This window comes from Nicotiana tabacum, chromosome 9, assembly GCF_000715075.1.
Source record: "Nicotiana tabacum cultivar K326 chromosome 9, ASM71507v2, whole genome shotgun sequence".
Classification (NCBI taxonomy): Eukaryota; Viridiplantae; Streptophyta; class Magnoliopsida; order Solanales; family Solanaceae; genus Nicotiana; species Nicotiana tabacum.
In genome coordinates, this window is record NC_134088.1 from 107,599,292 (window position 1) to 107,671,380 (window position 72,089).

At 37.8% G+C, this 72,089-nt stretch overlaps 4 protein-coding genes and 1 non-coding gene across 9 annotated transcripts; 2 read left to right on the plus strand and 3 right to left on the minus strand.

Moving 5' to 3' along the window:
- Positions 1-1,738: 1,738 nt before the first annotated feature.
- Positions 1,739-25,120, minus strand: LOC107775599 (DNA ligase 1). Its single transcript, XM_016595351.2, has 17 exons — positions 24,318-25,120; positions 22,786-22,902; positions 22,370-22,471; positions 22,149-22,265; positions 21,316-21,546; positions 19,074-19,168; positions 18,211-18,298; positions 15,337-15,468; positions 14,226-14,338; positions 4,497-4,598; positions 4,353-4,414; positions 4,203-4,274; positions 4,027-4,100; positions 3,894-3,950; positions 2,649-2,726; positions 2,295-2,372; positions 1,739-2,193 (listed from the first exon to the last, which is right to left on the minus strand). The coding sequence occupies exons 1-17, from the start codon at positions 25,056-25,058 to the stop codon at positions 2,125-2,127; spliced, it is 2,328 nt and encodes a 775-aa protein (XP_016450837.1). The 5' UTR covers positions 25,059-25,120; the 3' UTR covers positions 1,739-2,124.
- Positions 20,469-20,571, minus strand: LOC142164551 (U6 spliceosomal RNA). Its single transcript, XR_012695308.1, has one exon. It is a non-coding gene; the product is annotated as a U6 spliceosomal RNA (small nuclear RNA).
- Positions 25,121-25,191: 71 nt separating the features above from the next.
- LOC107775600 (heavy metal-associated isoprenylated plant protein 1-like) lies at positions 25,192-33,286 on the plus strand. 5 transcript variants are annotated; one of them, XM_075222002.1, is made up of 5 exons: positions 25,345-25,661; positions 25,784-30,711; positions 31,283-31,437; positions 32,240-32,312; positions 32,804-33,286. In XM_075222002.1, exons 3-5 carry the CDS (start codon positions 31,351-31,353, stop codon positions 33,061-33,063), a joined length of 420 nt encoding a protein of 139 aa, XP_075078103.1. In that variant the 5' UTR covers positions 25,345-25,661; positions 25,784-30,711; positions 31,283-31,350; the 3' UTR covers positions 33,064-33,286. The 5 variants fall into 5 exon arrangements, with proteins under 5 accessions (XP_016450838.1, XP_075078103.1, XP_075078104.1 ...); XM_075222003.1 differs by having other exon boundaries at positions 25,347-25,661; positions 25,784-30,499; XM_075222004.1 differs by having other exon boundaries at positions 25,368-25,661; positions 25,784-31,419.
- A 14,608-nt stretch (positions 33,287-47,894) lies between these two features.
- Positions 47,895-62,444, minus strand: LOC107775603 (protein RETICULATA-RELATED 6, chloroplastic). The gene is made up of 6 exons (XM_016595353.2): positions 61,934-62,444; positions 60,949-61,136; positions 60,295-60,393; positions 59,895-60,200; positions 58,708-58,866; positions 47,895-48,464 (listed from the first exon to the last, which is right to left on the minus strand). Exons 1-6 carry the CDS (start codon positions 62,282-62,284, stop codon positions 48,314-48,316), a joined length of 1,254 nt encoding a protein of 417 aa, XP_016450839.1. The 5' UTR covers positions 62,285-62,444; the 3' UTR covers positions 47,895-48,313.
- Positions 62,445-66,906: 4,462 nt separating this feature from the next.
- On the plus strand, positions 66,907-67,314 carry LOC107775607 (uncharacterized). The gene has a single exon (XM_016595358.1). The coding sequence runs from the start codon at positions 66,907-66,909 to the stop codon at positions 67,312-67,314; it is 408 nt and encodes a 135-aa protein (XP_016450844.1).
- Positions 67,315-72,089: the final 4,775 nt, after the last annotated feature.

Consider the following 72,089-nt stretch of genomic DNA (forward strand, 5'->3'; position numbering starts at 1 on the left):
GACAAGATAAGTAATGGCTAATATTTAAATAGAATCCACGACAATGGTTGCCCTCTTCTTCTTTTTTTGTTGCCTTATCGATTATTTTATTTTTGGGTATCTTTTGATTTTTATTGGGGTATTTTTTTTTTTTTTAGGGGGGGGGGGGGGATTTGGATTTTTGGGATTGTGGAGTATGGAGTTGTTAGAAGTGGAAGGTGGAAGAGAGCAACAACCAGAAGGTTTAAGAGCTCAGCCTTTGTCGGGTGAGTAAAGGAGTGGGAACCCACAAATCAGAATCAGGATCTACTCCTAATGTAATGTTAAAATTATTTAAATCTTGATTTGATGTATCTCTTAATCATTCTCTCTCTCTCTCTCTATACCTTTCTCTCAATTAATCTCTCCTTTTGCTATCAAACCCAACACTCAGTTTCTTTATTTACAATTATTACTGTGGCTAATACTACTACTTTCTTGAGGCACTCCATATGTATCATAGCTTTTGCCTTTCTTCCCTGCTTAAAACAACATTAATTGGATCATTATAATCATGAGTTCTTATTTCTTCTTTTACCTTTGTCTAATGTTGAAAAATAAAAAGTTTGTTTTTGAAAAAGTACAAAATTGTGGACAAAATGGGAAAGGAGAGTCCGAACCTGCTAAATGAGAAACGGATAACACTTGCAAGTTGAAGAACCTTTGACATTCTAATGACCAATGCGTAGAGGAGATTTCCAGCAACCCCCTTGGCTCTTACCTTGTTTCTTTTCTTTGTTAGGTAGAGTCCCCAAATCAAATTAAAAGTTGTGTTAAGTACAAAAGAGGAAGTGTTTTTAAAATTTGAAGACGAATTGCAATGTTTTCTGAGAATGTACATGGTACACTTTCTCTAGTAAAAATAGCCAAGTCAGCCAATTTTCGGACTGATAACTAAAAAATAATCCGTATTTGCAAAATCCTTGAAAAATAGCCACTATTCTATGCAGAAATAAAATTTGGACAAAAACACCCAAGCTGAAACACGAAAAATTCTAGCATAATATGCTGGATTATAGAATTCCTACATATAAATTTCCAGTTTGTTAGAACTCATTCGAACTCCAACATACTATGCTAGAATTTTGAAAAATTTTAAATTCAAATTTTATTTTTACATGAAAAAATAACTAAATTTCAATTACTTTAAAACTGTGGCTAATTTCTCAATTATCAGTTGTCAATCAAGTTATTTCTAGTTTGTTTTCCCCTTTCTTTACAACTGTGAAGTCCGATAAGTTTGTGCACACCTAAACTATATCACTAATTACCTTCTACCTTCCACTAACAAGGGGCATTTGCAAAAAATGGCCTTTTCGGAGACCACTATTTAAATGATGTCTCATGTTAACCAACTTGAGCTAAATTTGTCTGCAAAAGAAATTATTCAACTACTTTAAGGACGAAATCTAAACCAGTAGAGTTAACGGGGAAAGATAATTTGAAGAGTGGTCTCAAAAAGGCTATACGGAGCAAATAATACTAATAACTCAACTCACCAAAGTTTAGGCTGAAGAACTTAGAGCAAAAGAAAAACATGGACTTTTTTTATGCTATTGGACCACAGCCAACTGCGAAGCAAAACATGTCAACAACGTGGTACATGCAGCTGACTAACGAGGAAACATTGAGTTCACATTAACAGGTTCTCTTAATTCAACATGTTACTGCTCATCACATATTCTTTCTGGTAAAGACACCCCACAGTTGGGAACAATACCATAATAAGGGTCATTTTTTATTTTGAAAAGATTATTCAGATCTATGATTCCAGTACTTCACAATTTCTCGCTGGTGACGCTTGAAAATTCACTTTTAAACTGATCAAATTATACATACAGAATGTTCAAATTCACTTTTGGAAAATTGGTAGAGGCAACTAACAAATGGTAAGAAGCACCATTGCACCTCCAACAGATGAATTCTCATTAACTCTAGGGTCAGCAAATCAATTGAGGGAATGAAAATATAAGACCCAACTTACGCCAAGGACATCTATCTGTACAACGGACATGATCGTTCATTCAGATAAAAGACGTGAAGCGATATTTGATTAATCTTCTTCATTGTCATCCTGATCAATCTTAGACGTGAAGTGAACTTTGATTATTCTTCTTCATTATCATCCTTATCATTTTTATGATTATGCTTCTGAGCATTGAACATATCCGCAACCTGAGAAGCAAAGCATGAGGAGATAAAAGGGTTGAAGCCAACAAGGTCAAGAATAAATACAATACCAGCAAAGGATAAGATGACGATCAAAAGAATTTCACCATGTCTGCTGATGAGGCCTGCTCAGGATTCTTGTCTTCTCGTACACGAATCAAACGTGGAAATCTTAAAGAAATTCCCTGTGATAAGAAATAGTAAATGATATACATATACTTCAGAATTATTATTATATGTGTATGCAGTATTGAAGATAGAGCCTTAATTTGCCACTAATAAACACTATATTGGCATGTATTCTACACATTTGAATAGGAACTGTCTGGGGTCCAATAACTAAAAGCACTAGTAACTTTTGCATATGCTTTGGTAAGCCAAGTAACGCAGAGCGGCTTAGGTAGGCATAAAACTGCAAAATTCAGTTTTCTCACTGCATGTTCAATTCAAAAGATACATACCTTATCGCGATCCACGATACCTTGCGCAGCACGGTGGACAGGGCTGATGGTAAGATCAGCTGCTTTCACTTCCCATACCTGATATTAACAAAGTGTTCTGGAAATATTAACCTTTGCATCATGAAGTAAAAACACAGATGATAAAATCAGTGTTATCAAAGGGGAAAAGTGCAAAAAATTTCTCAAAATGCAATTAAATTGCAGGCTTTAGAAAGGTATAAGTGAAGAATAAAATAGAATAGTATACATGTAATTCAAGAATAACAATTATAAGCACAAGTAACAATTATTTGGATAAAATAATTTAAAATTTTGCAATTAAGTGAATATTTATTGTTTATCGTAGTATCTTCAAGACAAAGCCCATTGGTGTTAAAGTGTATGCCTTAGCACCTTGGTGATTGCACTGAAGTGGCAGCTAAGCAAGGAGAAGTGCTCAGCTCGCTTCAGGGCTTAAGCGAGGCTTGACAACATGGGATAAAATCCACAATCTATATTTACATGAAAAAGCTATCGATTCATTTTTAGACATTTAAAAGTTCGGAAAAGCAGAAAAAATGCCAGCTCAATAGTTGATCAAATTAGAGGGCTTCATAAGATCTCCAATCTTAGGAACAATGACATTCAAGGGGCAGCTTATAAAAGCGAAAAGTGCAAATAGCAACAAGGTACGTGGGGCTTGAAGCGAAAAGAGAAACTGAAGCACGCAATTAACAGAAAAATAAAAATTCCATACACATGAATTTAGTACTATAATAATCAAAATCATATTAAAATAAGTAATTTCAACATCCAATTACTATAATGCAGACTTTAATCCAACTCCTCAAAGTAGAGCTTTAAGGAAATGACAGTTTCTTGTTACGATCACCTCGATTATCATTGATTAAAGCGCATTCTTATCTGAAGCGGATGGCTTCGCCCATGAAGCGATGCCCCTCTCTTCGCGTCCCTTTAAGCGACGAAGCGATGGGTTTTAATACACTATCAAGGGGTCAGTTAATGTTCACCATGTCTTTCAAAAGCTAACATGAAACAGCTTTTTGACAAATGTCAATATCAAAAGATGCAGATGAAATGGATGTCTCACACTATGCACCAAAGAAGAGTAGAAGCGGAACGACTTACCTAGCTAATTTTTAAGAAATAAAAATGAGAGAGAGAGAGACCCTAACAAGAAAAACTAAGAAAATGGGTTACAAAGTTTTGAAGTATGGCAAATAAATGGAATGTAAAAACTATTACCTCGGTAGGTTCAAACCATACATCTGGACTGATGGTTTCCGCATACCTGTAATATGACTGAATATCACGCATACGTTAGAGGGGCACAAGAATCCCACTAATTGAGTAATTCGGGAAAGATGAAAAAAGCAACCTTTGGTTTCGGAATAACTTTGGAACGAAGGCTGGAAGAGCGTTCTTCAAGCATTGCTTCAGAAAATCCAGTTCCTAACCAGCAAATCATTAAAAAGAAAACATGGCATATAAAAACCAAGTACATAAGTGGGCTAAATTGTTGCCACTTAACGGTTACAGGAGTAAACAGCTTACCAATTTTACAGATGCTCTGGAACTCCTCGTTGTTGCTATCATAACAAGCTAGGAGAAAGGCTCCGTAAACACCTGTCAGAAAATGAATGCATTAGCCAATTAAACCAAACTCAGGTCCCAGTTTATCCCCATAAAGTAGACAAAGTTTACCAGTACGTTTCCCCCGACCATGAAAAGCAGCAATTGGTACCAAATCCAGTGAGTCACCAATACTGAAACTCAAATTGGTAAAAGTTGAAGTTTCTCCTCTAGTATGAGCAGCAATTTATCTAAAGCAGTACTCCTGACACATACCTTTCCATGTAGTCCTTCTTCAGTTTTAGCCAATTATTTGACCGTTTTGAAGGCTCATATGTAGCATCTCTACTTAGTGTCTTGATAATCAATCCCTCATTACTGCAGAAATGGACAAAATTTTAAGTGATAAAAATTAATTTTCCAATTTCCTTCTACTACAACTGAAGACATTACAACAGGAAGGCCCTTTATTTCTTCTTTTTGGATCAAGTAAAGTGTAATTGTATTGATAAAGAGGAAACTCTCGCACCCAAGGGTGTGGCCTAGTGGTCAATGAAGTGGGTGAGAACCATGAGGTCTCAGGTTCAAATCCCAGTGGAGGCAAATACTAGGTGTTTTCTTCCCATCTATCCAAGCCTTGGTGGATAGAGTTACCTGGTACATGTTGCTGGTGGGAGGTGACAGGTATCCCGTGGAATTAGTCGAGGTGCGCGCAAGCTGGCCCGGACACCACGGTTATCAAAAAAATAAAAGAGGAAACTCTCGTATATAAGAGACAGGAAGTCCGATTTTCCTGATGGTATTACTAGGTTACAGGATCTCAGTTAACTAGCTAGGGTTCATTAAAAAATGTATGTCTTGTCGCTGCTGCAAAAATACACATAAAGAAGGTCGCCCCTTGAGAGGTATTTGGTATAAAGCTATCAATTAGTTGACCAGTAAGGTAGATAAAAACAACAATGAAGAGTCACACATGCTCTGAGTATTGCAAGTTTTGTTTCCTAACCTATTACCTCTTTACCCAGAAGGATTGGAACACACCAAAGAAGCTACAAAATGGACAGCGTAGGAAATGACATTTGATTTATGAACTCGAAGAAATATTTGTCTCTTGCAAGAATTTTGATAAGTGATAAACAAATTAAGCAATTAAATCATGCACATGATTTTTTTTTTGGGTTTCCCACCCGGTGTCCACTACCCGCTTTGGGACGTGACCATGGTTGTAAATAGCGCTCGCCTCAGCGCTAATAGCATGAGGCGTAGCGATGCGAGCTGCAGTCGCTTTTCTTCTCTGTTGTGTTGCGTTGCGTTGCGATTTACAGATAGCGCTCGTCTCTGCCTGTGTAGCGAGATGCGACTGTAGCGTCGTTTTTTCTTTTTTTTAAAAAGGGCAGAGACTAAAGAAAAAGGTCGTGATTAGGGCTTTGATCTCTCAGACGTTTCTTTCTTCAGCCTTCAAACAACAGAGCAGCCAAGTCGACCCAAGGCGATTTCGACCCAGCCCAGCCATCTTCTTCATCTGAAAGCTTCAAGTTTCTGCCATCTTCTCCTTCATCCAAGTCGACCCAGCCCAGGTATGCTTCTCTTCTTCTTCTTCTTCTTTCTTCTTTCTTCCTCACTTCTTCTTTCTATTTTTTTTGCCCTGTTATTTGTCGAGCAACAGTGCAGCAAAAAACAGAACAGAGAGTCTGTTTTTGCTCTGTTTTGTTTTTCGTTTTTCTTCTTCTTTCTCTTCTTTTTTTTTTGTTGCTCTGTTTTTGATTGAGCAGCAGTGCAGCACCCTGTTTTTGCTTTGTTTTTTCAATTCTTTCACTGTTGGGCAGAGGCAGAGAACTCTTCAAAGTTTCAAACCTGAAATTTCCTCCTTTTTCAATTATAGAGTAGAATTAATTGCATATTGACTTGATAATTTTTTTTCTGAAGTATTGAAATGGCGTCATCCGATAGTAATAAAAGAAATGATATAGCTTGGAATTATGCTATACAAGGCTCATCAAGATCCGCAATTAAATGTGTGTTTTGTGAAAAAATATATCATGGTGGAACAACTCGTCACAAGCAACATTTGATAGTGGATTAAAAAATGTAGTACAATGTCCTCTTTGTCCGCCTGAGGTTAGGAGGAAATAAAAGCATTTGTTGAGAAGAAAAATGTGACAAGAACTCAAATGAGTTATGAAGCATCGGTGAATCTAATTGATGAAGATGATGAAATGGGACCTCCCCTCCCCCCCCAAAAAAAAAAAAAACTCAAAAGATATCTTCAAATAGTTCTAGTGGGTCATCCACGGTGCGTACGGTGACAAAAGGTCCTCTCAATCTTTATTTCTCGGCAAAACAACAAGAAAAGGGAAAAGCTGATTCTGGTTCAGGTTTAGAAGCCAAGAAGATTTTGAGGGATCGCGCCGTAAGTGCCTTTGCAACATGAATGTACGATGCAGGGCTTCCTTTCAATTGTGTTCACTACAAAATTTTTGATAAATTCATTGAGTCCATAGAACAATATGGCCCAGGAATGAAGCCTCCTAGCTATCATGAAGTTAGAGTAACTATCTTTAAAAAGAGGTGAAGAAGATAGACAAAATTGTTGAGGAGCATATAGTGGAATGGAACAAGTTTGGAGGTTCTATTATGATGGATAAATGGACAGCACGGAATGAAAAAATGGCCATAAATGTGTTAGTGAATTCTCCAAGAGGGAGTGTTTTTCTTGAATCTTACGATGCTAGCAACTCTTCTACGGATGGAAGCAAAATGTACAGCTTGTTTAGAAAGACTATTGATAAAATTGGAAAGGAAAATGTTGTACAAGTTGTTACCGATAATGCTAGTGAGAATGTTAGTGCGGGTAAGATGATGGAAGCTATGTATCCACACATTTATTGGACTCCATGTGCTACACATTGTATCAATTTGATGTTTGGTGACATATTCAAGGAAAACTCATATACTTCAGGTAACTTTAATATAGATATCTTTAAAGCTTTAACTTTATTTATACTTATGTCCTATTAAGTATTAACTATAAAATTGTTATTGTTACTTTTAAAGTTTTCACTAAAGCCGTCAAGATATATTCTTACATCAGTCAGAAGCCATTGTTGTTGACTTTGATGAGGAAATTCACAAATGAAAGAAATTTGGTGAGACCGGCCAAGACTAGATTTGCAACGGCTTTCTTGACTTTGAATAGTTTTTACTTGCAAAAGAAAAATTTGAGAAAGCTAGTTCTTTCAAATGAATGAAAAGATAATAGATATGCAAAGGAAGCTGCGGGGAAAAAAACTACCAAAATTCCTATTTCTCCATCATTCTGGAATGACGTCGTTCCGGCTCTTAAAGTTGGTGGTCCTTTGATTAGGATACTTCGTATGGTGGATGGGGAGAGAAAACCACCGATGGGCTATCTTTTTGAAGTTACGGATAGAGCCAAAGAAACTATTGAAGCATCATTTCAGGGAGATGCGAGGAAATATGAGAAAGTTTTTGAGATTATTGATAGCATGTGGTCGAATCAACTCCATCGACCTTTGCATGCAGCAGACCATATTCTGAAACCGAGATTATTTTACAAGAATAGTAAAGATGGCACTTTAGATTCAGAGGTGTGGGTTGGATACCATAAATGTCTTGATAAGTTGGTACTCGATGCAGCGATGGTAGATCAAATAGGGGAGGAGTTTGGTAGGTACTCACAAGCAGATGGCCCATTTGGTTTACAGGCGACCATTAGAGCCAGAGACATAAGGTCACCAGGTAACTAACTTTAATATAGATATCCTTATAGCTTTAATTTAATTTATTTGATTTATTTATACTTATTGACTTTTAAAATATTTTTCTATAGTTGAATGGTGGATGCAATTTGATCATCAAACTCCAAACTTGAGAAAAGTTTGCCGTCAAAGTACTAAGCCTAACTTGTAGTGCATCTGGATACGAGAGAAATTGGAGCGTATTTGAGCATGTAAGAAGTAGATTAAGTATATTAATATATTTTATATTGTATTATTATTAGTATCTATTAATTAATCTAAACAACTTATGCGTAGATTCACTCCAAGAAAAGGAATAGGCTTGAGCTATCGCGTCTCAATGATCTAGTGTATATTAAATACAGTAGAACATTGAGGCGTCGTTATGAAGCTCGCGATACCATTGATCCAATTTTGTTGGATAACATTGACGAGGCAAATGAATGGTTAACTGGAGCCCCCCAATATCATGAAGATGAACAAGTGTATGTAGGAGATGATCTCGATCGGGGTATTGTTTCTATGGCGGCTGGAGTTGAAGAGAATATCTATGATCTTAGAGGGAGTTCTTCAAGTTCAAATTACAAGGGAAAGGGAGTAGCTACAAGTTCAAGTCGGTCCCTAATTGATGAAGACTCCGAGGATGAAGAAGATGATAGCCAATATAATGCTAACATTCTTTAAGTTCAAGAATTTGAAAATCTTGAAGAACAGATGTTGCTTGTTTTAGACTTTTAGTTTATGAATCTACTATGACTATCTATTGAGTTTTTAATTTTTGAATTGATATATTTATTAATACATTATTGCTATTGAGTTTTTAGTTATATATATAATATTTTATTTTTTTGTATAAATTGTCGCTTCACATCAAAAAGGCGAGCGCTTCGTCTCTCGTCTCTCGCCTCAGTGAATCAGGCCCTCGTCGCTATTTGTCGCCGCACGCTATCCAAAACACTGAGCGCGACTAATCCGTATTCACACCGGGAATGCACATGATTTGTACTTACTAATTGTCCATGTCCATGTTTCAGGTGCTAGTAACCGTAAAAGTTGGCAACAATCATAATTTAACTTTGTAACATTATTTTAAAACAACAGTGTGAAATGAATCTTGGGTAGAAAACACAAGAAGCATTAGAAATTATGTAACCACTTGATAGAAAAAGTAATGTGAGGCTTTTTACATGAACAAGTGACTTCATGGGTCTCATTCTCTTACTCAAGGCGCCCAAATACACTTCCTGTGTCTCTCTCTCTCTCCCCCCACTCCTCAAGACTCCTTTCTTCAACTAATTCCTCTGGGTTCCTGCTTACCCCGGACCTCCATGCCAGTTCTCACCTTAACTCCTCTCTTCAACTGTTTCCTAATAAGTTCACGTCAACTGAGCTGGTTTTCTCTCTGTAGAGACAGATTCAATAATGGAGAACTTACCAAAATGTGTCTCATGGAAGAAACATATCTTTGAATTCTAAAATACCAGACATTTGAAAAGACGCATTCACTTTGCATAATAAATTTCACAACGAAAGCATCAAAGCGAAGGCAAAGCAAAAGGCTCTCTTTATATACAATTTCAAATATTTTTAGCTTCATTTACTAAGTATCAGTTGCTATTAACTCCTAAAATAATCGAGATGCAATTCACTTAGCATTTCTCCTTAATCCACCATCATCTTAGTACTTGTAATAGTTATAACCAGATCCGAAAGCAACCTCGTACACAACTACCATACACTACACAGATGCCTTCTCCTTCAACACAAGTAGCTCAAATGTTAAGCTTCAAACAAATAGCTCAAATGGAATTGAACATAGAAAACATTTCTATCTAGGTCTTTTAAGAGAAAAAACAGAGAAAGTATTGTAGACAATAATTGCATCGAGAAAATAAAATCAAGACCAAATATATTGCAACAATCGTAGTATTTTATTTCAAACAATATGAGTGTACAATCTCTATGAATCCTCTGATTTAACTTTTCAACAGTAAATAAAAAAGCCTTCGCCTTAATCTTGAATTTTATTTTATTTTAATCCAAGTGCTTGAGGCCTGATCTTGATCTTGACGTATTTTTAATCCAAGGGCTTGCAGCTTGTTCTTGAATCTTCGTCTTAATCTTTTAATCCTTAGAACACTTGAATGCTTGTAGCTTTTAGAGAAATCTGCAGCATTTAATCCACGAGCTCTCTCTTGCTTCTTGTTAGAACTTCTGGTCCTTTTTCTGGGCTATGAAGACCCCTATTTATAATTGTGGGAGGAACGAGTTATGATAAGAACAAACTCTTTCCGACCAATCAAATTGAAGTGTGACATGGTCGCATTTGATTGGCCAGAACATGTTACTTGCACACGTGGAGCGAATTCATTGGCCTTTTGATTTGGCTTAGCATGCCCTGTCATTTTGACACGTGGCATGATCCTATTGGCTCTTCCGTTTGACTTGGCGTGCCAAGTCATTTGACACGTGGCACCAAACTGGGTCTCTAGGAAGAAGACATTTTGGGCTTAATGAAGTGGGCCATGATTTGTAACTAAATAGGCTAGCCCAATGGATTAAGGCTTATTTATTTAATCCATATATATGAGACTTATATAATTAATCCAAGTATATTAACCCATAATATTTATTTGGACTAGTATATTTAAAATATAATCCAAATTATTTATTGAATTTAAATCCAATAAATTTTACATGCCTACAAATGCCCCTACTTCAAATCTTATCGGGGTATGGAATCACCTAACCTCCGTGACAAGTTTTGAAGTATAATGTACATAATACACATATATCCTTTATATGCGTATATAATACACTGGGAATATACATTTGTCCATGCATCTCCGAAAAGTAATCATTTCTAATCAGCTAACGTGGTACATTTTGGCCAAGTGCACTTTCAAATACATATACCAATCTCAAGATATCTTTGCTTATACTTGTGGCATATTCAGCTATAGAACTTCAGCAGGATATTTAAAAAGAAAGATACATCCTGGGCCCACATAGAAGTATTCCTTTTATCAATTATGTCTATCCATGTGATAATCAATACCTTATTTCCATGGGATTAGAATTATACACGGACAAGGCATGCAATAGCAACTCCACCGATACGGGACGCTGCAAGTTGTACGGAAGTCAACATTTCTTCCACTTGAAGAATCATAATTAGAAAAGGATTTTAATCCAACTAGGAAAAAGACAGCAACGCCGCCTCTTAACATTTTATCCCACATCGAAAACCATTCCACTAATAGACGTATTTGGAGATCTATATAAACCCCATACCGATATGTTTGTTGAGCATTGAATTAAAGCATTTGAAGGCTACCTTGTCTCCATATTTTCACGGCTAGGAAGCAAGCTCAAGGTAATTTTCTTCTTCTGTGTGTTTTATTTGTCGTCGTCTTTTCCTTGCTTGTTCTTTTTTTTTTTTGTAGGTCAAACAGGTTTGTTTAACGAGATGATCCATAAAGGTCATCTTAGGGTGCGAAGAGATGGACACTCATCCCCACCCGAATATCGAAGAGATTACTCTCAGGGTGTGAATGTTCATACGGCATATAAAAGGATAAATCAACGACAACATATAGAAGAAAAAATTCTCAACGCCATATAGAGGATCAACTTGCAATAAGATTGGCTTAAGGTGTAAAGGGACTTAAATGTTCACCTTAAGATTGAAAAATTACAGATCATTTTACGGGCAAAGCCACGAAGAGGTCAACTTAAGGTGCAGAGGGACTTAAACGTCCACCTTAAGATTGAAAAATTCTTGTTCCTTTTAAGGACAAACCCAATTAAGGTGCAAAGTTAAACGTCCACCTTAAGATTGAAAAATTAAAGTCCATTTTAAGGACAAACCCGCGAAGGGGCCAACTTAAGGTGCAAAGGGACTTAAACGTCCACCTTAAGATTGGAAAATTAAAGTCCCTTTTAAGGACAAACCCGCGAAGAGGCCAACTTAAGGTGCAAAGGGACTTAAACGTCCACCTTAAGATTGGAAAATTATAGTTCCTTTTAAGGACAAACCCACGAAGTGGCCAACTTAAGGTGCAAAGGGACTTAAACGTCCACCTTAAGATTGGAAAATTATAATTTCTTTTTAAGGACAAACCCGTGAAGAGGCCAACTTAAGGTGCAAAGGAACTTAAACGTCTACCTTAAGATTGGAAATTATAAAACTTCAATCCGAAGGCTTGGTGGACTTGACAGCTTCGACTTGAACATTTGGAAAACTTTGAAGACTTGGCGGACTTTGCAGACTTCAACTTGAAGACCGACAAACTTGAAGATTTGACGGACTTGAAAACTTGGCAGAATTTGATGCTTTATCTTAAAGAGTGGTGGACTTTTAAACTTCAACTTGAAAAATTAGCAGACCTGAACACTTCAACTTGAAGATTTGGAGGGCTTGAATACCTCAACTTGAAGACTTGGAAGGCTTGAATACTTCAACTTGAAGACCGGTGAATATGAAGACCGACGGAGTTGAAGACTTCAACTTGAAGACTTATAGGGCATAAATACTTCAACTTGAAGAGCGGTGAATGCTTGAATACTTCAACTTGAAGATTGGAGGACTTGAAAACTAAGACTTCAACTTGAAGACTTAGAGGGCTTAAACATTTCAACTTGAAGACTAAAAACTTGAAGGTTTGGCGAACCCGAAGGCATAGCGAATCTCCGGGCTTCATTGCAAATACTTGGTAGCCTCCTAAAAGACTATAAGCATTCCATTGAAGACGCCAATTTACCATAGAGGCTTGCCCCTTTTAAATCAAATGTGATCCAAAGTTCAATAGAAGAATGGTATTTCAGCTTGATTTTCAAGTGCTGATTGAATGGATTACATTAAATCATACTTCATTCGAACAACGATTGGGGCACTATGTATCTTTTGAACTCATACGACTGAACTTAGAATGAAACTCTAAGCTGCCTACGTACCTCGGTGAAGAGGATCAAGTCATACTGTAGTTCAGAATGTGATTTTTTTTAACGTCCTAACTTTTGCCTAGGCCCCCTCTTTCGAGGTTTTCAACCGAACAGACTTTTTTTTATGTCCTAACTTTTGCCTATACTACCTCTTTCGAAGTTTTCAACCTAACGGACCTTTTCTTTTTGGTGGGTTGTACACAGTTTAGACTCATGCGAGACAGGAGTGTAGGAACATGCAGTTTAGGCTCGTGCGTTAAGGAGCATAGTGACTTGTAATTTAAGCTCGTGTTTTGAGGAGCTTTGCAACTTGAAGATTTTGTTCGAATTTGAAGAGCTTTAAGACTTGTAGTTTAGGCTCGTGCGTCCAGGATCGTTGTAATTTGAAGATTTAGCTTACAATTCGAAATGCTTCGCAACTATTAAGACTTGCTCAATTTTGAAAAGCTTTGCAACTTGAAGTTCCACTCGAATTTGAAGAGCTTTGTGACTTGAAGATTTAGCTCAAAGTTGAAGAGCTTTGCAACTTGAACACTTTTCTCGAATTTGAAGAGTTTTACATCTTGAACACTTTGCTGAATTTCAAGAGCTTTACGTCTTGAAGTTTGGCTTGAATTTGAAGAACTTTGCGATTTGAAGTCCTTGCTCGACTTTGAAGAGCTTTCGACTTGAGTCTTTACTCGTATTTGAAGAGCTTTGCGACTTGAACACTTTGCCCAAATTTGAAGAGCTTTACTCGCCGTTGAGGATGAAGAATAATATAGATCATCATTGGGATAGAACTTAGAGGTCACACTAATGGAGGCTAGTGTAGATCCAGCACTCAAGTCATCATCAGCAGCTTGGATGAAAGGTTTCTTGGACTAAGATAAACTAAGTTGGGCAAGAATTATTTATTGAATCTAAATCCAATAAATTTTACATGCCTACAGGTACAAACCAAGAAAAGAACATTTTAGAACTCTCCACTTCCTGGACTTTACTTTTAACAAACTAAGGAGCAATATAGGGTACGAAAGTTCAAACTGGCCGGAGGTGCAACTTTTTTTATCATAATAACAGATATTTAATCAAAGTGACAGCAGCAAAGACCAACAAACAAGGAACCAGCCCTTACAAGAATTGGCTGTTCAAATGCTTGATATAGAGCAGCCTGTGAGAGACTTTATAAAATTCAAGTCATGATCATTACGAATACATTTGAACTTAGCCAAAAAAATGTTAAAAATACGTAATAAAATAACAGAATAGAATTACCAGAAAAACAGAAATAGATTTGTTAGATATCAGTGTCTGACACTACCTGTCATTCACCGCAGCTTCAAGAAATTTTGTTATTTCTTCAAGATAGTTTGAGGTTACAGCTGTAGCAAATTGGAAATATCCGGGTTCTTCTTCAAATGACGTGTAAAGATGCTGCTTGAAGCCAGAAGCCACAGTATTAACGATCAACTTTGTGAAGTGGTGTCTTCGAGCGATAATTAATTGTTCACACAATGTTAATCTTGGAGAAAACTATAGGGTCCATTAAGCAAATGCCAATTTATGTACTAAAGGTAAACATGACAAGACATCAATATGGAAGAACAGTTTAAAATATTAAGAATGAGAATGAGATCTTAGGATGTCATCAGCCCACCTCCCGCCAAAGAAATTAAAACCTTAAGCTCCACTTAAGAGTAAATGTAGACTAATAATCAAAGCCATAGATAGCCAAGAATCTTCTTTATGTCAATACATGCCAAAACAACTTCACTATTTTCGCTAACTAAGCCAGACATGACTCTTAATCATGCAGTCTTCTCATGTAAATGATTGCTAACTTGATGAGATTCAGGTCCACGGAAGAAAGAGAAAAGTCATTCCAAAGGATATGAAAGACAAACTACTGCCAAATCACTGGATTTTAAGAGAGGTCAACAGCCATTGCCTAGTCAACTGAGATTTGGGGAAATTAAACAAATCAAGCAGAAAGTGCTGAAGATCCACCTGTCCCTTTCCTGTTGTGCAACCTATGACAAGAAAGGAAGACTCCAAAAGGGCTTACTCATGAGAGAGTCAACCTACTTTTATAATTTTACAAGGGTCCATCGGTGAAGTGGAAAAGAAGTAAATGCATCGCTTTCACTGAAGAGAAATCCAGAAGCAGCAGTCGGAGCTTCTGAATAGAGTTTTTTCTTGAAGAAATGACATCTCCTCCTATCTCACAGCAGCATAAGACGTCAGTAAGATGCTCGAAATATGGCGTCTAAGGATAAGACATTTCAGCCAGAAGCCCATCAAGAAAAATGCTACTTGGTTTTCCGCAGAACCACAAAAGGTTATAAATATGCATAAGAATTCACTGAAGTAAAAGAAGAACGATATAATCATGAGAATAATAGACAAATATTCAACCGCAAAAATGAAATTACCTCTCTGCGCACATTAAGTTGCTCTTGAAGAAGTGGTTGTCCATTAAGATACAAGATATCAAAAGCATATATGCAAACGTTGACCTTGATATCATTCATGACAACATTCTTACGAGCACGCGTACTGAGGATCTGTCATGAACATATATCCATAAGTATCACCTCATTTTACACCATAATTACACATAAATATAGCATGGCAATTTCTCCAAGCAAATAATGGGCATTTATAGGAGAAGAAATATTAGCAGTTGAAGCTTGCTTGGGAAAATGAACATCAAGAGAGACAAAAAGATTAAAACAATATAAACTTGAAGGAGTTCAGACACAACTTGCTTGTTCAAACCTTATATGACCTGGACAGAATAAGGGTTCTTAGTTGATAAGAAGCCTAACTAGGTTAGCTACTGATCGAAACATAGAATTTCTTAACTTTTTTCTGAAGTTATGTTTCTCCTCCATCTTCTAGCTTCATTCCTGGTTCTTTGACCTCACATTTCTTCATCTTCTATCTTTTCTCGTTTATTCTTATTCACCCTCTAGTATTGTTTATCTCAAAATAATCGCACTTTTTGGGGGGCCTTAGAATAGGTGGAGAAAATAGAATGCAAAAGAAAACAAAAATAAATCTAAGAAACATGGACGCCATCATCCAGTTTAGTTACACAAGGTCAACTTTCTTGTTTGGATTTAGATTCCGGGAGAGAATCTGAAGAGAAAATTACTCAGTATACCTTACAGTTCCTATTCTTTTCTTTAATAAGTATACCTCATAGTTTCTTTCTTGTTTCTTCCTTTCACGGATACTCAATCCTTCACATGTAAGAGTCATCTACACTTAATAAACAGATGGGAAATGGTCACTAGCACTACCACTTTCCAGCAAACTTTTGAGCCTCAAGTCACACAGATTAATATTCAACCCAGAGTGGCCATCATATCACATAGGCAGATCAGAGTTACAAACAACAACTATGCTTCAGTCCCAAACAAGTTGGGGTAGGCTATATGAATCTTCACTTCTTTATTTAAGTTCAAGTCATATAATTGTCATACAAAAATAAGATAAAACTGAAACTGAAAAGAGGGCAGACCCCTAACCTAAGAGTTCTGGTTATGACCTGCCGAAAACAGGCCCGAAGCTATATATATATATATAGCTCAAGTCATCTCATTGTCATACCAAAATAAAATAAAAGTGAAGCTAAAAAGGAGATATATACATACATACATATATATATATATAAAGAGGGCAGACCCCTAACCTAAGAGTTCTGGTTATGACCAGCCGAAAACAGGCCCGAAGATAGATACACACATCTTTAGCTAGCAGATCAGAGTTACCAATAATTGAAAATAGCCCATCGATATTTACCAAAGCACCCCCTAGAGCTTTGGTTCATTGGTAAAGGTACTACAGCACGGGATCTGTGGTAGGCGCACATCACGAGTTTGAGTCATATTGTGAACCAAGTCATTTTCTATTCAGTGGAGGAGGGTAGAGGGGCCGGCACATTACCCACCGAGTTTCAAAGCTATAACCAGTGGATTTCTCGGTTATTATTTACTGAAGATACTAGAAGTGTTTTTGCAACACATGAAAAGAAAATCAGAAGCCACAATCGGTATCAGAACTGGGAGGTGCTGGAAACTGAGAATCAAATGTGGCGATAAGAGTAAGGGGACTGGTATCTGTTGGCATCAACTTTCACTTGACCAAAAGTCGAACTAGTTTGGAATTGGAAATTGGAGCCTGATTACTTCTATCTAGTACCCACTTTGAGACTATAGGAATTAGGATTTATTGGGTTAGAGTGAAAGCAATAGACAACTTGAGTGAGCAAGAAGGGATCAACATAATCAGTGCTAAAGAGGATAGAATTTTGGCAAAGGTGAGAAACAAGAATACGAAATGGAGACTGATTTATTCAGCAAGTACAGTGAGGAGTCACTGACTGGGTGTAGCAGATTGTGCCCTGCGTTCTTCTCGCTTTTTAACCAGCTTCCCTTTCCTTTTAGAGTGGATTCCGATTTCCTCTTAAACAGCTTGTATTTTCCTTAACAAGTTAACATCGCTCACAACTTCTGCACCTCACTATTTTTCCAAGCATCAAACAGAAAGCCGTTTTCCTATTAATCCATGTCCATTTCCTCACCAACTTCCATGTTCCAAACTAATAACAAGTCACTACTCTAGAGTCCAAAGTTTAAGCATTTTTTCTCCCTCCTCTCTTTTGCACCGCTTTAGATTTATGCTAATCATTAGGGCTAGCAGTTTGAGCCAACCCACAGCAAAGAAGCATTATTTGAGAGTTGATTCAAGTGGTGAGTTTTTGAGCACTAAGAATTTCTCTTCTACTTGTATTTCAATTGCAAAAGTTCTTCATACCCCTTCATGAAGACTCTATGAAAACAACCGCAGTTGATATAAACATATATCCCTTTTTAGCCATGCAACAGCTGCTAGAAGGTGATAGATCGTGTAAATTAATAAATAAGCCAGCATCTTTAACGCATGGGCTTAAATGAGTAAGGGAAGAGAATATTTGAGTTTTTTCTCCACCATACCTATTTTTTTATGATTATAATTATCTTAGTGCTGCATGGTTTTGACAAGAGAACATGTTCCCTACTAAGACGACAGTCAAACAAGAAAGAGCAAAGCGAAAAAGAGAAAGCTCAGGAGCTAACATATTGAGCTATAGCAGCATGTCCGAATGCAATTTATATATCTACTTTGCTATGGAAAAGAGTTGTTTCTGTCAAGGTTAATTGTTGTTGGATTGCCTCTATAATCAAATTTTACCACCTTTGAAGCCCCAAGGATAGATCTAGAACTGCAAAATATATATAGATTAGGTGCAGATGATTCACCTGAAAGGGCAGGATCTTCTGTTTCTCACGGTCATATGCGACCAGTTCACAATCAAGAACAAATGATGTTGCAGAAGATTTTTTCAATCTGCAACAAGCTACAAGAATTAGCTAACAAATTTGCAACAGATTTCAGGTTATCTACGACTCTGGCATACAAGGTACACATAATTGCCGAGAACACGGATCTTGTAACAATAGTTTACATACCATATAATACATTAAAAGTTAAATTCTTTATCTGCCTGAGACCAGTTTTCACAATGTATAAAGAATAAATTGCATGCAGAACTCATAATCTGATTTTTTACGAAGAAATTAAGTCAAGCGTCACATAGTTACAATTGGGAGAATGAAATAGTGGTTTAATCTTCACAATTATGGGTGTGCAAGAGAGCTGAGACAAACTTTTCTGACGTCCACTTTAGTTGGTTCAATGAGGTGCGCAGTCATCAGGTTTGATGTCTTGCTTTCACATATTACTTACTAGTTCTAGTTGCCCAAATATTCATTATCATGCAAGTCCTTGATAAATTTCATATATCAAGATTCAATTTAACTATTTGTGCACAACAACAGTCAGCTGACAAATATTTGATCCTGGATTTGCAAACTATAAGAAGATTCAATTTTAGAGTCAAAGTTCCGAGTTAACAGATGCCCAGGACACATCAACTTTATCAATCAAACTTTCCTTTTTTTAAGCAGCATATGTAAAATTAGAGCCAAGGTTTTAAGGTTTCCACTATAATGTTGCAAATAAATGGGAAGCTTTTAACATCTGTAAAGAACATTGAGCTAAGAGGAAGTACTCACAGATTACAACTGCAGAAACAGAAAATCTAAACAAATGGAAATGCTACCTTGAGATAGCAGCAACAACGTCAGGAAACTTTCCAGTATTTCTTTCTGCATTTCGGCTGTATATCTCAACAGAACCATCTTCCAAGTAATGTATCTGAATTAAAAAAAAATAACTATATTTCAACACAAAAATTGAAGTGCAAATAATAAGTTTAGTTTACAAAGATTAAGAGGTCCTAGAAAATGTTCAGAGAACAATATTTTAGACTGATGTCAGTTGAATTTCAACATTTGCAGCTACGACCCCATTTATCAGAAGGGTCGAGTCGAGGAGGAACCAAATTTTTTACATAATGAACACTGTAATGAATATCAAGCAGAGAACTCAAGGGAAGTTATCAATAGCAAGAAAGAGCACGCAATGCCTTAAATGAAGGATATCAATAATGTTGCAAAATCTATATCAGCGGTCTAGCCATCTGTCAATGAAAAAGAGGCTCATTAGTTGCTAGATTGCTTCTAAAACCAATTCTCCACCCAGTTCTACAACATCCAAAGACTCTGGATGCTAGAAAAGAGTATACATCCAGGAGGTGCTAAGTTTGAAAATGTAAGAGAAATAAGTTTTAGGAGAATAATTGTAGCTGAGAATTAACAAAAGAAGGCACAAAAGATGTTAGGAATATTTTTGGGGGAAAATAGAAAGAATCTATCATAACTAGGATCTGGTGAACCAGGTTTGAAACTGAAAGTTCTGTTTCTATGATATAGCAAGAAAGAGAAAAGAAAGCGATATTATGGACCACAAAAAACTTAAACCTGTAAATCAAAGAGGAAAAGGGTAACCAAGTACATTTGTCCTGCAGAACCTCAAAAGCAGGTCCCAGTGAATATGAAATTACAGCCTTAATCAAGTCACAAGCTGAGGAGAAATTTCCCCTCTTAAAGAAGGGGAAGACAGCAATGCTGAAGACAAACCTACAAGCTGGCACACCTGACTTTTCACGCAAACAAGCATCAAGTCCGGAACAGAACGGGAAGCAACAAGTTTCAAGAGCTATTTAGCGAAGCTGTACAGGAAAAGGGCCATGTTGGAATGGGGAACATGGTATCTTTAGGATCAGTCCCACTAGGTGCAGCTTCTGCAAATAAGTGAAAGCTCTTCAAACACTTCTGGCTTTTACCACCAGCCATCCGTCTCCTGCTCTAAATGGATTCATTAGTTCCAATCCAATTTCTATGATGCAGATGAACCTTGAATAAGATCTGAGTACATTCAAAGGAATACTACCTCTTTTTCAAGAAAATAATACTATAATAACCCAAATCTCTCACTAAATTGCAGCAAAGAATTTAATTGTAAGGAAGAATCAATTTCACATGTTCTAATAGGCAATTCCATACGCATAACTCAGAAACCTAGTTGAATAAGGCGTATTTCTTTTTTGAGACGGAAAATTTTGGACCATTTCTCGATGTGTGTGTGTCATCCTTGCATAGGGGCCATGCTAATCTTGATGTGTATTTCAAAGGCATAGTACCTCTTCTTCAAGAAGATACTCCCTCCGTTTCTTCAAATTAGATGAGGTACTTTCCTTTTAAGTCTGTTCCAAAATAAATGACACATTTCTAAATTTGGAAATAATTCAACTTTAAACTCTTCATTTTACCCATTTTACCCTTAATGAAAAGCTTTTATAACCACACAAATGGCATGGCCCCACAAAACTTTTACCCCTTAAACTTTTAAGACCACAAGTTTTAAAAGTCTTCTTCTTTTTCTTAAACTCCGCGCCGAGTCAAACTACCTCATCTAAATTGAAACGGAGGGAGTAATAACCTAAATCTCTCATTGAATTGTGGCAAATATAACTTAGTTTTGTTAGGACGAACCAACTTCACATGTTTCAATAGGAAATCCCACACAAACAACTTGGAAACCTAGTTAACTTCCACTTACCATGATAAAATCTGTCTTCTTTGTGTTCTACTGCATTAATAAAAGTTCCTTCCTCTAATAGATATTAAACAAGATTAACCAAGAAACGGACAGCTCCATCAGCTATGAAGGAAAAACAGGAAATCAGCTGCATGGAGGCAGCGTGAATACTTTTTTTTTAAAGAAAAGAATCATGCGACCAACATGTCATTCTATTGGGTAAATGGTTGTAATTAGGGTGTATTCTTTCAGCAAGTTTCTAATTTGCATATAATTTTAGTCCCCATTCATTTAGTGTTTTATGAATCAGTAGTAATTTACTGAATAAAATTATTAATAAGAATAAGATTATACTTGTATACCTGAGCACGTTCACCGTCATACTTGTATTCACATGTGAACTCCATATCTTGAAACTTATCAAGAATTTCAGATACTCCTTTGGTTGGCTTAGCTAGCATAGGTCCAACCGGAACACCAGGTGAGAAGCTGCATGTTTCTGAAAGCTTCCAAACACCATCAGCTAGTATAGCAGGAACAACTTTTTCATAAACCGGAATTACAGAGTACACTTGCTTTACAATCTTGGCTGCCTGCCGAACACAAAAGTCAAATGAAAATAAGTAACTAATGAGATATGCATTGAATAGCACTGCAAATGTAACAGGCGGCTTGTCCAGCAGACATACATCATATACAAAATGCAAAGGGATCAGAATTTGATGAATCAATTAATCATGAACTTAAATAATCAATTAATCTTCATGGTGTAGATTGGAATGGGCAGAAGATAGTGAAACCCTGTTGCAATTCCTAAAATCTTTTGTATTGACAGTCGGGGTTTTCTTTTGCTTCTTCTTACCATCTTTTACTTGTAACTGTAGCACTTTCTTAGTGCTGGCTTCTGACAGTGATAATACTTACCATTTCAAAAAATTAATTTCGCAGACCATTCTCTATCCATAAAGTACGGCTTTCAAGTTTTGGTGATGATTAAAGAGTTAAACACAAAGCACAATACTTCTATCCAACAATTAATAGTACTATAAAGGTGTATTTCTTTCAAACGTGGTGGGGCCCATGGCCCCTCAAGCAAAGGGATGGATCTGCCACTGCTTGTACTTCATCACAGGTCATGAAAGTTTTCAGGAAGGAAAATATATAGAAAACTTCTCCCAAATGGGCAACAACAAACCTCTTCCAAAGGAGAATCTACACCTGCAGGAGGTGATGAATGCGCATCCGAGTACACAGAAGCATGAGCAAGTGCGACTAACAGTGTTTGTTCAGCCAAACCAATGCGTAGCTTTGTCTGCAAGAAAGAGAAATCAACTGAACAAAGGTTCAATGTGCAATGCAACAGCTAACTAGCTCTATGAAGAAAAGAAAAGAAAAGAAGAAAAGGCAAACTCTAACCTGGAGGAGGCGAATCAAATATTGGGGTTCACAATCAGTAGCTGCAACAAGTAGTGATTTAATGTAATTCTTTTTCTTTTCCTGACTATCCTTCCCAGATTCCTGAAAGAATTCCCACATAAGAAAAGACAACTTAATCATAGTACAAATACTGCATATAATAACTGCAAGATCCAAAACAATATCAGATAAAACAGGAATAAATATTTAAATAGAGGAACATCTGCACCACATAAAGGAGAAACTTATTTTGTAGCTTCTCTGACAAACCCAATTAGCACAATACATAGAACTGACTTTGATTGGAGGCTCTTCTATAGGAACTTCAAATATGTGTTTTGAGAGCTATGTCACTTAACATCTTAATCCCACTTCAAGAAGTATTTAAAAAAAAGTGAACGATGAAACTGGAATACCTTGGCAATAATTCGAAACGTGTCAAAAACTTTGGCAACAGTCAATGCTTCTGGTTTACGCATCAGAGGCTGTGATGAACGGCTTGCTTTTGCAACAAGGCCCAAGTCTCCAAGCTCCTGTATTTAACAATGAAAACAGATGTTTGGACTAGTCAAAACCTATTTGGAGTAAAGGTTGAATCTCCTAGATTGCATGATCTAATTTAAATAGAACAGGTAGAATTTAGACATTACAGAATACAGATGTATGACATAACCGTACAAGTTTTCTATTAGTCCCTCATAATAATCATGTAACTGTAGCTACCACGTATATGTGATCAAGTCATCAAACACATGATTTTTGAGATGCTGCTCTAAATGTGATAGTCAGAAATGACGATTCTGTCAGGCTTGCAGCTAGGATTTGGTCGATGACTAGGTGAGAAAAGTGTTCATTGATAGAAAAACTATGCAAACTGAACATGAAATATGGAATAAGCAAATCTCTGTTTAGACAAGAGTGGGTTGCTCTAGTGGTAAGCACCCTCCACTTCCAACCAAGAGGTTGTGAGTTCGAGTCACCCCAAGAGCAACGTGGGGAGTTCTTGGAGGGAGGGGAGCCGAGGGTCTATCGGAAACAGCCTCTCTACCCCAAGGTAGGGGTAAGGTCTGCGTACACACTACCCTACCCCAGACCCCACTAGTGGGATTATACTGGGTTGTTGTTGTTGCAAATCTCTGTTTAATGTACTGACAACTTGACCAAACTATTAAGAAGAAGTTGCACTAATAGCAAGGTACTATACACAGCAAAAATAGAGGCTTGTTCCATTTTAGGCTTCTAAATTCAAGTACGTGCCAAGGCAATGCAGCATTTGATACCCCACTAACACCGCCACCACCCCCCACCACCCCAAAAAAAAAACAAGTCTCTGCATTTCCTTCAATCTCCAAACAACACTAAAGCTAAATTACGCTTTTGTCCAGTAGATACTCCAAACACTAGTTTTCTACAAATTCGAAGAAACCGAAAAAGAGGAAAAGTAAAAACAGAAACAGTGACACGAAGTAGCATATAATTACTAACAAAATCTCATATAGTACTATGAATTGCACCAATGTGGTGCACAAATTTCAGAACGAATTTACCTAATAAGTCGCATAGTTCAAGTTCCACATATATACTTTTATTTCCACTGGAAGAGCCCCGAATATCTTCATTTGACAAACCATGGCGTATAGCTAGGCATATATGGGCTGTCAATGACTAAATAAACTAACAATATCACTTCATCAACCCCAGCAGACTAACCATCAAGTAAGGACAAACTAGATATTTCCAAAAGACAAGGCTAAGGCAATTACACTCAATAAATTCACTTCTAACATTCTCTCGAGACCCTTTTTCACACGCTGCACTGTTTTTAAGTCAAATAAAATATTCAAGTCAAGCTAAAACAACTTGTGTTAAAGGGCATTAATGCTTCAGCTGCAACCTTACACATTTTGAAATTTTCAACCTAGTTCTTCCAAATTAACAAACTTAATACCTTATATTGCTTCTTAATATGTGCTTCTTTAGTGCCACAAGCTTCAGCAAGTGCCTTGATAATAGAAGCATCTCCAATACCAAGCTCCAAACCATCATGTGCAGCTGCAATCTTGTTAGCCGAAAGGTACACAACAGGCAACAAATCCTCGGGTGTCGTCTCAATCACAGTCCTCAACATATTTGTCACAATTTCAGTAATTACAATTCTTCCTGACTCCTTCGAAATTGCGTCGAACGCCTTAACTACAAACATGAATGGCACTCTCTCACCATTCCCCCAATATGCAGCCTTTCTTGGATCAAAGTTGGCAGCTCTTTTCTTCAGCTCAGTCACACTCTCATCTGGACTTATCATCTTCTGTTTCTTCACCAAAACCTCTTCACTTTTCGACTCATTAACCAAATGGGTGTCCTCATTTGGCTTCAAAATTGAATCTTGATTATGATTTTCAAGAATAGCAGTTTTATTGGAAGTTTCAGCTTCTGGGGTTTTGCGTTTCTTGGGTGAGGAATCTTGTGTTGGGGTTTTCTTCTTGGAATTTGCCATAAGAACATCGAAGGCAGAGCGACGAGTGGACATGGTTCTTGAATTAGGGTTTAAGAAAAGGGGTCTAAGGGTTTTAAGGGGATTAAAGGGGGGTATAAGGAGAAAGAGGGAAGAGAGTTTAAGGGAGAAATGGAGACGGTTGTAAAGAGAAGGTTGAGTGAAATGGTGACAGCATGAGCGCAACGGCAACATTCAAACCAAACACACGCAATGCCCGTAAATGGAAGTTGAGACCGGGTTCCTTTTTCTTTGGTAACTATTTATATGTCTATGTTTAGTTTGTTTTATAATGTTTCATTTTGCTGTGATATGTGAAAAAAAAAAAGAGTTCCAAACAGCAGGGAAAGAAGAAAGAAGAAGAAAACGTTAAAGTTGTTCTTCAAATAGACATGCATTGTGACTGCAAGAATTGTTTCAAAAGAATTTCCAAGTGTACACAAGATTTGCATGGTATGAACATTAACCGATATACGATCTTTATATGTCTTGATTTAGGTTTTTATTCTTTTCATTTCTACTAATCGATTGTTCTTTAAAATTGCCTATAATTATGATAAGGTATAAAGTCAATGAATATAGAGGAAACTGAAATGAAATTCAAAGTCACAGTGACTGGCAAAGTGGAACCATTAAAACTTCAACAGAAATTTCAGAAGAAATTGAAGAAATCGGTGGAGCTAATTTCTCCAAAGCCAAATGAAGAGAAAGAGATTTCCAAGAAAACCATGCTGGAAATATCTCTTGGATGTGACAAATGCATTAAGAAAATGCAAAAAATTGTCACCAAAACCGAAGGTAAAGATTTCGTTTTTACAATTTTCATGGTCCCTTTCTACCTCTTATATTTAAATTTCCTTTTCAATTATTCGATGGACTTTTTCTAATTGACTGAATTATTTTTATATGATATTAAAAAGGGTTTCAAGGAATATTTATAGATAGGTCAAAGAACTTGGTGACAGTGGATGGGGCAATGGACATTGAGTGTCTAGTGACAGAACTGAAAGAGAAGCTGAAAAAATCAGTCAAGATTGTTCAAAAGGAGAAAAAGGAAGAAAATGTGGAGCCAATTTGTTGGTGTCCAAATTTTCATGGTTATTACGGGCCACAATATTGTGATTGCTTTGTCCTGGAATGTGATTTGAAACCAATTTGCTGTCCAAAAGTTCATGGTTATGGGCCAGAATATTGTGATCGATTTGTCTATAGAGAAGCTGAATACTGCAGAATTATGTGAGCTAATTGCTGAGTTTAAGAAGGAGAAAAGGAGGAATTAAAGAACTCTGATTAGGAATTTAATTAAATTTTAATCTGCCTAATCTGCCTTTGTTTATAGAATACTAAAAGTTTCATATTCCCTTACTGTGTAGATATTATATATTGGAGTAATCTAATAGAAGAATTTTATTATATAACAAGAAAGAATATTTGGATTTGATCTCTTCTTCAGATCAATGTCTTAGGAGCTGTAATTAACGCTTTCTAAATCACTTTGATTTCTGCATTTATTTTGTATCTATTGTTTCTTTTCTTCTTTTGTCCTTTTTAGTTTATGTTTCCTTTAAGGAGATATATGTGTTTAATTTCTTTTGTCGACATATATTGAACCATTCATTTGAGACACATTATTAGTATCATATAATGCGTGGCTTTATTACTCAATGTTAAATTGATACGCCGTCCCAATTTAGATTTTTCATTCGTTTTCATTTTTGTGGAACGAAGCTTAAGGGTTAAGTCTTGTATCATTATTGGAGTCCAAGTGAATTAATTCGCGTTGAGTAAGGTTTCTAATGTTTACCACACTTTTATTTGTAAAATTCTCAAGCCCTTATATGAATACAGTTCCATCGGATCCGCCCGCGTCTATTATTATGTATCTGAAAACCAGAAGAAACTTTACCTTTCTTAATTCCACGAATTGCCGTTTCATATAACCAAATTTTGTAAGTGGAAAATGAACAAATGAAAAAATATTAATCCTTTGATATTTTATCCGCTTGATCATTATGTGAAATAGTATATTTAGAGAGCTACAACAAATTCGATCACCTATGTAAATGGTATATACCGATACGAATTTTTTTAAAGGTTTTCATCTGGTGTTCGGTACCTACGTTGGGCCCGACTAAATCCGGATTCCGAAAAATCCCACATGGGGTGGGTGGGATAAAACGATCCTAACATAGGTGACTTCATACAAACACTCTTTGAAGTTTGACTTTTTATACAGGGCGGCCCAAGAAGATTGGTGGTCTAAAGCCAATTTTTAATTTGGGGCCTTTCAGAAGGAAAAAAAAATTATCATAACATCGATGATTCATTCCGATGTTCCTACATAGAACTTAACTTCAAGTCTCTATGGCACATTCTTATCACATAAAATCTCGGATGCGAACCACCATTTCATCCATCCCGCTCCAATACGATGTTCGACATTCTCGTCAATATCCCCGTTATCTGGATTATTGATTCGAGGTACTTGACTCTTGGGAATGACTTGTGTATCGAGCCTCACCTCCACGTTCGCTTCATGAGTCATGTTGTTAAACTTGCACTCCAAGTGTTCTGTCTTAGTCATGCTCAACTTGAAACCCTTCGACTCTAGCGTTGACCCCCCTCGTGTCTCATCAATTAGAATTATATTACCCTCAAATAACATGCATCATGGCACCTCCCCTGAATGGGACACGTCAGCACATCCATCACCAAGACAAATAAAAACGGGCTAAGAACTGATCTTTGCTGCAACCCCATCATGACTCGAAAATGTTCCGGTCTCATCCCACTATCCTAACTTGAGTCTTAGCGCCATCATACATATCATGAATCACCCTAGTGTATGCTACAGGCACACCTCTAGCCTCCAAACATCTCCAAATAACCTCAAAATAACCTCTATAGGGACTTTGTCGTAAGCTTTTTAGGTCAATGAATACCATATGCAAGTCTCTCTTCCTCTCTCGATATTGCTCCACCAACCTCCTCACAAGGTGAATGGCTTCCATAGTCGATCACCCCGGCATAAATTCTTGCACCCGTACTTCCACCATCTGCTCCCAAGCTTTCATAGTGTGGTTTAGCAACTTGATACCCATATAGTTGATACAATTTTGGATATCATCTTTGTTTTTGTACAACGGAATCATCATACTCCACCTCTGTTCTTCGGGCATCTTTGTCAACTTACACATAACCCCCTCCACCTATTTAACCTTTATATGGCTACAAAACCCAAAATCATGACGACTCTCGAAGTGCTCTAAATCACCCAACACAATTTTCCTTTCCACCTCATCGTTCAAGAGACCATGGAAGTAAGTCTGCGATCTTTGTTGAGAATATGTGCTTCTTTCGCCAATTTTTTGCCCTCCTCATCTTTGATGCACTTCATTTGGTCCAGGTCACGGTCCTTCCTCTCTCTCACCTTGCTTAGCTTGTACAATTTCTTGTCCTCGCCTTTGGCCCAAAGTTCTTCATACAAACGGCCAAACGCTGCAGTTTTAGCTATTGTTACCTCTAACTTTGCCTCTTTCTCAACCTTATACCATACATGACCCTTTGTTTCCTCTTCCTCCTAATCTCTAAGTCCATTACCAAGAGCCTATGTTGAGTCGAGAGATTCTCGCTCGGAATAACCTTGCAATCCGTGCATAAACCTCTATTGCACTTCCTGAGGAGTAGTAATCAATTTGGGTCTTGGTTGACGAGCTCTGGAAGGTGACTAGGTGCTCATCCCTCTTCTGAAAATCCTATCACTAAATCAAATGCTTTAGCGAAATCCAACAGCGAAGTACCTCCGTCGTTTCTATCTCCAAAATCGAAGCTCCCATCCGCAACGTCATATCCCCTCGAGGACGTCCTGATGTGGCTATTGAAATTCCCCCGAGGAATAACTTCTCGGTGTGCGGGATACCGTGCAACACCTCATCCAAATCCTCCCAAAATTGCGTCTTGACCTAAGTTGCGCGGACTCTCATTTTTGGTGCCGCACCCGTCTCGACACGGGACGAGAGCGGGAGCGGGCTACGTCTCAGATTCGGTCAATTAACTTCGGATACTTTGACCTGAGTTCATCGACAAATTTGGGGGGAAATTGAGATTTTGATTTCTCAAAATTAAAAATAAACATATTTAAGACATGCGAAATGGCATACCTTCAATATTGTAGTACTTTTGTCTCATATTTGCTGCTTTGTTTTCTAGAAAAAACAAGAATTCAAGGGGTCATGTTCTGAGTTCGGACTTATAGCTCTATTCTTATAATTTTGTATTTTTTTAGCCGAATCCCCGCACCCGTATCCATACTTGGATTCGCACCCCCGAATCTTAAAATTTAGATTTTGCCGAATCCGTGCTTATATCGGATGGCCGCACCCGAGTCCGTGCAACTTAGGTCTTGACCTCCACGTACAAGCCCGCTTGAGGAGCGTATGCACTAATGACATTTAAAGTAAGCCCACCGACAACTAGCTTAATAACCATCAGCATGTCGACCTCCACCACTAGCTCGCTGAGTTCCTTATACACCAAACTACCTACTCCATTCTTGTCCCTCACGCCTCCTGAGTATCGCAGTTTAAACCCGTCAACATCCCGTGCCTTGGTTCTCACCCGCCTAGTTTCCTGGACGCAGGTTATATTGGTCTTCCGCTTTCGGAGAATCTTTACCAACTCTATAGACTTATCCGTTAAAGTCCCTATATTCCAGGACCCATCTCTCAGGTTAGAGGCTACCTTGCCTCCCTTACCCCCTACCACTCGCCCCCTTGCCTGACCCGAGGACATGACCTTACTCTACCATCATGCACTACAGTCGCTATAATCTAGGATATACTAAGCTAACACTATCACTATGGCAGGCAAAGAGTCAAAAAAGAATAAAGACTAAAGTTAAGTGGCACTAGTAGTAGTCGGTAATACAGATAAGTACGCAGACACTGCACTTTAAGTAGCGCAATTTTAATTGGCTACAAGGAAAGAGACAAGATCGACAAGTGAATAGGAGGTACTCAGGTACCAACTCCCGAAAGGTAGAACCTGGAATGTAATCGGAGGTGACAAGGCGATGTTGTAGCTCCAGCCTTGAAAGATTCCCAGCTACCCACGCTCCGCCACGCGGCATCACTGACGCAACCAGAGCTCCCCTCTAGCGCAACTTCGTAGACCCCTGTAAATGTGTACCTAAAACACATACACCACACAAAAGAACAAAACAGAAGAACAGGCGGACGGGAATTGCTGCCGGCGCCTGTCGTTGGACAGAAAGGAAAAGGGGGAAGCGAGGAAGAGGGAGAGAGAAGAAAAAGAGAAATTAGGAGAAAGAAAGAGGGGACAGCAGCGGCGACGCGGTACTACACTGGGGCCGGACGCTGACCAGAGAAGGTGGAGAAGAAAGAAGAGAGAGAAGAAGAAGAAGAGAAGGAAGGAGAAGTCAGACGCCAGCGACGGGGATTGTCGCTGGCACCGAGTCTCTGACCAGAAAAGGGGTAGAGAGAGAAGAAGAAGAAGAAGGGGAGAGAGAGAGAGAGAGAGAGAAGGAAAGTCAGAAGGAAGGGAAAGGGGGACCTCACCTGGCTGGAGAGTCGTCGCCGGCGGTCTGTCTTGTGACCATTAGAAGTAGAAAGAAGAAGGTACAGAAGGGGGAAGAGAGAGAGAGAGAGAGAGAGAGTACTATTAAATTGAAGAATTGGTTAAAAGTACCTCCGCGTGTATTTTAAAGGAATGTATTTTCCATGTAATTAGGAGCACACGGTGAAAACTTTCATATCTTTTGATCATGTCAAACACTATATATCAGCTTCTCTTGTTGTTATCTCGCTGAGAAGCCTTTGCCGCATTAGATGTAAGAGTATCTGAATAGCCATTGCTACGTATGTGCTGTAGGAATTACGTCAGTCAGAACGTAACATGAAGCAATGATCCTTTAGTAATATTGGAGTTGCTGTTCTGCATATAATTTTTGACTGTTTTAGCACTCTCTTTCTCTCTCCACGGAAACATAAATTTGCAGTCACCAACATGATGAAATACTTTCTTACTGCAAATCAGCAAAAGTGGAAATTTTGGCTTATGATTTATCATCTAGATTTCTTGTATTTGGTGTTGTTCAACTCCTTGGAAGTCTAAGATGCATCCTTTGCCTATAAGTCAAAAGCTTTTGTCTTTGAGTTTACTTGTTAAAAGAAACACTTAAAATTTTAAAAAACTCATGTTTGATTTTCTGGTTGACTTGATGTGATGGTGTTAGGTTTTGAAGTAACTGAATCGGACATTTATGCTTAAGGTTTGACAACAATGTCGTCAAAAGATTTGATACTTTAAAATCCATTGTTGGCAAAACCATTTGAAGAATTGCTGCTCATCCTGCAGCTTGTGCTGTCTATGTTGTTAATCGTTGAATGTCGTTTTCACAGTGAGAGCAGAGGCTGAATACCTGAAGCAATTCAAGCCAATAGTATCTGTTGGCCTCCAGCCGCTTGGCATGCAGTCTCAATTTATTAACAATGGAAGACACTTGATATGTCCTGTTCAAGAAAAGCGTGCTTTAATAGTATGTGCTGCTGCTCTGGTAACATTTCTTTGGGTACTACTGTTTGTGTAACTGCTAGCATTGCCCGGTTTAGATAATTTAATGCCCCTAATGATTTTAGTGGGTCAGTCTTGTTATGTCATATATATTTATTTTGTGCGATTTTTTCTGTGAGAAGCTTCAGAATGCTAGCAAGTCGCTGCTCATGGCATAAGTTATCACATTGGACTATGTCTCCTTCAGCATGCCAAGCAGGATTCTGCAGTCAGTATATTGGAAACAACTGCACTCATTAAAACAAGGATCCTAAACTCAAGTTGATTAGCCTCTCTACTTGCCACTCGTTTATAGATATGGATTGGTAAAATGCGGAAATATATCCTTGTTTGTTACTTGAAAGTGGTAGTTTAATGCATTTCTTGTTACAGACAATTGGAAATAGGATCTACCAAACATTTAATCTAAGCACCCAAGGGTGTGGCCTAGTGGTCAATGAAGTGGGTGAGAACCATGAGGTCTCAGGTTCAAATCCCAGCGGATGCAAATACTAGGTGATTTCTTCCCATCTATCCAAGCCTTGGTGGATAGAGTTACCTGGTACCTGTTGCGGGTGGGAGGTGGCAGGTATCCCGTGGAGTTAGTCGAGGTGCGCGCAAGCTGGCCCGGACACCACGATTATCAAAAAAAAAATTTAATCTAAAAATAACAATGGGAATTAGGACCTCATCACTTATCTATACTGATGTTCTTGATGCTGCTGCTGCTGCGATTACTACTGCTTGCATTCAGTTTTTGGTTTTCCATTTACCTGTTCAACCTTTCAATTTTGCATTTAATGCAGAATGCCAGATGTGCAACTGAAGGCCAGACGCAGACTCTTACAAGGGAAAATTCAACCATTACAGTTGCACCAGGTAATTTTTTCAAGTTCTTTACATAAACTGGTGGAACAAAATGAACGGAAATAAAACAATCTATATATTACCTTTTAGCTGTCTTCACTGTTACCTTTTTTAAATTTTCATTGTGCACTTTATTTCAAAGAAGCATGGGCTTCATCTCGCTTCTCGTTCTTATCAGAAAGGAACTTCTCGCTTTGTGCTGCTGGCCCGTTGGACCTTATCACTTTTTTGAGCTTTTCGCTTTTTGAAAAACTGGTAGAAAGATCATAACATCAGTTTATCCCTTAACCAATCTTTTTCAGCAATTTTCAGTTTCAAATTTTTTTTTCTAGATAGACCCTTGTGGTCCGTCCCTTCCCCGGACCCCACGCATAGCGGGAGCTTAGTGTACCGGGCTGCCCTTTAATTTTATCCCCCAAAAATGAGCAGCCATGCTTTTATATTCTGTATAACGATCCTGTGCAAAGTATCATTTGAAGTTGATATGTCTGGGTTGAATGCAGGGAAGGTAAAATCTCCTGATCTAGACGATGGTGGGGCTGGATTTATCCCTCGTGATGATGGCGGCGGCATGGGTGGGTGTGGAGGTGGGGGTTGGGGTGGGGGTGGGGGTGGCGGAGGCCATTGGGCAGGTGGGGGTGGCGGAGTCCATTGGGCAGGTGGGTTCTTCCTTTTCGTCTTTCTTGTCATCCTAGGCTTCTTGAAGGATAAGGAGGAGGAAGGACCCTACGGGGACCAAAGAAGAAGAAGACCAGCGTATTGATAATCGGGGATTTGCAACTTGTCCGCCCTCACTATTCTCCAGCCATGGCTTCAAGCAATCTGTAATGGGATGATAATATCCCTTAGCTTATGTATATTTTGAGTATAACATTACTTGTAGTTCCGCAGAAAATACTATGCACTTAGAAGTGAAGGTTTCTTCTCAACTCTTCTTATATCATGGATGGTTGGATAAGTTGCTATGATAGCCTTAATTTGTTTTAGTGGTAGAATGTCATACTTTTCATTCTTTGTTGTTTCTTTTTCTTTGGAGTGGGGACAGGATTAGAATGTTGTGGAATGCGATCTAATCACATAGTTATTTTCCCAAATGAAAGAGATTAAAGTTGTAACAAGTTCTCCGCGGGTTTCGTGGTTATATAGCTCGTTACAAATGTTCTTTTAGTTATAAGGCTTATTTCACCTAAAGATACTTAGGCATATGAGATTAGTAATATGAGGGGGAAATCATGCGATCTACCTATACAAAGCAAAATAATTATCCGGTTTCTACCCACTTTTCATTTATACCTATGCGGCCCAAAATATTTATATCGCTATAATATATGTGATACTATTAAAAGTATATAATTATACTTTACCTATACTGTAATAGTATACAAATATACCGAAATGGGTATATTGTAATATGGGTAGGTCTACAGTATATAATATATTGTAAGGGCTCATTTGGTACGAGGGATATGGAATAACTAATTTCGAATTAAATTTGAGATGAAGTTATCCTGCGTGTGGTTGAGATAAAATTATAGTATAACTAATTTCGGAATTAGTTATTCCGGGTTGTAGTATTATTTTTATCCCTATGGGAGGGTAAATACCGGGATAACTAATCATGTGATAACTGTTTCCCAACCAAACGACCCTCTAAAAGTATATATTATACTGCAACAGTGTATATACTAGAATTAATTAACCTAATTCTACCCATACAAAATAATTTCCCTGACCCTACCCATCTACCGTTTTGATATATATGTATACTATTATATTATACTGTTGCAATACGCTCTTGCAGTGTATGGTGATACTGTTTCGGCATATGTATATTATTATAATATAGTGTTGCAGTATAGTTGTATATGTTAGTCCCGCCAATATTGCTGTATTTGTAAATAATAATTTTGCAAAATATAAGTTATCGTAATAAAACAGTAATTAATTCGAGCCCACTGAATTCACAGTGTTTCCTTAAGAAATTTAATCCCCTCCTAGTACCCAAGGTAATGGATTATTTCCTCCCAGGATAGAACGAATCACACACTGGTGTAGCGGTACTTCAAACCTCAGTGTTTCAGCGAACACAAAGTTCGGTAGCAAATCACACTTACAGTTACTTTGTTTGAAGTTAAAACAATGCAGAACGAAGGAGTAGAAACTCAAAAAATCGTATGGAAATGCTGAGAGGAAGGAGTGCAATGTATAGCCAAATCTGTTGAGCGTTTTCAGTTTTGTGTCTTGTGTATTGTGTGTGTCTTTCTTCAACAGCTGTTGCACATATATATAGTAGTCAGTGTTAAAGAAGAACAATCGTCCACCCTCCATGGTGGAGCATGCATTAGCTTGTTTGTGGAGCAAGCACTTGTTTGTGGAGCAAGCACATTCATGGTGGGAAGAGCATTAGGCGGCTGCTATTGCAGCTGGTGGTCAATACACGGATTGAAAAATATCTGTTACAAATGCGGATAATCTTACGTTAATATTTACTATTAACAAATAAATTTGGTCCAAAAAATTAATCAATCAATCGATCATTTGACCAAATCCAAATCCAAATCCGAATCCGAATCCGTAGCCGAAGCGAGCGACGACGACGACGGCGCGAGGCTTGCTTTCTTCTTAACTCTTTAAGAGCTAAAAGAAGAGCAATTATATATATACCCACCAAAAATCTTTTCCTCTTCCAATATGGGACAATGTCTCATTGTCAAGAGGGGAAAACTTAAAATTTTACTCAAAAATTTTATTTTCCCTTCTATTTCCCATTCACCCTCATTTTAAGACTATTTCATCTTAAAAACAAAAACCTCAACAATCCCCCACATGAATGGGGAATGGCTATATCACGGAAGTATGCATGGAAAAACTGTGTGATTTACAAGCAAGGATTAATCGCATCTGGATAAGTAGGTTTCCCTTTGAACTTTCCGTAGTAAACTTATGTCGGATATACTCGGTCAATCGGTAGATTTGATATCTTTGAACCGTCGATCTTTGGTGTATACCTAGACAACCATAAGTCACACAATCAACCCTTAACCGTCTTTGGTTCTCATTGTTGTGTTCGTTTCAGCCATGAACACCGCCTGGTTTCATAAGTGCGTAGAGAACTGACCTTACAAAGTTCTCCTTGAAGCGGCTAACACTTCACACTTACATAGGTGATTCCTAAACGTGTCATCCTGTAGATACACTATTTGATATACCCCGTATCAAATTTAGAAATCATTAAAAAGCCTTAATGCTTTATCCTTGGTACTGAACATTGTCTCATCACGAGAACGGACTAAAATTTTATTTGACAATGTTGAACCATCATTAATGACTTTGTTTGATCTCCTTGAACCTAGATCTTGGGATCTCCAGTCTTCTAGGTAGAGTTACCGTCACAATGACTTGTTCTCGGCCATAGCCCCATTCCCCTTGAAGATTTCTCAACTACCTCTCTAGTTAGGCCTTTTGTAAGTGGATCCGACACATTATCACTTGACTTTACATAGTCAATCGTGATAATTCCTCTAGAGAGTAATTGCCTAACGGTTTTATGTCTTCGTCGTATATGACGAGATTTACCGTTATACATAATGCTCCCAGCCCTTCCAATTGCCGCTTGACTATCACAATGTATGCATATTGGTGCCAACGGTTTGAGCCAAAATGGAATGTCTTCCAAGAAATTCCGGAGCTATTCAGCTTCTTCACCGGCTTTATCTAAGGCTATGAATTCAGCCTCCATTGTAGAGCGGGCAATACATGTTTGTTTGGACGACTTTCAAGATACCGCTCCTCCACCAATAATGAATACATATCCACTCGTGAACTTAGAATCAGTTGAACCGGTGATCCAATTTGCATCACAGTATCCCTCAATCACCGCAGAAAATTTACTGTAGTGCAAGTCAAAGTTCAGGGTATGTTCTAAATATCCCAAAACTCGTTTCATTGCCATCCAATGAGATTGGCCTGGATTGCTCGTATATCGACTTAGTTTACTTATAGCACAAGCTATATCTGGTCGTGTACAATTCATGATATACATTAAGCATCCCAACACACGAGCATAATCCAGTTGTGATATGCTTTGGCCTTTATTCTTTGCTAATGCAAGATTCACGTCAATTGGAGTCTTTGCAACTTTAAAGCCCAAGTGCTTGAATTTTTCAAGTACTCTCTTAATATAATGAGATTGTGACAATGCCAGACCTTGAGGAGTCTTATGGATCTTAATTTCCAGAATTAAATCAGCAACTCCCAAGTCTTTCATATCAAATTTGCTATTGAGCATACGCTTAGTAGCATTTATGTTGGCAATGTCATTACTCATTATCAACATATCATCCACATATAGGCAAACAATGACTATGTGATTTGGAACAATTTTAATGTACACACATTTATCACATTCATTTATCTTAAAACTATTTGACAACATTGTTTGGTCAAATTTCGCATGCCATTGTTTGGGTGCTTGTTTTAGTCCGTAAAGAGACTTAACAAGTCTACATACCTTCTTTTCTTTACCTGGAACCACAAACCCTTCAGGTTGTTCCATGTAAATTTTTTCCTCCAACTCTCCATTTAAGAAGGCCTTCTTAACATCCATTTGATGAATTTCAAGACCATACACTGCAGCTAATGCTACTAACATCCGTATGGACGTAATTCTTGTAACTGGAGAGTATGTATCAAAGTAGTCTAGACCTTCTCGTTGTCTATACCCTTTGACTACGAGCCTTGCCTTGAATTTATCAATAGTGCCATCATCTTTGATTTTTCTTTTAAAAATCCATTTAGAACCCAAAGGTTTATTTCCAGGAGGAAGATCAACCAATTCCCATGTATGGTTGTTCAATATGGATTCTATTTCACTATTGACTGCCTCTTTCCAAAACAATGATTCGGAAGAAGTCATAGCTTCGTTAAATGTTTGAGGCTCATTCTCCAATAAGAAAGTCACAAAATCTGGTCCAAATGAAGTAGACGTTCTTTGACGTTTACTACGTCTTGGATCCTCCTGATTACATATACTTTCTTTTGTTTCTTCCCGAGGTCGTTTAGATCCTTCACCAAATGACTCACATTCCTTTTTATACGGATATATATTTTCAAAGAACTCAGCATTATCTGATTCTATAACCGTATTATTATGAATGTCGGGATTTTCTGATTTATGAACCAGAAATCGATATGCTTTACTATTTTTCGCATATCCTATGAAAACACAATCAACGGTTTTCGGTCCTATATTTACCCTTTTGGGTTTAGGAACTTGCACTTTTGTCAAACACCCCCACACTTTAAAATAATTTAAGTTGGGCTTCCTTCCTTTCCATTTTTTATATGGAATGGATTGTGTTTTGCTATGGGGCACTCGATTTAATATTCGATTAGTCGTAAGAATGGCTTCCCCCCACAAGTTCTATGGCAAACCAGAACTTATCAACAATGCGTTCATCATCTCCTTTAATGTGCGATTCTTTCTTTCCGCAATCCCATTAGATTGGGGCGTGTAAGGGGCTGTTGTTTGATGAATAATTTCATATTCTAAACATATTTCTTCAAAAGGAGATTCATATTCACCACCCCTATCACTTCTTATCATTTTTACTTTCTTGTTAAGTTGCGTTTCAACTTCATTTTTGTATTGCCTGAATGCGTCTATTGCTTCATCTTTACTATTCAGTAAGTAAACATAGCAATATCGAGTACCATCGTCAATAAAAGTTATGAAATACTTCTTTTCACCGCGAGATGGTATTGAATTCATGTCACAAATATCTGTGTGAATTAAGTCTAAAGGATTTGAATTCCTTTCAACTGACTTATAAGGATGTTTAACATACTTAGATTCCACACATGTTTGACATTTTGATTTTTCGCATTCAAACTTAGGCAGTACTTCCAAGTTAATCATTTTCCGCAAGGTTTTATAATTGACATGACCCAAACGTACATGCCATAAATTATTTGACTCAAGTAAGTAAGAAGAAGCTGAAATATTATTATTGTTTTCCACAACCATTACATTTAGATTGAAAAGACTCTCGGTGAGGTAACCTTTTCCTACAAATATTTCATTCTTACTTATGACAACCTTGTTGGACACAAAAATGCACTTAAAATCGTGCTTAACAAGAAGTCCAGTAGAGACTAAATTCTTTCTCATTTCGGGAACATGAAGGACATTGTTCAAAGTCATGACCTTGCCAGAAGTCATTTTTAGAAATATCTTCCCATATTCTTCAACTTTTGCTGTTGAAGTATTTCCCATATAAACTGTCTCTCCGGGTCCAGCAAGAGCATAAGTAGCAAAAGCTTCTCTAACTGCACAAATATGGCGAGTGGCTCCTGAATCAAATCACCACAGTTTAGGATTTCCTACCAAGTTACATTCAGAAAGCATGGCACACAAGTTATCAACATCATCATGCTTTACTACCATGTTTGCTTGACCCCTTTTCTTGTCTTTCTTCGGAGCACGACACTCCGTAGATTTGTGTCCGATTTTTTTACAGTTGTAGCAGTTTCCACTGAACCGCTTCTTGCTTGGGTTGTATTTCGGACCAGAAGCATTCTTCCTCTTTTTGTTATCTTCAACAATATTTGCTCTCATTATTGTTGAATTTCCACGACCTCTCCTTTCAACAGCTTTATTGTCCTCTTAGATTCTCAACCGAACAATGAGATCTTCAAGGGACATTTCCTTTCGTTTGTGTTTCAATTAATTTTTGAAGTCCTTCCACAACGGAGGCAACTTCTCAATCATTGCTGCTACTTGGAATGCTTCATTGATGACAAGACCTTCAGCAAGTAGATCATGAATAATCACTTGCAATTCCTGGACTTGGGTAATAACAGACTTGCTATCTACCATTTTGTAGTCCAAAAATTTTGCGGCAACGAATTTCTTCATCCCGGCATCTTCAGTTTTATATTTCTTTTCAAGCGCATTCCACAATTCTTTTGACGTCTCCACGCTACTGTATACATTATACAGATTATCATCCAGTCCGCTAAGAATATAATTCTTGCATAAAAAATCAGAATGCTTTCACGCTTCAATCACGATAAAGCGTTCATTCTCTGGCTTTATCTGGCAGATCAGGAACATCTTCCTTGATGAACTTCTGTAGACATAACGTAGTTAAGTAGAAGAACATCTTCTGCTGCCACCGCTTGAAATCAATCCCAAAAAAATTTTCGGGTTTTTCTACCGGTGTTCGGCTTGTCGATGCGTTGGCAGTCACCGTCGGAACAGCTTGGTTTTCGCTTTCAGTCGTCATTTTTTTTTTACTGTAAAAAAGAAATGACACAAACAAACGTTTAATATACGTTTTCAAACTGGAGTAAAAATCACGTAGATTTTAATCTCCAACAAAACGCCATGAAGGCTTTACTCTCCAAAACGGGAGTACACAAAACCACAAAGGTTTTAGTTTGCAGAATAATAAGAATAACACAAATACAGAAATAAATATTAAATTCCTTAAGATTGTTAGTCCCGCCAATATTGCTGTATTTGTAAATAATAATTCTGCAAAATATAAGTTATCGTAATGAAACAGTAATTAATTCGAGTGTTTCCTTAAAGAATTTAATCCCCTCCTAGTACCCAAGGTAATGGATTATTTCCTCCCAGGATAGAATGAATCACACACTGGTGTAAACAATGCAGAACGAAGGAGTAGAAACTCAGAAAATTTGTTAATCAAATCCGAAGCCGAGCGACGACGACGGCGCGAGGCTTGCTTTCTTCTTAACTCTTTAAGAGCTACAAGAAGAGCAATTATATATATACCCACCAAAAATCTTTTCCTCTTCCAATATGGGACAATGTCTCATTGTCAAGAGGGAGAAACTTAAAATTTTACTCAAAAATTTTATTTTCCCTCCATTTCCCATTCACCCTCATTTTAAGACTATTTCATCTTAAATAACAAAACCTTCAACAGTATACTCTGACAGTATAGTTTCGATATAAATGTATACAATATTACAATTACAGTAGCAGCAGTAAAACGCAGCTGTTGAGCAAACTCCATAGCTTCGTCTTCACCTCCATAGATAGGTGTCGAGCAAAACGCAACTAGCTATCACCTTCACATCCACGTGTCCATATTTGAAAAGGAAAGATACAAAATTACAAAGATTTGAGGGGCGGCCGCCTGTGTATTTGGCCATCCAAAAATTCAAGGAAATCAAACATAAGCTTCGACATAAGATATTTAAGATGCACCCCGCTCATCATAAAAATCCATGCATTCCTAGACTTTTAAATGAACCACATATAGATATAAATATAGATAAAGATACCTAGCAAAGTAAATTTTTGTAGATTCTCAGATGTGGCTTACTTTCTGGATTTACGTTGGCTTGAAGTCCGTGGCAAGATTGGAGGTAATTGTGTTGGACCGCATGGGTATATATTGTAGTAATAAGTTTGGGGGCGGGTAATTAGTTTGGTCCAAATGGGAATTTTGTGTAGATTTCACAAAAAGAAAGCTTCGTTTTGATATTGGGGGTTTAACATAATAACATCACAACAGGAGCTTCATTCAACTTCTATGAAACCAATAGCAAAATTCAAAATGCCACCTACCCATTATATGAAGTTTGGCAAGGAAAATGACTGCAATTTTAATAGATAGATTGGAGGAAAAGCAGTGGTTATTCCATTTATAATATACATTGCGTGTATATGTTATCTTTCTTAATATATATATATATATATATACACACAAGCTTCTCTGCACATAACATATATATACATATTTAATTAATGCATACATATCCCAAAAATATTTGATTTAGTTATAAATTACTAATTTAAGTATACTAATATCTAGCATTCTCACGTAGCATGGGAGCTTTTATGAGTAAAGTCAAAAGGCATACTCTCCAACAAAGTATCTCCATTCTTCTTCTAGCAATAACACTATCAATTAAATGTTGGTATATTGCTCCAATATAGACTCCATATTCTTCAACTATGACAATATCAATTGTTCTTTGGTTGGTATAATTGTCTTCTTAATGTTGATTACTCTTTTATATAAAATTCAAGCCTCACTTTTTCTATTCTAATGTTCATGTCACGCACAAAAAGTTTTAGCTTCATAATGCATCATTTTTAATCTAGTTAATGAAAATTAAGTAATCAAATATTCAAAATTGGTATACTTTTTATTTTTCAAAAACAAAATAGAACTTGAAATCTTCGATGACCATGATTCTTTCTTTTCAAATCAGCCTTATCACACCAAGGAGCTGTCATTTCTCTTCCCCAATTACTAAATGGGGATTAGACAGAGAAAAAATACCAACAAAGAAACATAAAAGAAGTGAAATCAAATTAAAGTGGGACTTAGAGGAAAGTGTAAGAAGGAATTAATATATTTATCAAAATGGTGGACTTTAGTATTGCTTTTTTCCTTTACTTTCCTGAAATGATCCAGATGTAGTTAAAATGTATCACTCCAACTTGTAAGAAGTATACTACCTATATTAATGTAACTTTAGGAATACAACAAACTAAAAGCGTAGAAGAGGACTCACAAAACTATGAGTAAATAATTAATTTCAGCTTTTATATATATATATATATATATATATATATATATATATATTCTGCAAGAGCAAGAGGGAGTTTTACGGCATATGAAAATATCTTTTATCGGTACATCCATATTCTAGAGTTATTTATGTTACGAAAATTTTTACAACAAAGTTTTTCAATACTTCAGTGGAATTGTCATGTAATCATGTTTCACATGAGGAAGCTTGGGATATGTGAGAAAGATAGCTGAAGAAGAAAGAGTCAAATATCAATAAAAAGAAGAAGAAAGGGATGCTAGTTAAAGTTCCAACTGAACTTACATGTGGAATCTTTTGCTTTTATATGAAGTTATTTCACTCAAGGTCAAGTCAAATTTCATAATTTTTTTTTGCATAATGTCCAGATATTATTAACCTCTCCATGTAGAAAAATAAGTATAGCATTCGTAACACATGGTTTTAAATACATAATATGACAAATATTAATTTTTCTGAATTTAAAATAGCATTTACATACTTCAAACTACGTAAAAAATGTATTATAACTCTAGTACTTCAATTGTTTTTGCAAAATCTATAGTCTAATAAAATTATTATTTGACTGACAAAAAGGTAAATAGAACTCCATCACCACTAACAAAATAGTAAAAATCTAACACACGTATAATTCGTAAGTGTTCATTTTGTTTTTAAAAAAAAAAAAAAAATTGTTCATTCTTGAACATATCAATATCATGCATATGCACTATCTTATATCATTGAAAGATTATTGTACACAGAGTAGATTCCATGAGAAGAAATACGTTAGAAAAATCAATATTGAGTAAACTGACAGTTTGAAAAATAGAAAAGAAAGAGCATCGTCATATATAATGCAGATTCAAGTGGTAGAAATAATACCATTCGAAGCTAATGTTCAACTCTTTAATTCGAGATATATCCATAACGGTTATACCATGGACTATTGACATAGAGCTCTAAACAAAAATCCTACCGAATTACTAGCCATCAAGTTATGCTACCGAAAATAGCCATAAAAAATTACTAATGATACACAACAGTCACAATACCTAGGCAAAAAATAATATTTTAAAATAAGTACGGTTGAAATTCGTTGAAAATAAGCAATATACAAGATTTGAAAGAGATTGGAGGTGGTGATTTGGACAGTTTGAATTCAACAAAAAGAGTTTTTTATGGATATGGTTGAAATTTGAGCAAAATTCATTTATAGCCCCTCTGGCCAAACTTATAATATCCGATAGCAAAAAATTATAATATACATTTTATAGCCCAAAAATAATTCTAGCGGCTAGCCACCGAAATTAACAAACTGGAGTTTGTCGGAATGGACAGCAGCTGCCTACCGATATTGACAAACAAAGGATTTAACTATGTCCTTTCTCTTTTCCCTGTTTTCTCATCAATTGGAGTAAGAAAAATTTATAAGAAAAAACATGTTTTTCTTCAACAAATTTTCTATTTTTTCCCAAAAATTTCAAATATCCCACAAAATAAGAATGATCAACAAGATGATCGGAGCAGAAGGGGGTGGAAGACGTAGTTTTATTTGAGGATTATAAAGATATTTTCTTTATTGGTTATAGGTAAAATCTTGCAGAAAAATATCTTGAGGTTTTATGAATTTTCTGGTGAAATCTTAAGGCTTGTTCTGCTTTTCAGTGAAACAAGTAGTTGTGGAGTTCTATTTTTAAGAATTTTGCTCTTTTTATTTGTTTGTTTAACCATGAAGCACGGCAATTTGCCAGAGGACACGTATAACCATTTACATTATTTTTCATTTGCAAGAATTTTGGGTTTTAGTGTCAATAAATAATACTCCCACCGAAAACATTGGAAGTATGAGTTAAGGAGAATTACATCAATCACCAATGTTGCCAATTGGCAAATTTTGTGAGGGACCATACAATTATTTTCATTATTTTCTTGACAAACTATAATCTTTTTTGGCTTTCATGGTTTCATCAAATTAGAAAGAAAAGGAAATTTATGAAAAGAAGATATAATTCTGGTTATAACTTTTAAATTCATATATCAATTGGTCATTTGATTTTTCAATTATGTCTTGGTAAGTGGTAGTGTACAAGGCAGGAATATGGTGGAAGGTATATACAAAATAGACTGTCACTTACAAAAAAATATACAAAATAGACTATCATTGTACAATTTATATACAATAGATTGTCACTATACAAAATATATGCAAAAAATATACTAAATAGACTGTCACTATACAAAATATATACTAAATAAACTGTCAGTATACAATTTATATACAATAGACTGTGACTATACAAAATAGATTGTCATTATACAAAAAATATACTAAATAGATTGTCACTATACAAAATATATACAAAATAGACTGTTACTATACAGAAAATATACAAAATAGACATTTCGGGCTATTAGATGTCTCATGTCAATAGAGAAAAATATGGGCTATTAAAATTTTGAAGGGCTAAAGAGGGTCATTTTCTCAGTTGAAAACATATAAATGAAACAATATACAAAAATTGAGGAAGATTGGAGGTGATTTGGGCTAGTTTAGAGTCAAAGTTCGTAGTTGAAATCGAGTTTAAAAATTTCTCTGCGACACATGTATCTTATAGGATTCATAGAGTGGAGTTTCCCTTTAAGGTTGGATTCCACAGATCTAATCGGCGGAAAGAAGCACTGGCTAATACTTTAATGGAGATGGGGCCTACAGGGCAATCAGATAGCAGATTCCCCTTTACTGTCTTCAATGTCTTGACTTTAGGAATGATTGACTGTAAGAGAAGTATCTGAGATGTATCCAATCTATTTTTACAACACTCTGCTCGAAATGAATGTTATTTTGGAGAACTCAAAATTTTAAATTCAACCTTAAATGAGCCTCAATGGCGCAACCAATGGAGGGTTATAAAATAAGTTGTTACCATGATCACGTGGAGTTTTATAAAAAAAATGTATTACAATCTTTCATGCTCTTAATCTTGAGGCGATGAATCTTCTTTCATTGCAAACTTTAATCACAAGTTGATCCTAATTGACTTGTATTTATATGCACATTCATTGATTGCTTAACTTCGTATGTGCTTTAGTTACTGTGAGAGGAAAGTGTAATCCCAAATAACCTCTTTTTGGCATTTGCTGTGCGCGAACCAGGAATTATTATTTGAATGAAAACTTATGACTCAAAAGAAAATCTCTACCAATTAGAGTTTTAAGCTAGTTTTCTCCTGCAAGCTCAAAACGCACAATCTACATCCCCTGCTCCGATGATTAAGAATTTGATTTTCAATTTATTTAAAAATTAGATGCATTGAACAGTACAAACCAATTTATTTTGCAATCTACATCCTTATATTTTTCAGTGCTAATATTTTAGGTATGGGGGGGCAGCTAACGGAACAATGAAGAGCTGGTTGAAAGTGGTTTTGTTCTTTTTCTGCCAATACGTGAGCGGGAAAGAGGAAAGAGGGAGAGACTGTACAACGGGACGGGACGGAACGGGACGGTTCACGGGCCAAAATTAATTATTTAAGCATTAAGTTTGGCAATAGCTAGTTTTTTTATAATGACTACGATTTTAAAGTTTGCAACGGCTAGTTTTTTGACTTATTTAATAAACTTAAAACTTAATAAATGATTAAAAAAACTAAGTAAAGAATTATAAAATATTAAAAAAAAGATTTGTAATAAAATATTTTAGTAATTGTAATAGAGTTATATTTTATTTAATATAATTTCAAGCCATTAAGTAACTAAGTAAGAGTGTAAGACAATTCATAAAAAGAATTCAAGGCTTAGAATCTTTTATTTTATTAATAGAACTTTAAAATTTCACATACAAATATAATTCTTTTGAAGAGCACCTAATCTACGCAGCCACTTTCTAGGAAGGGTTCTGTTTGAACTAGTAGCCAATTACAAATCATCATACTAATATTTGTAAGCTTCTATATAGTTTCGTTGTAACTTATCTATAATTTCTCTCAGACATTGTTCTGGAATTGGCAATGTTGATTGATGTTCCATGAGTTCCATGCCGTCATCGCTCCCAGTGCTAAGTATCTCATTGTATTCTTCTTCTTCCTTAGTGGTTAATTTTTCAAAAACAAGATTTCTTCTTTCTGAATTAATCCAATCGCTGAATAATACGAAAATCTCTAGGCTGTCATCCGCTAATGAATGTCTATGATCTCCGATTTGAAATCTTGCCACGCTAAAAGCACTCTCTGATACTACTGATGATGCTTGAATGGTCAGAATATCTCGGGCCATTATTGAAAGTGTTGGAAAAGCCTTGTCACACTCCCTCCAGCATGCCAAAAGTTGTTTGTTGCCTTCTTCATCTTTAATACTTTACAAACCTTGATTAAGATAAGAATCAAGTTCATCACCAATAGAGGAATCAAAACATATTATATCATACATACCTTCCTATAGAACTTCTACTCTAGCCATAGAAGTAGAAGGAGCAGTTTCACTACTTGTTGTTTCCATAGATTTATATTTATCAAATATTGATCTAGCATAAGAATATATGTTAACTTGACAGGCTTCGAGAGATGGTTGTTCATTTTCTTGAATTGCTAAATTCTCATAAATTTTACGAACAAGTCCCTTTAAACCTCCCGTCCCACCACTTTTGGTATGTACAAATTGTTACTTACATTTTTCACATATAGCACGTTCATTGACTTTATCATGTTTAAAAAATTTCTACACAAATGATATTTTGGTACGTTCAACCTTACGCCTATCTCTTACAGGAGATACAGGGGGTAAAGCTCCAGACCGAGATTGACTCTGAGTTGGAGCTTGTGTTGCGGGACTAGTGGGTGTTTCATCGAATTCTTCTTCCTCAGTTTCTTCATCCTCATTTTCTTCGTCCTCAATAAAAATATCATTGCCAAATTGTCTTTGTAAAGTTTCATGATCTAGTTGTTCTCCGAAATTAATATTATAACATGCGGGGTTGGAAAAATAAAATTTCATCAACATGAGTCATTTCATCTATATGTTTTCTAATTCTAGGAGAGGGATTAGGATTAGGACTAGGATAAGGATTACTACTACTATCACATTTACTACTTTTTTAAAACATGCTAAATACATTTTTAGGAGCCATAATTTAAATACGAAATTAAATTTAAAAAGTTAACATAAAAATTAAACACATAAATGAAATACGAAAATAGAACCCGTAAAGTAAACACAAAAATTAAAGTACTAAAATGATACGCAAAAATTATATATTAAAATTAGGAGATGGAACGAGTGCACCATGATTAAATATTGAAACTTGAAGAAATTGTTCCAAATACTTGACGAATTAATTTGAAGCTTGAAAGTTGCTCCAAAAATTTGCCTAAATACTTGAAACTTATTTTGATTGTGAGAAAATAGAGAGAATAATATAGAGAGAATGTAAGAGATTTGAGAAAGAATGATTGATTTTTGTAGGAAAAAATGAAGAAGGATGGGGTATTTATAGTTAAAAATAGAGCCAAAGTGTAATTTAAAAAACATAAGGGTTAAATTAAATTTTAGGGGGTAGGGGTGTTTTTTTTGGGGGGTGCGGGGCAAATATGGCCGTTTATAGCGGTTAGCCAACGGCTCTATTTAAAAAAAAAAAATAACACGCGGGACAGACAGGATAAACGGGACGAAATGATCATCCTGTCCCATCCTGTGTACCGTTTAATATGGGATAAATGTGACGGGACAGCCTTAGAGAGAGGTAGACTAAAGTGAGGAAAGAATCATACAAATAGTTAATTGGGCTAATATTGGTAGCATTTGACTATGTCTCCAAATGGGTTAGTACTTCTTTCTTCAGACATTTCCTTGAGCTAATTTGCTTTGAATTGAATTCAAAAAAAAAAAGGGGGGGGGGGGGGGTGTGCATTCGGCAATCAAATACGAATTTTCTGGTTAAAACTTTAAAAGAGAGAAAAGACATTGATAGGCATCAAGCAAGACCATCAAAAGAGGCATAAGGGAGTAGACAATGGCAAGATATACTAAAGCAAAACACCTACTCCTGACTGCTGAAAGTGATTTACAAACTTCAGTCTCAATTCTCTTCCTGATAGCACAATATCTTTCAACCAAAATAATCTCACATATTTCACTAACTTACTATGATCTAGAAATGAATGAGGAAATGTTTAAGAGAGCTCCCCCAGGATCCTAATAAAGTTAATCATCTTCTGCTATAGTGGACATGGCAATGCTCATGATAAAACTTGCATTTTTCAGCTGTCTTCATTTGGTGCTCCAACCAAAAACTAATTCTCAGGCTGCAAAATTGAACGATGACGGCTACTCGTTACTTTTTTCCTGACTATTCTTTTTCTTCGAGCCGTAGGATCTGTTGTTTCGCCCTCAGGAGACTAGTCAGTTTGATCCCAAGAAGCCCAAGCTCGAAAACAATGGCAATTCTAGGATGTGAACCTTTCTGAAGAAGGCTGATCAAGACCCTCGGTGGGTCGACTACAAGCCTTCAAGAGATCATCTGAATGGGCCAGTGGATCCACCTCTATACCAAGCCAAGCTAGCCTTGATGCCTCTCCTACTTGAACATTCAAGACCCTGCATACATTTAACTGATTATTAAGCAGGAAAAAATCGAATCATCTCCAAATCTACAGACATCGTATCCTTTATCCACCAGTTCTTAGGATAACAGAAAATACATTTCAATAATTAAAGCTAATCTAGTTCTACTGGACACTTAAATTGTGCAGACCGTACAAACGTTAAGCACTATGAGAAGCATCAACAAATACTACAAGTGCAAATCATAAACAGCAATGTCATTTTGGCAATTGCATTACTATTATTACTTTAAAAGGGGAAAGGGTCAAATTTGAGCCTGTACTATAAAAAAATGAGCAACTTTGTACTCCGTTAAACTTTTGGTCCAATATAATCCAACGTCGAAAGTAAAAGTATCATTGTGTGCCCTTGGCTTCCAACTCAGCACAGCCTGGGGGTAGTTTTAAACCATACTTAAAAGCCCATAGCAAAAATATGCTTCAAAAACGGCTTTGAATATATGGTCAGGAGGATACTGGGCTATGGAAGGAAGTTATTGATGCTAAATATGGCGTACAAAATCACCCATATGCTAAAAAAAATAGCATCCCCTTATGGTGTAGGGCCTTGGAAAAGTATCAGCAGAGTTTAAATAACAACTACTACTACACGCCTCAATCCCAAACAAGTTGGGGTCAGCTATATGAATCTTCACTGCCATGTTTCTCCATCTAAGCCCAACTCATATCATCATCATACCAAATAAAAGAGAGTGATGCACAAGTTTAATACATATAAAAATAGTAGAATAATAATCAAAGAAAAGCAACTGAACCAAATCAAGGTGATTGGCTTAATGTGTCTAAGAGTTATACTAAAGGCTTGTTTCATCCATGTTCTGAAATTTTGAGAAAGCCATAAGGCCTCCATGGCTGAAACAAGCTCTCCCCAGCTTCAAGCTGCGGGAGAGTTATCCAAAAACCCTACTTATGCAACCCGATTGCATGCTAAACCATATACCCCACCCACTAGCCAAAACGAATTTGAAACGGATTGAAAGTCTCCATGATGAACCAACAATTAAATTTACTGCAGAAAACTTGATGCTTTTTCCATGGAATGCTTTTTCGGGTGGAAGAGGGATTACACCAAGCAATTGTTATGAAGTTTTCTCCTGGAAAACCGGATTTACATGTGCTTCGCAAGTTGATTCCAGTGCAATTGAGCATTAAGGGACAGTGCAATATCCGACAATTTGAATTCCAGCACCTCTTGCTAAGGTTTGATCTCTATGATGATTATGTTCAAGTTCTGTCAAGATCCTTTAGATATATATTCATGTGAATGGGGAGCACATCGATTTAGATTACTTTCATGGCCTCTACTCTTTAATCCGAAGGAGGAGACTTCAAGAGCATCTGTGTGGATTTCGTTTCCCGATCTGCCGCCAAATTTGTCTGCCAAGAAAGCACTGTTACCTATCGCCTCTGCTGCAGGTAAACCATTAGCTGTAGATAAAGCTACTCCAGAAAGGTCGAGGCCAAGCACAGCAACGGTTAAGGTAGTTCTCGATCTTCTTGACAAGCAACCAAAGCAGATTAGATTACTTCATGTGGATGAGAAATCTGGGAAAACTATTGAACATTACCAGGAGATTGTTTACGATAACCTTCCTAAGTATTGCAACTATTGTAAACGACAGGGACATGATGAAAATAATTGCCCTTTGATCTTAAAGATATCTAACGACAATGATCAATAGATTCTGTGATGATCGACAACATTGATGAATCACAGGTGGAAAAGTTTCAAGGTGATTCACGGAATATGTTGAAGGAAAAGAGGAGGTAACTGGCGGGTTTAATAAAGAGAAACCTATTGATGATAATCCTACTGGGCAGAAACAAAGTTCTCTGGAGGCTGGACATACAAATAATATGGATTTAGCATTGGTTCCCAGCTCTTCGAAAGTTCAGAATTTGCACAAAGAGCTTCAAGTAGGCTGCAGTCGATGCCTCAAAATCTGGGAACGGTCAGGTTTTATCTAGTCCTTGTCGTGAAACTAGTAAGGATGGATCAAAAAGGCATCGTAATGATCAACAAGAAAATAATTTTGTGCAGCAAGTTGAAAACTCAAGTAGTGTTGACACTTCAATGAGACGTGAATTTAAAGACTTGGGCAAGGGTGTAGAGACAAATAATGAGGAAGGTTGGACTGCTGTATCAGGGAAAAAAACTGCAGGAATTCATATTGGCTCTCCAACTCGCATTAATGTGCAGCAAACAGTGGATATGCCAAGTGATCGAGCTCAGACTTTGTTGGTCCAAATTCTTATGATGTTTTGATAGCACCTCCTGGTGATGAGACTGTTTCTGGTGGGAATACAGAGCTTCAGGTGGTGCATGGTGTAGCTGGGCAGCGAACAAATGATGAAAATAATAAGGGAGAATGTCACGGGCCCGAATCCTCACATTGGGTAGCGGCACCTGCTCGCCCGTGCGGCGCCCGCGGACTCCCCTTCGGCGCGGGCCAGCCTGTCTTCCTGTCCCAGGATTTCCCAAGCACGATCCTGTGCCTGTCGGTTGGGGCTCGCCCCAACGTGTGCCGCCCGTAAGATGCCTAGGCCCTTGGCCCTAGACATGTCGTGGCGCTCCATCTTAGGATCACAATCCATGCGCGCCCTGGGGACTTGGCTTTGGACATGCCTTGTCCTTAGCCCAAGACTGAGCATCGCTCCCGCGTGCACAGCCCAATCCTCAAGCTTGACACTCGCCTAGTGCATCCGCGACTAGCTCGTGCCTCGCCCGAGTTAGGCAACCTTTAGCCCTTGGCCGTTGTCATGCGCCTCTTTCGTGCCATGCCCATACATAGCCCTCTTGCAGCACGCTTCCATTCCGAAGTAGTGCAGTGTCGCCCACACCTGCACCTTTAGGCCAACGGACCCTTGCTTGCATGGCTGAACCAAAGCCATGCTCGCAAGTCGACACATGATGCCCCTATGACAGGTGCGTCAAGTATCCAATCGGCGTGGAGGTCTCTTTCCAACACTCGGCAGCCCGCGGGGCTGGCCGTTCCACAATAGCAGCCTCCACTGCCCTTTTGATGCCCAACGCAGGCCCTAAGGCGTTGCGCAGCCCATACGAGTTCCCAAACTCGCATGGATACCTTTGACACTCCCTTGAGTCATCTAGGCAGTCCCTTGAGGTTTGCCCCAAGGCAGCTCGTTCTATACGGCTCGGTGGCAGCACGCATGGGGGAGGCAGGTCGGAGCTTTCATCACCTATACCCCCCTTATATATGCTTAAAATTAAAAAGCCCAAGTTGCCCGAGTAGACTGCTCTACGTCAGACCATCAGAAGGCCTTTTCTCACCAGTTCTTGGCCGAAATTACAACCCCAAAGTGCGGGTTGTAACATCCTCCCACACTCATAATGTCATCACCCCGATGACACATCATGGCTTAAGACATCCCGGAGTCTGCCCCCTCAGGTATGCCCATTCAAGCTCCCTTGGTCCTGTGGGTTGGACTTCCTCGAAGTCCTTTCTCAAAAGGAGTCGTGCCCCATGCACTTCTCCCCCAAGTATCTTCCAAGCGTGCCTCTGCACTTCACCTCCATTCGGTGTTCACTTGGAAAGTGCCTCCGCACTTGCACCCTCTAGTGTCTAACTTTGTGATTGACCCACACTAGTCAAATCACACCATGACCCTCACGGTCTTCATGTCCGTCTGAAGCTTTCCTTCACAGGTAAGCACATCATGTGCTCTTTTGACGTCGCTCCCGTAGCCTTTCGCTCACGTAGCCCTAAGATGCCCTCTTTGGCATAGCTCCCGCAGCCTTTCGCTCACGTAGCCCTAAGATGCCTTTGGCATGGCTCCCGTAGCCTTTCGCTCCCGTAGCATTAAGACGCCCTCTTTGGCGCGGCTCTAGTAGCTCACTCGCTCACATGGCCTTCAAACGCCTCTGGCATAGCTCACGTAGCATTCCGTTCCCGTAGCTCTCTTTGCCTTCACTACCTTGAAGATGTGTTCGCTTCCAGACCCACGACTTTGTCCTTATGCCTCTCGCATAGGCGGGATCCTCCCACACTAAATGTGGAGGATACATCTTAGCTCGTCATCTCACTTGGCATTCGGCCAGCTCTTGAGACGACCTTTGGTGAGTACTACATTCCTAAAGTCGTAGCATCGCCGCCTTTCCGAACAAAGTTCTTTGTTTTCCAGTTGTCACTTCCTCAGCAAGTAGCCAATGCTCCCGGTAGTACTTCAATACTCGCCCTATAGACAGGTACTCTCTTGGTCTTGCTAGCACGACTTCCCGGTTCGGTGTGCCTCGCACCTGGACACTCTCGGTCCCCGATCATTCGACATACCCCTTTCCAGAATGATGACACCTTCTAACTTGGAAACTCGCCCCATTTCGAAGCTTCGCTATACCCTCGAATCTGATTCCTCACCTTGGCAATGCCCTCAGGCAACCCAAAGTCTTCTCCCGAAGGAAAGACACTCAACATGATGCGTCGCACGCATCCTTGGCAAGATCTCCGCTATGATCATGCCCAAGTTCATGGTCCATGGCTCCCACTCTTCGTAATATGGTTGCACGACCTGGCAAACATGGCATTCTCTTGGCCATCCGACTCGTCGGCATATCACCTCATTCAGTAGCACCTTAGACTCACGAATAACAATGGAATCACCCATTTCCTTCGTCGACCATTAGTATCGGGTTCTCGATCTTTGGTGGCATATGAACATCAATCTCCTGCTTTGACGTGATCTCGGCACTGACATCCAAAATGCACTCGCCATATCCACCCTTTGCCTTGACGTTGTGCCATGGCATAGTATGGCCTTAATCAGCTCTGATACCAAGTGTCACGGGCCCGAATCCTCACATTGGGTAGCGGCACCTGCTCGCCCGTGCGGCACCCGCGGACTCCCCTTCGGCGCGGGCCAGCCTGTCTTCCTGTCCCAGGATTTCCCAAGCACGATCCTGTGCCTGTCGGTTGGGGCTCGCCCCAACGTGTGCCGCCCGTAAGATGCCTAGGCCCTTGGCCCTAGACATGTCGTGGCGCTCCATCTTAGGATCGCAATCCATGCGCGCCCTGGGGACTTGGCTTTGGACATGCCTTGTCCTTAGCCCAAGACTGAGCATCGCTCCCGCGTGCACAGCCCAATCCTCAAACTTGACACTCGCCTAGTGCATCCGCGACTAGCTCGTGCCTCGCCCGAGTTAGGCAACCTTTAGCCCTTGGCCGTTGTCATGCGCCTCTTTCGTGCCATGCCCATACATAGCCCTCTTGCAGCACGCTTCCATTTCGAAGTAGTGCAGTGTCGCCCACACCTGCACCTTTAGGTCAACGGACCCTTGCTTGCATGGCTGAACCAAAGCCATGCTCACAAGTCGACACATGATGCCCCTATGACAGGTGCGTCAAGTATCCAATCGGCGTGGAGGTCTCTTTCCAACACTCGGCAGCCCGCGGGGCTGGCCGTTCCACAATAGCAGCCTCCACTGCCCTTTTGATGCCCAACGCAGGCCCTAAGGCGTTGCGCAGCCCATACGAGTTCCCAAACTCGTGTGGATACCTTTGACACTCCTTTGAGTCATCTAGGCAGGCCCTTGGGGTTCGCCCCCAAGGCAGCTCCTTCTATACGGCTCGGTGGCAGCACGCATGGGGGAGGCAGGTCGGAGCTTTCATCACCTATACCCCTCTTATATATGCTTAAAATTAAAAAGCCCAAGTTGCCCGAGTAGACTGCTCTACGTCAGACCATCAGAAGGCCTTTTCTCAGCCTTTTCTCACCAGTTCTTGGCCGAAATTACAACCCCAAAGTGCGGGTTGTAACAAGAAGCTGTTATTGGAGATTCTGTGCAGTTTCAAACTTTAGGAGAGGCACACCAGGATGTTGAAGGTGTGGTTGAGGTCAATAACAAGTTGGCTTTGGCTATGGCTGGTGATATTTCTACATCTCAGTCATATACAGTTATTAATGGATGCCAAATATTGGAGAGTTTGAGTCCACTTCAAGCTTAGAATGGTGCATTGGTGTCCACTGATATTATGCCCGAGAAAATGAGGCCAGGTACAGGTGCAAATGTTCAAGATTATGTTGGCTTGAATACATCGGTACAGGAGGTCCCTTCTCAGACACGAGACATCTCCTCGGACAATAATGATGCTCAATCTATGCTCTCCTCAGCTGCTAATAAGCCCCATGCGTCGGGTTACAGATTGCGCAAGGTCACGAGGTTGGTACAAAGGAACAGGATAAACATTTAAACAAGGAGCAAGGAGTTGAGCAAACTTCACCTATCTGAGCATTAAGAAGAAGACGAACAGGAAGCTGACAATATTGACAATATTGCTAACCAAAGTGATGCACACCCCAAAGATAATCAGGGAGGTACTTTGGCTTCTCCAAATTCTGGCATGAAGAGAAAGTTTAATCCGAATGCACCAGCAGACAATATGGAAGTACATACGACTCAAGCTACTACAAAAGAAAAGGAAATTACTTTGGCACAGCAGAGTCAAAGTGCTTCGGCAGTAAACTGAATCACAATGCTCCTGTTCTCCAAATGGGGCTTTAATTTTGGTGATCAATTGGCATTACAACATGCCAAGGAACCTCATGGTAGTAGCACAAAATCTGGACAGTGTTTGGTGTTAACAGGCAGTGGAACAATAGCTCATGGGCAAGGTTTGATGGTAACAGGATCAAACTCAAGTGCTTCAAAATTTAAGTTGGCTAATAGAGATCTTCTTAATGTTTTAGTCTCTCATGATGTGGAAAAATTGAAGGCTCTTGATGAGCCGGTTACTACAAATACCTTAGCCATTACATCCAAGTCTATTGTTGTAGTGGAAAAGAGATAGGAACCGGGTGCGTTAGTGTCAGGACATAGTCCAACCAAAACAATTGGTGTTGATACAGATATCTATGAGGAAGGAGAAGAAGATGACATGCTGGATACTTGCTTTGCAAATGTAGCTAGGGATGGAGATCTTTCACCTCGACTACAAATGACTTGAGCAAACAAAGGCACAAAGAAGAACTCTCATAGACGTCAGCATAGTTGGGATGGAAAGGTGATTGAGGAGGTTACTATTCAGTATCTTCCAATGAGAATTGCAAAGCAAAAGGTGGCAGCTTCTACCACTTCAACAAGGTCCACTAGATCAAAGAAAAATTAATGAAATTTCAAGATATTTTGGAAAGGTTGGAGGAAAAAGACAAGAAGGGGATCCTTGGCGTAACTGGTTAAGTTGTTGCCATGTGACCAGGAGGTCACGGGTTCGAGCCGTGAAAACAACCTCTTCCAGAAATGCAGGGTAAGGCTGCGTACAATATACCCTTGTGATCCGGCCCTTTCCCGGACCCGCGCATAGTGGGAGCTTAGTGCACTGGGCTGCCCTTTTTGAAGGAAAAAGACAAGGTACATAATCAAATTGCTACTAGGCTACAAGTTTTTGAAGATGTCACAAGTTCAAAGAAGAAGGGGCTTCGCTCAATTCTCTTTCTTGTTTTATTTTATCAATTTATTAGTATCATCACATGTAATATCATCCCAGAGTGTGTAATAAACTTTGTGATGATCATAGACTACTTGGTTCTTTCTAGTTCCTACGTTTTTTACATGCTTGCTAGTAACAGAGACAGTTCATACCTCATAGAATTGTAAGGTCTAGCTCAGTAGTTGTCATTTATCCACTTTTGCCTCAGGGAATTCACCTGAGTTGGCTTTGAGGTCATCGCACCTGGTGAAAGCCAAGGCCTTTGGATACTACACTACTGGAGCTTTTGCTCCCCTAGCTTGTACTTTTCCTTTTGCAGTTTTTCGTATTAATAAGATTAGCCACTAAGCACTCTGCGTAGTGGTATATTCGCCTAAAAAACAAATCAAGGTCCTAACATGACTAAAGCTATTCCTAACTAAATGCATCAGCAAAGTTTGGAATGATCTTTTTCATTTTTTTCAGAACATATCTTTTAAAGCTGGCAATGGCGCACATATCAAGTTTTGGAAAGATAAATGGCATGGAACTCCCCCGGGTGGAAACATTCACTGGCCTCTGGGCTCTCCTGATAGAACATAGACTCAGCCATCTCCAAAAATAGAGAAGATAACTCCTGGAACCCAAAATTCAGAAGAAACCTCCAGAACTGGGAATTGAATGATCTGCTAACTCTCTTGAGTGCTCTTGAAGAATAGAACATTGATGATCAACAGGCAGATAGAAAAATATGGGACAATAATAAAGCAAGTATACAGTTAAGGATGGCTACGACCAAATCTGCTCTGAATGGTATGCTAGTAGATTGGCCATGGAAGCACATTTGTAGGACAAAATTACCATTTAAGGTGGCCAGCTTCACCTGGACAACACTTAAAGGGGCATGTCTCACCCAAGACAATCTATGCAGGAGAAACATTATACTAGTAAACAGATGTTATAAACTATCTGACTTGTGAAGCCTTTGTCATGCCTCATACTCTTAGGCTTTACTTGTTTGCACTTGAGGGAGGTCTGGACCTCAATGGTTCATACCTTACACCATTAAGTGCATTTATTTTTATTAAAATTTAGTCACTTAATGGGTTTGAACAGATATTTCATTAAAACTTTGAACAAAGTCTCAATATCATTAAGAGATATTTCATTAAAACTTTGAACAAAGTCTTAATATCATTAAGAGGTTATTCAAAATGTTTTGTGAATATGACTTTTCGCCACCACTCTGTCCACAATAATCACCACCACTACAGCCAACTACTAGCACCACCAACCACTACATCAGTTACTACCACGCCAACCACCTCTACCCCACTATAACTATAACCACTGCCAACCACCATTACTACCGTCGTTGGTGCCATTTCGTCACCACTATTGGCCACGAGCACCACCATCACTACTACCACCGCCCCCAACCACTACTACCAGCCACCTCTATCATCACAATCGCCACCGATGCCAATCACCAAACATTCCACCACCGCCACTACTAACATCAACCAACTCCACCATCACAACCACCAACACCATAGCGCCAATCACTACCACACCAACCACCCCTATCATCACCAACTATCACCACCACCACCAAACACAACTACCAACAATCCCCGCATCATTGCCAAACATAACATTCATTTATAACTTCAAAAGTTTTTATTTTCTTATCAAATAATGATTTTATTTATTATTTACATTTTTCTAATATTTTATTATATTATTCTAATTATTCTTATATTTAATTTACTTTTTATCTGAATTGTATATTATTATGTTTAAATATTAATAAATTATACACATTCAGATATTAAAAAATAATAATTTTAAACATAATAGAAAGCAACACTTAAATTGGAATGGATGGAATATATCGTTCTAGTTGGGTTAACCTCATCCCTATAAATAATGCTAATTTTTGTTTTGGATTTTGTTAGCTCCCTGATCCTAGCATATTCTCATGTATTGGAGCTAACTCTCTCTCTTTCTTTTGTAACTATTGCATCTTCTTAATCCTGTTAATTAATTCTTCCTACTTCATAAACAAACGAAAAATTTAACCATTCAAAAGTTGATGGATAAATTAGAAAGAGACACTCTTCGGAACAGACTAAAAATAAAAGTGAGACACTTAAATTGGAATGGATGGAGTATATCTTTTTAGTTGAGTTTACCTCACCCCTATAAATAATGCTAATCTTTGTTTTGGGTTTTGTTAGCTCCTTGATCTTAGCATATTCTCATGTATTGGTGCTAACTCTCTCCTACTTTTATAACTATTGCATCTTCTCAATCCATTTAATGAAATCGTCTTACTTCATACAATAAAAATAAAAATTAACTTTTCAAAAGTTTAGGGATACATTTGGACATTTTATCCCGAAGAATTGGACATCTGGAGTCCACCTATTTCACACCAGAGCTCCGTTAGTGACAAGGGAAAGCATGAGACGATGTGCTAACAGCAATGGTATCAACGGATCAAAAGCTTAACGAGAACAAAAAATAAGCAATTTCGAATAGTGCAAGGGCAAATTTGAGCAATCAAGATAAATTGCTTCTACATGACTCATACTCCTAGGTTTCTTCCTCATAAGATTATATCATTTTTGTGTCAATATTGCACGAAGAATCTTGCTATCTCTAAGCTCTGTACGCTTACACGTACAACCAAAACGTGAACTATCGCTGTAAAATGATGTTTGCACTCGTACAAAAAAAGGGAAAAAATTAAGTCTTGCATATACTACCACCATATGTTTATAGACGGTATACCTCAAGGCAGTGCTGCTGAAGAAAAGAGCCAAGCCAATAATACCAAAGTAGTTTCTGTCAAATCCACACAAAAGCTGATAACGTATGTTTGTGTAAAGGCCAAGAAAGGCACCATAACCAAGTGCATAATTGATCACACATGGGGTAGTCACCGACAACCTAGCAAAATAGTAGTAGTAAAAAATGAGTCTACCGTGAACATAAGGTGTCATCAATTGTATTTTAGCTTTATAAAAATAACTAAATGGAAATTAAATTACACGAGGAAATAACAAAATGGTTTGTTATTTTGGGGTAAATCTGAAATAGTCCCAAAAATATACCCCTAAACAATTTTGGTCCCTTCAAGTTTGCCAAAAGTAAGCATTTTTTGTATCCATATTTAACATAAGTTTGTCAAAAGTGAGCATTTTTGGTATCCATCAATTATTTCACATACTTTGATCGTTAGTGTTGAGTTGTCCCACATCGGAGAGATTTGAGGTCCTTGGTCTCCTTATATGGTCTTGGACAATCCTCACCTCATAAACTAGCTTTTAGGATTGAGTTAGGCCCAAGATCCATTTATCATGGTATCGGAGCCAGGCTCATCCCAATTATTGTTAGTTTGTTACCAATGTTGGACCCCCATTTATGTTGTCCATACTCCAGTTTGTAGGCCTGGGTGTGAGGGAGGGTGTTGAGTTGTCCCACATCGGAGGGCTTTGAGGTCCTTGGTCTCCTTATATGGTCTTGGGCAATCCTCACCACATAAGCTAATTTTTCGAGTTGAGTTAGGCCCAAGGTCCATTTATAGAAGTGTTAAAATCAAATTTAACGGGAACCCATATTAGAAGGTATATTTTTTTTAGTTTCTACTATTTTGATCTATTTATGTTGTCGGGTGTAGTTTTGAGGTGCAATATTTAATATTTTTGGTCTATTCCCGGTGTTTGCAATTTGTAGTGTTGCAATTGATTATCTTTGACGGACTTTCCTAGTGTTTCTGGCTAATAATTTTTCTTTTGAAGTTCTTGTTAAACCTAACCGTCAGAGTAAGTTAAATATTTGACAACCATAAAAAATGCTATTTTTTGGCAAACTTAAGGAACCAAAACTGCTCAGGAGTAGGAGTATATTTCAAGGACTATTTTAGACCTTAAACTTAACCATAAGGGACCATTTCTATCATTTTTCTAAATTTCTACCTTCCCTCCTTTTTAGCGGCAAGAAGTTTCCATAGAGACCCTTGGACAGCTCCTACAGTGAGTCCAACCATACACAGTTCCACAGCCTTATAGAAAAAAGAATGAATTCTCTTCTGCAAGTCAAATTTTCTTAGTAGATAACTCTTCTCGAAGATATTGTTTGGAAGAATTTGTAACCTATTTCGCCAATCAAAGTAGAATTTGTTTCCAAATGAGTAACAAGGAGCAAGCGACCAAACGACAATAGCATTGCAAGCCATTACAGTAAGCACGTTAAGAAGGGCAAGATCCCACTCCTGCTTGATCCTAGATCAAAATAAAAAGTAAACATGTAAGTTTGTTTAATATACTGCATGAGCAATTTAATGAACTTTATTTCCTTGAACTGAATAAAATATACCTTTCCTTACGGTTTTTGATCTCCCATGAAACTGAGCAACCAATTGTAACGGCCTGCTCTAGAAGCAGCTTGTACAAAAATGTTGGATCTGCAACCATCCTGTGTCAAAAATTCATAGAAAATCAGGCAACTAGAAGCATCATTCACAATCAGCACAAAAACTTTGAATGGTCAAGATATATTGATACAACAATAATCAAGGACAAGATAATTATATTGCACAATTGTACACCGGTTTCGGGTTTCACAATTATCAGAGGATTGCATAATTATGTTACCAAAAAATAAAATTAGAGCACTGATCATATTCTGATTGCCATTAATGATTGGTTGCTCTTCTGGAGAATCATAAAAATTTCCAGAAATTCTTTACCTTGTGTATACTCCTTTTATAAGGGATTTTCCGTTTTGTCAATAAAACCATTTAACTTATCAGGAACAAAAAGGGTTCAGGTTCACAAGCTTATATAAGAGAATTAAGAGAAAGTTCAATAGCTCCCTTTAGCCGATGATTTCTTCATCAACAAAGAGAATTAAGAGAAAAGTACGACAATGCAGGCTACAGAGATAAAAAGCATGTCTAGTAGAAAGGCTTCTGCCCGGCACTTTTTCCCTCGCCAAGTGTTTTGAGTATTGCAGTAGTGTTGTACTTACCTGCGAATATATGCCCTTGATAATACTTTAAGAAATGACCCGGAAATAAATATATGCATATATCTCCCGTCACCGTCATCAAAGTCATCAAAGTAATCATCGTCTCCAGCACCACCCTCACTGCCTCCACCACCACCACCAAGATTGACATTATTTCCCATATTTCCACCTCCTCCATCAGTCGAAAGCTGTGATTTTGCACAACATTAGCCAGTTCTCTTAATACCCAAGAGTTGCCAGATTGTACCAGTAGGTCTACCATGAAAGCTCAAGTTCAGGTAAAACACAGAGCGCGAGATTCTTAAACATAGATGGAATTATCTGTCATTATGAAAAGCAAGCACATGCCGAAATTTCACACCATCTAGGCTAATCGAGGCAAATCAACTTTTTTTTTCTCCACTCGCCTTTCCCATTTCATTGAGAAAGAGAGAACCAAAATAGCAAAGAAAGCACATAAGACACATCTAGGATCCAGTAATCAACGTCAGAATTCAGATTAAACAATTTTGACACAAATGGTCACTTATATCCGATCAATCTTCATTTTTTGCCCATAAAGAAATGGCAAGTCGAGAATACAACAACAGTTTCAGTTCCATTCGCAGAAGCCATCTATACATTACAATGGTCACTTGTATCTTTTTAACCCTTAGTGTCGTATTTCTATCTTAACTACATCCACCATGAAAATTTAATTCAATTTTAAAAATTAAGGTATAAAAAATAATTAGCATACAACAACACAACAGAAGTAAGTCAAGCTAGCTAGTTGGAGTCAGCATATGAATCCATTTATTGGGCATGTAATTATCACAACAATATGCAGAAGACTTACAATTACAACATAGCAGAAAAATGGTAGTTCAATCAATCAAATTAAGACACAAATATTTGTTATCTTTAGTGAAGATCATTAATTGAAATTACATCACATGTTTAAAACCACACGTTAAAGGAGTATTTTCGGTAATAAAGCACAAACCTGGGGCTCAGGGCTAGAATTCGTCTGTGTCTGGGTCAAACCAAGTTTCGATATTTCTAACGTATCTGCACCAAGAGCGCCGTACTTTTCCCCTTTCATTACCGGAGCGTACATCACAGAAGACCGAGAATCAATTGACGCCTTGATAACGTTAGTTTTTGACGGAAAAACTCGCCCAACGGCCGGCAATAAATGTTGTGACGCCCTAGTTTTTAACGGAAAAGCTCGCCATAAAAGTTGTGACGCCTTAGTTTTAAACGGAAAAGCTCGCCGTACGGCCGGCAGTGGCAATAAAGGTTTGGAGGAGGTACGGATATCCATAGGCATGATTTGAAACACAGAGTGAGACATTTTTTTTGCTGTTGTGATCAAATTCAAACCTAAGGGGTGTTTGTTTTTGCAGCAATCAGTTTTCAGAAAGAAGGAACTTGGTTGGTAAAAACTTGGTGGCTGAAGCGATTTGGCTCCTAGTGGGACTTTGATTTGATGCCGTGTCCAAACTCAATGTGATGACCTGTAATACAATTGAACAAATATTTGAAGGCTCAACCGACGATATGTTTATATATATATATATATATATATATATATATATATATATATATATATATATATATATATATACACTATAACATTATTAAAGGCACATATATGGCAAGTCATGCATGTAATTAGAGATGTAAACGGTTCGGTTCGGCCAGTTATTTTATAAAATTTGTACCATACTAATTTTTCGATTATTCTATTATGTATAATCAAAATTAGATTTTTAGAAATCGTACTAATCATGTCAATTTTTCTTCGGTACGGTTCGGTTAATTTTCGATATTTTTTAAATATCACATAAAAATCACTAGTAGAACCAGAATGCAACAACATACATATTTTTATAGGAGTTAACAAAACTCTCAAGACATTTTTACTATTTAAAGAGTAATGAATTAAGAAGACCTGAAAGATAACTAGAGTATAGATCCATCAACTATTCTACAGAAACGTAAAAGAAACTAAGCAAAGACAAAGAAAATATAAATCACACGAGTGGAAAGATATTAAGTAAGTTGGAACTCAAGAATAAAGTCTATAGAAGATTAAATATTCGAAAATATATATTTTAATCATATGAAAGAAAAAATATTCAATACATTGTACTAGTTTGCTACTCGTAATCATTAGAATACCTTGTGTCTTACTAGTGAATATGCCTGAAATAATTTAGTTTCAATAGTAGTATAATAGGTTTGAAATTAGGATTTTGAGTTTAATTACTTGTTAGCTTGTAACCGTTTTCATAATATCTAGGCCCCAAAAAAAATTAATGTTTTATTATTTTTAAACTTAATATATAAATATATTTTTTCATGTAAATTTATTCAGTACGATTCGATATTTTTTCTTTTTATTTTCATAAAATAAAAAACCTACCCTAATTATCGGTACAGTTATAGATTTATTAGAAAACTACGATTTTATTAAAGAAACCTAAAAATCGATTCGGTTGTAATACGATTCTGTAAAATAATATTATTACTATTAAAACAAAAATTTAAATAAATAATTATAGTTGAACCAATAACATGCTATAAGTTTATGTGAATTATCAATCTATTGTGATTAACATTCTTGTTTGAAATAGACAAATACTATTTATTTTTTGTTTACCCTTAAAATGGTACAGTTGAATTTATAATATGGTTTATAGACAAGCGAAACAATTTGATCCCAAAATGATAAATAAATTAAATAAAAATATAAGACTTAGCATTGAAATCGAGATAAGACAACAAGCAGCTTGATTCCAGGAGCAAGGCTTCCGAAGACAACAATAAGAATATTGATAGATATGAAATAAAGTATTATTGAGCTTAGAATAATGTGTAGCATAATTTTGTTAGAGTTTTCGTCTCTTACGATGGTTGTTGAAGTCATTATTTATAGCTACACCTAGGGAACAAGTCCCTAGGATCAAGTCCCTCTTAAATGATAATTAGCAATATTCCTTTCGGGGTCTGCCCGGTGCCAACCGAAGCTGCTGTCCCCGGTCTTGGTTTCCACTTGCTTCGTTTTTCGTCTGTCTCCAGTTCCACTTGTCGCTCTATTATTAGAGTATTTAATGTGAACCGACTTTACCCTATACATTTTTATTTTTCTTGCACTAACAAATTATTATTATTTTAGTTAGTTATATTTAAGTAATTCTACTTAGTGAAAGGTAGAACTATTATCAAGTATATGACCGAATAATCCAAAAAATCTTTTAAAAGATCACAATGTACATTAGACGCAATATTAAATCTTTACGAAAACGATAATAATTTTTAGAATAAAAATTTGTTTCAAACAAATACCATACTTTAAAAGTTCGTCCCAAGAAAAATAATAAACTTTGTCTATAAATAATTAACTTAAGTCAAATAATATAATTTGTGAATGTGACAGCAGTGGCTAAACAAGCAAAATAAAAGCTCATATATGTTGTTAATGTCTTCATAAAAATAAATGTATGAAAACAAATTCGAATTAGGTTTTCCTTTTAGTGAATTTGAATTGCTCCCCCTAACTTTCAGCCAGTTAGCTAGCTACTCTCCTCAGCAGTTGGCTCTTGTTTCTTTCTCCCCCTTTGTCACCTCAAGAGAACATGGGCAGAGAGTATACATAAAAAGACAAGCATGTATGGGTCAAAAATTACCTTTGATATAATCAAAGCATGTTAATATTGAGGAGGCACTCGCGGACTGCCACGTATCGCCAGTTCGACTTCGATAAAGATATGCCCAAGGTCGAAGTGATCCCTTAAAAGATGAAGGATGCGGTCGAAGAGTCAGTGAAGCCCAAGGTCGAGAAGTCATCATAGATCAAGGTCAAGGTCGAGCATCTTAGACAGATTTATAACGGCTAGTTTTAGGACAAGACACAAAGGAGGATATTCTAATAGATGTTCTCTGTACCTGTACTATTAGAGTTTTTAGGTATGTGTTCCCTATAAATAGAAAGAGACGCAATGATAAAGGACATAAGATATTCAACTTGTAAGAAAACACATTGGCTTTATAGAGAGAATCTGGCCTTATTGCAAGCACACGAGAAATACCTTTTCACTAAGATTCTTGCATAATTTTTCCACTGGATCCAAGAACTATTTGAACATTCGAAGGCTCATCAATTATTCATCATTGTTAGAAGGAATATCTACAAATCTCACCCCTTTTTGGGTGACTCGCACATTCTTATTTATATAAATGTCATTTATTGCTATTTATTATTACTTAATGATATCTTCTACCTCTAGGGTCATTGAATATTGTTAGTGTTGTCCACATTTACTGCTATTAGGTCAAGTATACACATTATCTACTACAAAATCGGTTATTTTATCTTTTGGATATTGATATTGGCTAAGATTGATTCTACTTTATTTAAATCTAATTGCTTGAATCTGGATTTAAATTTTGGGTCAAACAGTTTGGCGTCGTCTGTAGATATTTCTTAGCTAATCTTTTAGTTTCCTTTGGATCTACAACTCACGTGAGTTGTTAACCTAACAAACCACAAGGGTTTTCTATTTTCTCTGCACGTACGGAAGTATACATGGCAGGTAACCAAGAAGATAGAACTAAAGTGACAGGTGACATCACGACACCCTCATGAACGCTATTAATGAGAGCTATGAAATGCTAGGCAATGATGTGACACCCATTGCCTCCCCCAAGCGCGAGAGATCGCCTCCCCCCATTGTAGCACGACAAAACCAAATGGAAAATGGGCCCCCACGTCCACAGGAGAAGGAACGCCACCGACTATGAAAAGGCTTCCTGAAGCGTGGTTGACTGATACATTAGTAAGTGTGCTCAACAAACAAGTTCAATGCACCACCATAGCGACTGCATGAGCCCACACGTCCAACGAGTAGACGATCAAGGCGACCAACCAGACCCTCCAATGCCAGGTATACCTCACAATGTTATTAATAGTGCAGGTGACGACGTCCTCACTGTTGTTCTGAAGAGAATAGAAGAAATGGAAAATGAGAACAAAGCTTTAAGAGACCAAATGAAATAACACTAAGAACGGGTCAACAAGATACTGGGTGCCCCCAAGCTACTACCAAAGAGGATGCCGACAGGTTCGTAGAGCAACCCCACACTCCATACCAAAGACCTTCAAAATACCGCTGTATCTCAGGATATACGACGGAACAACCGACCTCGAGGATAACGTGACTCATTACGTCACTGCCGTGAAGGGCAACGATCTCACCAAGGAACATGTGTCCTCTATTTTGCTGAAGAAATTTGGCGAAACCCTCACTGGAGGGGCGTTACCATGGTATTCACAACTACCAACCCGCTCCACAGAAATATTCGATGAAAGCCGACAAGTTCGTAACGTCACACGCCGAGGCCAAGAAGGCCGAAATAAGAGTGAACAATATCTCCGAATTTAGGAAAACCCTAGGAGAGAGACTGAGGGACTTCCTCACCCGATTAAATAGGATAAGGATAACCTTACAAAATATGTCCGAAGGGATGGCAATCGCGGCCTTTTAGAACGGGTTGAGTAGAGAGGGTTCAAGAGTGACCAGAAAGTTGTTGAGCCGACACATGAAGTACCGACCACTTGGGACGAAATACATAATGCTCATTGCGCTGAAGTCCGAGTAGACGATGACGACCTCAACGGACCAACTCGACGGCTCATCTCAGTACAAGGCGAGCCCAGGAGAGAACGAAGAGATAACATAAGGAGGGATCACCCAGTCTCACAGCCAAATAGGGAATGACATCATTCATACGTCAGGACCCCCGCCCTTTCTTCCCTCCGGTATGATGATGACCCATCTAGGCAAAAACACGGACTTATAGGAATGAGAGAGGTATGCCCCCTTGTTGTCTACTCATAATTTTTGTGTGTCACATACAGAAATAGTCTATGCCTTGGAGAAACTTGGAACGAAGGTGAAGTAGCCGCCAAATATGAGGTCCGACCCAAGCACCAGAAAGTCAGATGCCCTTTGCAAATTCCACCAGGAACACGGACACAAGATAGAAGATTGCATCACCCTAAGGCAAAACGTTGTGAACATACTGCATCAAGGACACCTCAAAGAGTTGTTGAGTGACAGGGGGAGGAACAACTTCGCCAGAGGTCGTGAGCGCCAAGGTCCGCCGAAGCTGCCATCACCAGTTCGTACCATCAATATGATTATCGATGGCAACGATGATGCCTCCATCAACGGCATTAAGTTAAGCTCTACTCACAATCTCAAAAGATCCATCACCTACGAACAATATGATGGACTCGAAGAAAGTATCATTTTCGACGAGTCAGATGTCGACGGTTTGACTTTCCCTCACAATGATGCTCTCATCATTACTTTATGAATTTTAGATACTAATGTCAAACGTATCATGGTAGATGATGGGAGAGGAGTGTGCATTATCCATTCCCGAGTCCTCGACCAGATGAGACTCGAGGAAAAAATAGTTCCACGCTGCATCACACTAATCGATTTTAATAATGTAGTTGAATAGACATCAGATGAAATCACACTCCCCGTCTTGGCCGACGGCATAACTTTGGAGACAATGTTCCACATCATGGACCATGCCACCACCTACAATGCCATAGTAGGACGACCATGGATACATTCCATAAGAGTCGTCCCCTCCAACCTATACCAAGTACTCAAGTTCCCAACACCTTGGGGAATATTCAACATACAGGGAGAAAATCGCACATCCTGAGAATGTTATTGTATCGCCTTGGATAGCACGACAACCCAACAAAAGAAAGACAAGGAAAAAGAGGCATAACAATCAACATAGTTGAGGTCGATGCCAGAAGAGAACAGAGACGTCATCATGGACCCTGAAATGGTCGAAGCCGCGGACTCAACTATAGAGGACCTTGATCCCGTTCAATTAGATTCCAACAACCCTAGCAAAAAGCCTACATCGGCTGTAAACTCTGAGAACCAGGTACATTTAGCCAATTTTTAATAACTAACGCCGATTTATTTGCCTTCAGCCATGCAGATATGTCGAGCATCCCCAAGCAGATCACCACACACAAACTGAACGTCAATCCATTCTATCCCTCGGTAAGGCAGGTCAAACAGAAATTCAACCCCACCATCAATGATACCATCCACGAGGAGGTGGATAAGCTATTGGAAAATGGATCCATCCGAGAGTCGAAATACCAAAAGTGGATCGCGAACATAGTGATGGTCAAAAAGAAAAATGGGATATGGAGGATGTGTGTAGACTTCACAGACTTAAATAAAGCATGCCCGAAGAATTCATTTAGTTTTCCAGTCCCTTGTCATTTTTCTTGGACTCTTGTCCGTTATGGGATGGCCCCTTGCCATGCACTTGTGTACCTTGACTATGTCTTTCATGTTGTCCTTGTCATGATCTCCCCCACCCCAATCGGCGCCTTTTTTGGACTTGACAGGCTCCATCTTGAAGTCAATGAGTGACTCGGCTACCGCTATGGCCTCGTCCATGCTGGCTATTTGATGTCTTCTTAACGTTTGCTTTGCCCAATTTTTCAACCCATCCATGAAGTAGAAGAGGGAATCTTTCTCGGACAATGACATGATTTGTAGCAATAAGGTAGTGAACTCGCGCACATACTCCTGAATTGTGGTTGTATGTCGGAGCTCCCTTAGTTTCCGCCTAGCCTCGTACACCACATTCATCGGCTATAATTTCTTCTTAGTTTCCGCCTAGCCTCGTACACCACATTCATCGGCTATAATTTCTTTTTCAACTACTTGAACTTCTCCTACGTGTCAATCTTGCATATCCCCTTCTCCATGTCAGTACACTTTCGACGCCACCATAACGTTGGAACCTCGGTCAAGTACATTGAGGCGTTGCGTACCTTAACAACTTCCTCATCCTCCTTGACTACCTCAAAGTACTTGTTCATCCTCCAAAGTAAGTCTGCCACCTCACGTGCATCCCGTGCACCGCCATACTGCTTTCTATTAGGACCTTCACATTGGTCCCTTTTGCAAGTACCACGCCTTTGGTAATTCTGACCACGGTTCCCCACAAAGCTTCCTTCTAGCAATCTCTTGTATTCTTTCTAACATTCATTTAGTCATAACCTTTGCTTTGATACCACGTTATCACGTCCTTAGTCTTTAACTAAGTACACGTGCGGCACTTGACAACCCACTCACGATTTTACATAACTTGCTCACGTTATTGCTATGCCAAGTCAGCCTTACTACATTAAAGATCGCTAAGGGAATGTTAGAACACAAGAGAATTGCCAGATGAAGATTTTGTATCAGAGAGAAATTGATTGTTTTGCTTTATGAATTATAAATGAATTTCCCCCTTTATATACTAGTCTCCTAGGGGCTAGTATGTAAATATTAATTATTACACAAGTCCTTAATATTTACAAGTAAGACCCCTCTCTAGAATTCTGTACATAGCTAGAATCTTCCAAGGACTTTCCTACCAAATCCATAGGGCTCGAGGGTCTTCCTAGGGAGACCTCTATATTTCTCCAGAACTTTCCTACAAGTTCTTGCCTCTTTCCTATATAAGCTTTAGTCACGACCCAAAATTCTACCACATATGTCATGATGGCACTTAGTCTCTAAGACAAAGTAATCCGATTATAATTACAATTCAAGCCATTTTTTTTTAATTCAATACAAGTGCCAGAAACAAACAACGGAAATAATTACAAACAATATCCCAAGACTGGTAATACTAAGTCACGAACTCTAACTGAATATATGAAATGATCTCAAGGATCGAATACTCAATACTGTTTGAATAATGATTTAACAGTACGATAAAACGGAAAGACTCCAAGGGACTGCAGCGACCAAATAGCTCTACCTCGAATCCTTGCGATCCCACTCTAACTCTATCCGAGTCCGATATCTCCAATACTTGGCTCTGCACAAAAATGTACAGAAGTGTAGTATGAGCACACCACAGTCGGTACCCAGTAAGTATCAAGACTAACCTCGGTGGAGTAGTGACGATGTACAGTCAAGACACTTACTAGTCTAATAATTTGTGCAATACAATTTACAAAAATAAAAGAAAACAAATAGTAGTGATAGCAACAATAATCAACTAGTGATATAAACAACAAGGCAACAAGAACTCCATAAATATTGCTCAAACAGGTAATGAATACAAGTATAACCAATAATCAAGTCCTTCAAAATATACATCTTTCATCTATAAGTTTTTCAATAGAAATCTATAGAATATAATCCTTTCCAATAAATATATTTCGAACATACTTCTTTCAATTAAATATCCTTCAAATATAATTCTTTCAAATAATTATCTTTCGAATATAATTCTTTCAAATAATATCCTTCAAATATAATTTTTTCAAATAAATGTCTTTCAAATATAACTCTTTCAAATAATATCCTTCAAATAAAAGTCACCTTGTGACACCTCATCTCATAATCATAAAATACGTGTCTCAGCCCACTTTCATATTTCCACGGCTCCTCGTGTCAATATCTCTATCACAATCGCACAAACAACTCACGTGTCAATATCATCATCATATTTTCCCCGCCACCCTGTGCCTACATTTTATATCTGTTGCGGCGTACAACCCGATCCCATATAACATTAATCATACATGTTGTGGCGTGTAACCCGATCCCATATAACATTAATCATACATATTGTGGCGTGCAACCCGATCCTATATAACATTAATCATACATGTTGTGGCATGCAACCCGATCCCATATAACATAATCCGCATGGCAATAGCCACATGCTCTCAATTTCAACATAGATCAGACTATTATCAAGTTTTGCCGAAACAACAAGACAAGTTGCACAATATATAAAAATAAATACAAGAAAAATTACAACATCCCATGAAAATTACCAACGCAAGAACCCTACATCATCACATAAAAATTACCAACATCATAACTCCATATCAGTCACTCTTATCTCTCCTATAGCCACCCTTATCACTCCTATATTATCATCCCTATAGCCACCCTTATCGCTCCTATAACCACCCTTATCTCTCCTATAATAGCCTCCCTTATCTCTCTGCCGAGATAATATCCCAACACACATAACTACAGTGAAATACCACCCTTATACCCACATAATATCAACAGTGAAATGCCACCTTTATATCATCATAATAATAAGTCAAATCACACAACAATTTACACGGAATATTATCACGACAACAAAAGACAATCAATTCATATCACAATTTGCCCAATGACCACAACCAATTTCAATGATATAGTAAAATCAATAAATTTCTCAAAAATAGCCCAAGGCTCCACACAAACATATATAAAATCTCAAAACAACAACAAAGATGAAAAAGTAACTCTGCATAGGACAACGCCTTCTTTAATCCAGATTTTAATAAATATAAATTAATGCCTCATTTTAAACTTATTTAATAATTATTTGCAGATAAGGATTCAATAATGAATTTAATTCCAAGAAAAAAAATATCAAATCAACAAGCACACATAATTGACATAAAAATTCAAGTGGCAATAATACCAAATTATCATATAAAATACAATTTCGACAAACAAGGAACGAGGCATGACAATTCAAGGATTTACTAAGTTCCAACAATTTTTCAATTTAATACATAAGAGTGTCTACGAATTTTAACCGATATAATTTGCACATATAAACCAAGTACGTACTCGTCACCTTGCGTACACGGCTTTCAATCACACAATTTCCACATAAGACTCAATGCCTAAGGGGTAATTCCTCCACTCAAGGTTAGGTAAGATACTTACCTTTTTTAAGTTAGGCCGATATTCCAAAATAGCCTTCCTGCTTGAATTGACCTCCGGACAGTTCAAATCTATCCAAATTAATTCAATCCAGTCAATACTAATTATAGGAATTAATTCCATATGAAAATACTAATTTTCCAACAAAATCTTAAATTTAACTCAAAAATCGCCCGTGGAGCCCACGTCTCAGAATTCGACGAAACTCATACAATTCGACAACCCATTCAATTACGAGTCCACCCATACCAATTTTATCAAATTTCGATAACAACTCGACCTCCAAATCTAAAATTTTCGTTCTTCAAAAGTTTTGCAAAAATCTTGATTTTTTCTATTTAAATCCGAAATAACTGATAA

Bases quoted from the DNA above. Each gene is read 5' to 3' on its own strand.
- LOC107775599 (XM_016595351.2), bottom strand. From the start codon at position 25,058: ATGTTGCCGTTGCGCTCATGCTGTCACCATTTCACTCAACCTTCTCTT. The intron at 22,903-24,317 runs GTATTAAGTTTG...TGTTAAATACAG, and splicing joins ATATTAAGAAGCAATATAAG to GAGCTTGGAGACTTGGGCCT. The intron at 14,339-15,336 runs GTAATTTCATTT...GGCTTCAAGCAG, and splicing joins AACTTAATGTGCGCAGAGAG to CATCTTTACACGTCATTTGA.
- LOC107775600 (XM_016595352.2), top strand. From the start codon at position 25,256: ATGCATTGTGACTGCAAGAATTGTTTCAAAAGAATTTCCAAGTGTACA. The intron at 25,317-25,424 runs GTATGAACATTA...AATTATGATAAG, and splicing joins GTGTACACAAGATTTGCATG to GTATAAAGTCAATGAATATA. The intron at 25,662-25,783 runs GTAAAGATTTCG...GATATTAAAAAG, and splicing joins AATTGTCACCAAAACCGAAG to GGTTTCAAGGAATATTTATA.
- LOC107775603 (XM_016595353.2), bottom strand. From the start codon at position 62,284: ATGTCTCACTCTGTGTTTCAAATCATGCCTATGGATATCCGTACCTCC. The intron at 60,394-60,948 runs GTAAGTACAACA...TTTTTGACACAG, and splicing joins TCAAGGGCATATATTCGCAG to GATGGTTGCAGATCCAACAT. The intron at 58,867-59,894 runs GTAGAAATTTAG...CTATTTTGCTAG, and splicing joins GCCGCTAAAAAGGAGGGAAG to GTTGTCGGTGACTACCCCAT.
- LOC107775607 (XM_016595358.1), top strand. From the start codon at position 66,907: ATGAGGTCCGACCCAAGCACCAGAAAGTCAGATGCCCTTTGCAAATTC.